General features: G+C 41.1%; 2 protein-coding genes across 3 annotated transcripts in view; one reads left to right on the plus strand and one right to left on the minus strand.

Annotated features, from left to right (window-relative positions):
* Nucleotides 1–5767, plus strand: part of Tnfrsf19 (TNF receptor superfamily member 19) — an 85831-nt gene extending 80064 nt beyond the window's left edge. The window contains exon 10 of one of the 2 annotated variants that reach the window (XM_034498893.2): nt 3185–5767. In XM_034498893.2, coding sequence (XP_034354784.1) covers nt 3185–3193 — 9 coding nt within the window. In that variant the 3' untranslated portion in view covers nt 3194–5767. The remainder of the gene's footprint in view (nt 1–3184) is intronic. The other variant, XM_034498894.2, reaches the window with a different exon arrangement.
* A 46634-nt stretch (nt 5768–52401) lies between these two features.
* LOC117706313 (U1 small nuclear ribonucleoprotein C-like) lies at nt 52402–53179 on the minus strand. Its single transcript, XM_034499218.2, has 2 exons — nt 52784–53179; nt 52402–52662 (listed from the first exon to the last, which is right to left on the minus strand). Exons 1-2 carry the CDS (start codon nt 53106–53108, stop codon nt 52508–52510), a joined length of 480 nt encoding a protein of 159 aa, XP_034355109.1. The 5' UTR covers nt 53109–53179; the 3' UTR covers nt 52402–52507.
* Between the last annotated feature and the right edge of the window lie 7769 nt (nt 53180–60948).

Here is a 60948-nt window from a genome sequence, read left to right on the forward strand (position 1 = left end):
TGACTTAACAGCTCTCAGGTGACACTCCATTGCTGAAGGAAGTCAGGACAGGTACTCAAAGGGGGCAGAAACCTGGAGACAGAGGCTGATGCAGGAGCTATGGAGGGGTGCTGCTTACTGGCTTGTTCCCCATGGCTTGTTCAGCCTGCTTTCTTATAGAACCCAGATCGATCATCCAAGGGGAGTCACAGCCCACAGTTATGTGGGCCTCCCCACATCATTAAGAAAATGTCCTACAGGCTTGCCCACAGGCCGATGAGGGTGGGCCATTTTCACAGTTGAGGCTCCATCTTCCCAAATGGCTCTGTAAAGTTAACATCAAACTAGCTATCACAAATGGCAGTAAGGAAAGACAGCTCAGATAATTATCACCATCTACTAAAGACAATTTTCTACCCAAATAATTGTAAGAAGGATATAATTATTTATGAAATGAGTCCAGAAAGAAAATGTGACTTTCTGTTTGCACAGCAAAATTTAATAGTGAAAAAGTTACTTTCTGAGATGTGCTATCTTGCAGTCCACAGGTAATTTAGGAACATCTAACTAGAACATTCTAAATTCAGAAAAAGAATTTCTATAATGTAAACTATTTCTGTATCCCCCCTACAATAGAAACAAAACCAACATTTTTAACCTATTTTAAAAGACTCCCTTCTGAGTTCTGAGAAGTTTTTCCTCTTCAGGTGTACTTACTGAATCTGTGAGACTGAAGCCTCAGCACACGCCAGCCCCCTCATGGGCTTGTGTCAGCCAAGTGTTTAACTTAACCAATTTTGCTGTTTTCTGACTAGTGCATTCAAAGAAGCAGCTCACATTTCCTTCTAACAGGCTCATTTTTTTTTCCAGGTATACAATGCATTTGCTTCTCATAAGTAATCTGATGCTACCAAATGAGGTGGCACATACTTAGGATCACCATGAGTTCAAGGCCACCCTAGGGTAGCTAGTGAGTTGGACAGTATCATGAGCTGTGGGCCTGTGTACTGGAGGCTTTCCACAGAGATCTCTGGCCCTACCAGGTGCGAGGGTTCAGGCAAAGGGGTGAGAGTGCGAGCAGGGAGGGGGACTCTCCGCTGCTGCAGGTGCCGCCACCTCCACCTCAGTTGCTCCAAGACCCTGCACTCATCTGCTCTACACTAGTTGGGCCAGGCTGAGTAGTCAAGAGGCTGACTAGCCAGTGAAGATTGCAGGGGAGCTTCTGGTGGCGTTTCGGGAGAGCAGATTTCTTCCGAAGCAGCAGTGTTGCAGCTCTTAGGACAGAAGCCCTCAGATGATGGAGTAATTCGCACACACCTTTATTCCTTCTGGATAGGATTCTTATATAGTTTTGGGGTGGGTCAGGGTCTGGCAGCAGGTACCTCCTATTGGCTTGGTCTGAAAGTTTGGGGATACCTTATCTACCTGTGGGAGGTCTTGGGTCACTGCTCCTATGTGACTGATGGCCCCAGACCTCTCTGTTGGGGACTTTGGGGGTCTGTAGCTATGTGACAGGAGCCAGAGGCCCAGGAGCATGGCCAAATGCCTTCTGCCCCTCAGGGTCATCAGGGTTTCAAGCTTGTGCTCGAATGACCCCCCCCCCCAACCCGGCTGCCTCTCACAGCCCGCCACCCCACAATGGGCTGCGATAGCAAGACTCTGTTTTTTAAAAAATGCCAACAAAATCAAACAAAAAAAGATTTTTTCTTCAGCAGCTTCCTATTAGGAAACAAAGCCTGGAGCATCTAGATCACTGTGTCCATTTTTTAGCTTGATTCTTAGTTGACTTGGTTCCATAGCATGGACTCACTTGGGATTCAGAAAGGATCTTATTATTCCCGCTGCAAGCAGCTCCAGCTCTGGTGTGAGGCTATGATTTCCAAAGCATGATGAGTTGTTTCCCAAACCAGTATTTTTTACACACTAGTGTTCTTGTGGGTGCTTTAAGACCACCCAGGATTTGATGGCGATGCTCCCGATTCAGAATAAGTACATGGGTGTGAGAGCTGCCTTAATATCCATGATAGTATCCATTTCATTTTCCTGTGCCCATCCAGGCAGAAGGGAGATGTGTGGTGTCTGTTGTTGAAATCTTTGAGAGAAGAAGGCTAGCTTGTTTCCTTGCAGAAAAAGCTTGCTTGGTGGTTTTACAACTTTATTTTCCTTCTGTTGTTATCAGAGCTGAGAAACACATGTGGATGTCAGAGGACAATTTGCAAGAGTTGATTCTCTCCTTTCTACCATGGGTTCTAGGGATCAAACGCCATGCACAGCAAGTGCTTTACCCATGAGCTATGGTGCAGGCCCTCTTGGTGTTACTTTTTAAACATCATTTAATGTCAACAGTGATGTTGATGTCAGTGATATCACTCAGCTGGTAAAGGTGCTTGCTGCCAAGCCTGATGACCTGAGTTTAGTTCCTGCAATAGAGCCAATACGTTTGTTACTGTTGCATCAGTTGGTCAGTGTATCTGGTAAAGACAGTCTCCCGGTGTTCAGACAGACTTCAGAACCTCAAGTTTCTAGATAACCTCTTTACCTAGAAATGTTTTCCCCAGGTTTACCTGTGTTACCAATGCTGATCGGTGGTGAACACATTGCTGAGGGGCAGCGTGTGAAAGCAAGGCTATAATCCCTTCCAGCAGCATTTGGGTCGGCTGGTGCCTGCTCCCTTTTGGAAGGGAGGCCATACTTTCTGTAATACAGCACTTTGTTGAGGGTAACTGTCTCAAGAAGACTCTGTCTATTCCAGGGAGACCATAAAGAGCAGTCCTATTCCCTCACTCTTTGTAGACATCTGCCAGGAGTGGAAGACTGAGGTTGTATGACTGAGGTGACAGAGTGGCGATGTTCACTGGCCACCTTCATTTCTCAAGGCCATGAATGACTTAGCTACAAATGCTTTAGGAAGCCTCACACTGAAGCAGTGTCTTCAGATGTTCCTATGAGGTCGATAAACAAAAGAATTATTTTTTAAAGTCACTGTGACTATTATGGGTTACATTGTCATCTCTCAAGTACTCAGCACATACTGGTACTTGTTAAAAAAATTTTTTATTATTTTCCCAGAGGACACAGTATGGGATGCTCGGGTACATGATGTGACTCTCAGTAGCTGTGCACAATCAGTTTTAGAATGACCGAGTTGCAGGTTTAATGTAGATGATACAATTCTTCAAGCTTTTCCTCTATTGTTCCTTCTTAGGATGCCTAAAGGCCATCTTTCTGACGTGGAGGTGTGGGTCTGGACACGCCTGTGGTGAGGCTTACAGACTTAGCAGTCTTGACCTTCTATGGTGTCTGGAAGCAAAAGTAAATCTCAACCAAACTGGCAGCATTTCCATCCTTCCAGCCACTTGCTTCTGAGCCAGACCAGCTGTAAGCTGAAACCCCAGCAAGAAGCAAAGAGAGACCGTAGGCGTCCTTGGGACCTGCACTTCTTCCCTAACCAAGAACCTTAGCTGGGGCCAATTTGAAGGACCCATGGGTGGAATGTGCTGCCTGTGAGATTGTGGGCACAGTAGGACCCAGCCTGGCTCCTTCTTACATTCATGGTGAATGTGGTTTCACAAGACCCAGAGTATAAACTTTCACAGACATTCTCTTTTAGAAATAATCCTTTACCCTGTGAAAAAGCCTTAACAGATGACTTTCTTAGGTTTTAGGCAGAGCTCTGAGGTTTCTGTTGAAGAAAGGCACTTTCTAATCAGCAGAATGGTATACTTCAGTGGTTTGAAGGGGCTTCATAGCCCTGCCTGAATTGTAATTTGGTGAAGTCGACTGGCCTGTTTGTTGCGAGCAGTTCCTTTGGCCTCTTCCCCATGAACGTACAACAGTATTGACGGGAGAGGAGGCCTGGGTTATTGAAAGTGGCTGTGAATGGGGTTAAGAATGTAGCAGGTTAGGGGGAGGGGATATAGAAGGGAGAAGGCATCACTTTAAAGTTAAAACCACCTACTATGCATATCCTGGCTGTGAACCTTAGGACTGTGGAAGCATGTGTTAGTGCTGCCCTGTGCTGAACTTCCAAGGCCCAGATTTCTTATATAGAAAGAAGATATTTATGAGTATACTAACTCGTGATCTACACCTGAACTTATATAAATGGCCTCAGCACACCAAGCACACTTCTGAAAAGTCCTTCAGTGAGAACACACTGCACATGAGAACCAGACGTGGAAGAGCATGGTTGGCCCACAGTTTGGAAGAATAAGATCCCTGGTGTAATATGGCATTCTGATGTAGGCATGCTGTGTAAGGTATTCCCTCTTCTTCCGTGGTGGCATTTACCTTCCAGAACAATCCGTAAGACTAAGGAAGAACTGGGGCTCATTTTCTCTTCATCCTTTGCCCTACGGCTTCATTGAGCAAGATAGCCTTGGTTTCCAGTTTGAACTTACATGAGCAGATCTGACCTCAGCCTTTCAATCCTCTGCTGTTGCTCTGTTCCATTGACACTTTCAAAAGAGCCCGATCTGTGAGCATCGGTGTGAGAGCATTCACTAGCATGTTTGTTCTGCAGCTGCCCTGCTTAAATCAAGCTCTTTTACCGAACACTGAAACCAAACATTGAGATGTTATCTTCCTAAACTGTATTTTTTTTCTTAATCTTCTGTTTACCCCCAAGGTTTCCTCTCATTGTAAGACATGAATAGATTTAATGACCCTTCTTCCTGTAGCCTCTCTCTATTCCTAATAGCCTTTTGATGTGTGTCTTCTGGCTTGTCTGTATCTATTGCTTCTCATGCTGTCTGTTCTTTTACCAGATGTAGGAAGAACACTGCCATAGAGCATCTCGTGGTAGCCCATATCTGCTTTTATGTCCTCATGGTGCCCGGTCACAACCTATTGGCATTTTTGTTTGTGTGTCCCCAACCGTTATTATGAGAACTGACTTTAGGGAAGTCATAAAGTATGTAGGATTTAAGCAGCAGACGTCCATGAGGATGCAAGCTGAGCCCCCCTGAGTGGCCTCCTCCCCATGCACATGTGTGTGTCATTGTTTGCAACCCAATCATCTCTGTTATGACAGGGATGATCAAAGCCAGCAGGGTTGTGTTCCTTTATGTAACCTGAAGATATTTTCCACATGCTGAGCCCTGATGGACTTCAAAGACAGACACAGCTGGGGAAAGCCAGTCTGATGGAGGGGAGACTCTGGCCCCAAATTCTGAAACATCACTTTTAATCAGAAGAGAAATACCGAGGGTTAAAAATTGATTTCATTTGATACTGCATTTGGAAGATCCTGGATTATCATCAAAAAGGAGACATCCTTCCACCAGCCACTCTAGAAACATGCAATGATGTTTTACATTTCACATTCTTTGTAAACAAGAGAGAAAAACTACGACCTGCACTTCACATTATTGGAGCATCTTACAAGGCTGTTTACATAGGAGCTAATGTCAGACACTGGGGCACCAGTGCCACCTTTCCTGTGGCAGAAGACAGGATAAAATGGAGACAAGAATTTTTGAATCAGTCAGGTCAGGTCATATGTTTTCTATTTTGAATATATGGAATATATTTTGAATCAAGGTTTTCTACTTTAAAGAGTTACTGCTGCTGTTACTTAGTATAAATACTGCTGCCTGTGTTCGAAGAAAAAGAGCAGAAAAGAAAAGAGAAACAATCATGGCTTTTATGATAGTTTGTTTCTGCCCAGATTTCATCACAACTGTTTTACATACTGGAATTTATCAACTGTAAGTTACCGCTTTCCAATACAAACCTTTTTTTAGTGCTTTTTAAAAATTGTGAATAAAATTGATACTTGTTATTCTTAGTTACGTGTCAAGTCAAAATGATTTTGTAGTTGTGCTTATATTTTACTTGCTTCAAAAATTCATGTGTGTGTCATGAAATTGGAGGGTGGCACACAAGTCACAGTGACAGGCACACAGAGTCATTGTGAGGGTCAGAAAGAGTCATTGTAAAGATCACACAGTTATCATGAGGGCACATAAATCACTGCCAAGGTCACAAAAGTCATGGTGAAGGTCAAGCTGAGCCATTGTTAAGGTCACACAGTCATTGTGAAGGCAAATGGTCTTCCTGGAGTTCACACAGAATAATTGCAAGGGCACAGAAGTCTCTGTAAGGATACACAAAGAAAGTCATTGTGAAGGTCACACAGAGTCATTGTCAGAGAACACAGAGTCAATGTGAAGGTCACAGAAAGTCATTGTGAGCATGACAGTCATCATAAAGGGTATTCAGGGTCATTTGTGAGGGTACACAAAGTCATTGTGAAGGTCACAAAAGTTACTGTGGCAGTTAAGCAGAGATCTGTTGGAAGAGTTACACAGTCATTGTGATGGCATATAAAGTCATTTTGAAAGTCACAGTAACTATGTGAGCACACAGTCATCTGAAGAGAGAACACAAATGTTCGTGAGGATACACAAAGTCATTGAGAGGCCACAAAACATTCTGAAAGTCATACAAAGTCATTACTAGGGTACACAAAATCATTGTGAAGGACACACAGTCATTATGAGGGCACAAAAAATTATTGTGAAGGTGACATAGAGAACTGTGAGGGGACAGATAGTCATACATAATCATAAGAAAACCAAATAGTAATTTTGAGTGTACACCAAGTTATTGTGACATTACATATAGTCATTGTGAGGGCTCATAAGTCATTGAGAGGATATACAATGTAATTGTGAAGGTCACACATCATTGAAAATGAAGAAAAAATAATTTTGAAGGTTACATGGAGTCATTGTGATGGCATGCAAGCGAATGTGAGTTCTCAAAGCCATTGTTTGAGTCATACAGAGTCATTGTGAGGGAACACAAAGTCATTGAGAAGGTTACACAGTCACTGTAAAGATTATACAACGTTATTGTGAGGGCACACAAGTCACTGTGAAAGTCACAAAGAGTCTTGTGAAGATTATACAGCCTCATTGTGAGGGAACACACAGAGTCACCAATTAGATCATAGTTATTGTGAAATTCACGAAGAGTCATTGTAGAGATCATGCAATCATTGTGAACTCACACAGTCTGTGTGAGAACACAAGAGGTCATTGTGAGGAAACACCAAGTCATTGTAAAGGTGTACAAAGTCATGGGGAGAATTGCACAGAGCCTTTGTCAAGGTCATACAGAGATATGGTAATAGCTATAGTCATTGTGAAAGGCAGACATAATTATTGTGTGGGCACACAAGATCATTGTGAAGTCACACAGAGTCACTGTGAAGCCAGAGTCATTGTCAGAGTCACACAGTCAAACCATGAAGGTCACAGAGAGTCATTGTGAGGGTACACATTCATTAGAAGGACACATAACCTCATAAGTCATTTTTTGAGGACACATAAGTCACTATGAAGTCACAAAAATTCATTGTGAAGGCATACAGTCATTGTAAGTGTCACACTGTCATGGTGATGGTGAACAAAGTCACTGTAAAGATAACAGTCTTTGTGAACAAACACAATGTTATTTTGTGGATCATACAGAGTCATGGTATGGATGCACATACTTATTGTGAAGTCACACGTAGTCATTGTGAGAGGACATAAAATCTTTTTGAGCATCACAGTGAGTCATTATGCACATCACACAAAGTGATTGTTAGGTTACATGGTACAATGAGTTATGATAACACAGTTCATTGTGAGGGAATAACAGTGTCATTAAGGTCACCCAGGTTACTATGAGACCACACAGGGTGCTTGTGTGGACCCAGAAAGTCATTATGAGAGCCCACAAGTCATTGTGAGGGTACATGATGCACCCTCATTGTAAAGGTCACACAGTGTCATTGTGAATAGCACACATGGTCACTCTGAAGGGCATACTAGTCATTGTGAAGGTCACAGAATATTGTAAGTGTCCCAAAGAGCCACTGTTAATAGCACAGAGTCCTTGTGTGGGCACACAGAAGCATTCTGAGAGCATATAAGTCACTGTGAGGGTGCATGCTGTCACTATGAAGGTCACACAAGCTTTGTGATGGCACAAAGAGTCATTAGGAGGGCACACAAATTATGCTGAAGACACACTTATCATGAAGCTAATACAGAGTCACAGTGAGGGCATTCTGAGTTGTTGTGCTGGATTTAGCAGCAGAAGTACCTTGTCAGTTTGGGGCCCAGGTGTACCACAAAGAGATCATACCACACCACAGATCTCACATAAGAGATTTATTGGGGGCGGGGGGAGTAGAGGAGAATGGGGATATGAGAGAGGGATAGAGACAAAGACACAGAGCAAAAGAAAGACAGATGACAGACACTGAAAGACAGACCAAACAAGACAGAATGAGTCTTAATGTAAGGAGGGACCTTTTAAAAGGGTCCACATGGCATATAAGAAAATACACAACTAGTGGTGACAGTGGAAATGTGCTGCACATGGTAGTGGTGGGTGATGATGTAGCTGGTGTCTGCCACCTCTGAGTCCATGAAGGGCAGGCTGAGGGGGCACCTGACAGCAAGAACATACAAGATAGTGATGGCTCACAAGTGATTGTAAAAGTCACACAAAGTAAGTATGAGAGTACACAATCATTGTGAAGACACACAGTCATTATCAGGACACACAAGGTATAGTGATAGCACAAAAAGTCATTATTAAAGTCCCACAACATCATTATGAGGCTCACAAAGAGTCATAGTGAGGAGACCATAAAGTCACTATGAGGGCACATATGTCATTGTTAAGGTCACAAGGTGTCACTGAATATCACCGAGTTATTATGATGACACACATAATCACTGTGAAGGCACACAAGTAATTGTGAAGGTCACACAGAATCATCATGTGTGCACACAAGTTATTCTAATTAAAAACAAAACTATTCAGAGTAAAACACTATCGAGAAAGCACACTAGGTCTTTATGAAAGTCATATAAGCGTCATTGTAAGGGCACAGAGAGTCATTGTGAGGGCACTTGAAGTCATAGCAAAGGTACACAAGGAAGCAATTATTAAAGTCACAGAGAGTCATTGGAAATGTACAGAGACATTTTGAGGCCTAACAAAGTCACTTTTAGGGTCACGTAGAGTTGTTGTGAAGGTCACACAGACTCATTGTGGAGATAAGATAATCATTGTGAGAGCACACACTCATTGTAAAGGCACAGAGAGTCATTGTGATGTCTCACAGTGTCACTGTGAAGGCAAAGTCACCATCAGAATCAATATAAGGGTACAGTGTTATTGTGAGGCTATACAAACTTATTGTGAGGCTCACACAGAGTCATGGTGAGGGCACATAGAGTCACTGTGAGAGTATACAAAGTCATGACTCAGAGAGTCATTGTAGAGCACAGAGATTCAATGTGAGGCCACACAGACTCATTATAAGGGCATATAAGTCATTGTGAATGTCACAAAGAATCATTGTGAACATAAGTCATTGTTAATATCACCGTGTCATCGTGAGTGTCACACAGAGTCATTCAGAGAGCACTGAAGTCACTGTGAAGGTATACAGAGTCACAGTGAAGGTCACATACTTAATTTGAAGGTACACAGAGTCATTGGTTAGTCACACAGAGTCATGGGGGCACAGAAGTGATTATGATATTGCAAGACATCATTGTAAAGATCACACAAGGACATTGTGTCACAGAGAGTCATTGTGAAGGTCATTCAGACTCATTTTGAGGGTAAAAAGAAGTCATCATAAAGGTCACAGTCACTGTGAGCATACAAGGACTTATGAAGGGCACACAGAATCATTGTGAGGGCACACATAGTCATTTGACGACATTAATGTAAAGGCATTAAAAGTCATTGTGAATGGTAAACAAAGGTATTGCTAGGTTCACAGAGTCATAGAAGTGGACTCACAATGTCGTTTTGAGTGGACACAAGGCCTTTTGAAGGTCACAGAGAATTTGTAATCATCACAGTGTCACTTTGAGGGCAGCAAGTATTTGTGAGGCTATACAAAGCAAGTCATTGTAAAGATCAGACAGTGTCAATGTGAAGGTCAAAGAGATTCATTTTGAAGGTTATTAGTCACTGTGTGTATTACACAGAGTCATTGTGAAGGTTTTAAACCATCACTGTGGAGGTCTCAGAGTCATGATGAGAGGACACAGAAACACTGTGAGGGTTATACACAGTCATTGTTTAGATCACATAAAGTCATTGTGAGCATCTAAGAGACATTGTGAAGGCACACCACACCAATGCAGTTGTTCAAAAAAGTCATTGTGAGGGTCATAAATAATTGATGTTAATGTCACACATAATCATTTTAAAGGTCACACACAGTCATTGTGAAAGCATAGAAAGTAATTGTTAGGACACACGAAGTCATTATGGCGGTTATTCATAGTCACTGTAAAGATCCAAGAATCATTATGAGAGTTCACAGCACCATTGCGAGGGTACAGAAATCATTGTGAGTACACACTGCTGTGAAGTGTGGGGCAGTGGACAGTGCCAGGAAACCTGGTAAGGTTGAGTGGGTTCAGAAACCCGGCACCTCATACATGAGGACAGTCGGGAGGCATTTCATCTACTCCTGACCAGATTCCTGGCCTGGAACACATGACCACAGTTCCTCACATAAAGAATGTCCTCCATGCTAATTAGGTATCTAGATGGGCTCTGAGGATTTAATAAGCTACTCTTTCTGGACATTCCCTCCTGAGAAAGGTAATTAATCTCTGGTCCATCCTGAGGAAGGAATATGTACCCATTTCCACAGTGAACAGTAATAAACAGTATGGTGAAGCAAGGACTGTCTTTCTCTCTCTCTCTCTCTCTCTTTTTTTTTTTTTTTTGCTATCATATTTTTATTTTCAAATTCATTCTTTGACAATTTTACATATAAATACAATTAAATATTACAAATTTATAACTCAAATTTTAAATACAATGAAATATTATCCTATCCATACCTCAAATTTGCCCCTCAAGTCTCTGATAATCAGCTCAGTGATTTGCAATCCTGCCTTCACATCCCCTTCTTGTTGTTTTCATTAGTAACCCAGTAAATCTAACAGTGCTACTCATAAGTTTCTTTTTTTTCCTTTTTTTCCATTTTTTAATTGGACATTTTATTTACATTTCAGATGCCATCCCCTTTCCCCATTCCCCCCTCCCTTAGAAAACCCCTATCCCATAGTCCCTTTTCCTTTTTGCACTTATACATTTTTTTAAAAATGTTAATCAAAGGCTTTATAAGTTTGGTAATGCTCAATCAGAGGTGTAACCTACTACCCAACCTAGATATATCAACTATCTTTGACTGGTGAAGATATATGAACATCTGCCTCCATGTTCCCTCCTCTTTCTCTCTCTCATCACCTAGCTTCTCCTCTCTTTCTTCTCCTCCTCTCCTTACTCCTTCTCTTCCTCTCAGTACTCCTCCCACCTTAGTTCCTCCTACATATCACCCTTCCTGTTAAAATGAAACTTTTCTCTCAAAATACAATTAGAGCATAATTTTGTCAATTTGTACCAGTGAGGTACAAGATAGAAGGACAGTCTTTCTCATCAAGAACCTCCGTAGGGGGAAGAATCCCAGAAGTCATTATGAGGATATATGAAGTCATTCTAAAGATCATACTTCATTGTAAAGGTACTCAAAGTCATTGTGAGGGCACAGAAGTCAATGTGGTGGCCCATATTGTCACTGCGGTATTCACCCAAGTCATTGTTAAGACCACAGAGAATCATGATGGCATACTGGTCATTTTGAAGGTATACAAGTTTATTGTAAAGGTTACACAGAGCCATTGTGAGGGCATATGCAGTCATTGTGGGGACACACACATGAGAGTACACAGATCATTTTAATGGTCCACAATCATTGTGAAAGACACTCAAAGTCATTGTGAAGACAAGTAATTATGAAGTCACAGCAAGTCATTGGTAAGTTCACACAGAGACATTTTGAGGGTTCACAGAGTTATTTTAAGAGTCACAAAGAGTCTTTGTTAGGGTCACAGAAAGTCATGTAATGGTTACACAGGGTCATTGTGAAAGTCAGACGAAATCATTATGAGGGGACCCAAACTCATTGTGACAGCACACAAAGTCATTGTGAGAGTCATACATAGTCATTACAAGGGCTTATATTTCATTGTGAGGGCATAGAGAGTCCTTGTAAGACTACAGAGAATCATTGTAAGGGCATACAAACTCATTGTGAGTTCATACAGATGCACAATGAGTGCACAAAAAACCTACTGTGGAGGTCACACATAATCACTGTGAATGTCATACAAAGTTATTGTGAAGTTCACAGTGATTTATTGTGAGTTAACACAATGTCATTTGAAGAGTTATATGGAGTCACCATGAAGGCCCTAATACTTTTTGTGAAGGTCACACATTGTTATTGTGAGACCACACATACTCATTGTGAGGTCACATAAAGTCATTGTAAAAATATAGGAAATCATTCTGAGCATCACAATATATCACTGTGAGTGTTACAGAGCCATTGTTACTGTCACACAGAATCAGTGTAATTGACACAAAGGATCAGGAGGGTACACTAGTCATTGTGAGAGTTACAAGAAGTCATTCAGAAAATCATATAATCTTTCTGAAGGAACTCAAAAGTCATTGTGGAGACAGATACACAAAGTCATTATGAGTATCAGAAAGAGTCATTGTGAAGATCACAAAGAACTCAAAACCATCGTGTGGACACACAGTGTCATTATGATGGCACAAGGTGTCATTGTGAAGACCATACTAAATCACTGTGACAATCACAAAGAGTCATTGTAAAGGTCACACAGAATCACTGTGAAGAAACACTAAATTATTATGAAAGAGGCACAATGTCATTGTTGAGATCACACTAAGTCTTTGTGGAGGCACATAGCGTCATTGTGGGGACACGGTAGCTATGGTGAGGGCACAAATTCATTACGAGGTTCCGAAAAGCAATCACACTGAGAGCACACTGAGTCACACTGATTCATACAGTAACCAGGAGGACACACAATTGATTGTGAAAGACAGTAATTGTGAAGGTCAAGTAGAGTTCTGGTGAAAGGGCATAGTCATCGTGAAGGCTCAGAGAATAATTATAGGGGTACAGAAGTCATTCTGAGTGCATACGTAGTCATTATGAGAACACAGAGTCATTGCAGTACTACAAAGCTATTGTGACAGGCACAATGAGGGGTGTAAGAGCACAAAGAGTAAACGAGAAGCCACACAAGAAATTAGAAAGGTGACAAATTTATTGTGAGGATATATAATAATCACCATGAAGGTTACATACACTCACTGTTATGGTGCACAAGTCATTGTGCAGATTACAAAGAATCCTTGTAAAAGTCACCACACAGTCATTTTAAAGGAACACAGAGTCATTTGTGAGGTCACACATTATTGTAATGGCATTCAAGTAACTATGAAGGTCACGGTCATTCACTGTTAAGGTCATTTGGGGACTCACAAATTAGTTGTGATGGACACACAAAGTCATTGTGAGACAATACAGACATTGGAATGGTTGCAAAGAGTCATTGTGAAAGTTAGACAAAGACATTGTGAGGGCACATAAAGTCATTGTGAGAGTCAGTTATTTTGAAGGTCACACAGTCATTCTAAGGCCAGCAAGTCAAATTGAGGACACTCAAAGTCATGGTGAAGGTAAACGAGTAATTATGGTCATAGCCAGTTATTTTTAAAGGTCACAAAAGACATGTTGGAGGCTCCCTAATTGCAATAGTCACACAGTATCATTATGACGGTAAGACAGAGTCATTAAAATGGTTATAAAGAGTCATAGGGAAGGTCAAACAAATTGTGAAGGCTTATCAAGTCACAGTAAGCAACAAATTGAGTCTTTGTGAAAGTCACACAGAGTCACCATAAGGGCAACTGACTAACTATACGGAGGACACTCAAAGTCACGGTGAAAGAAGACAAAGTTATCATGAGTGCATACATTCGTTATGAAGGACACACAGAGTCATTCTGAAGACTATACATAGTATGAGAATTCACAGAGTCTCTGTGAGTTGTCTATATAGTCTCACTGATGCTTCATGAGGGCACAGAGAGTCATAATAAGGATATAAAAAAGCATTGTTAGGGTCACACAGAGTCATTGTGAGGGTTGTGCGAAGTCATTGTAAGAGCACACAACTCATTTTAAGTGTATATGAGTCATTGGAAAAGGCACAAAGAGTTACTGTAAATGCTACACAATCATTTTGATGGCATACAATCACTATCAACATAAGTTATTGTGAAGGCACACAGAGTCATTATGGGTATACAAAGTAATTGTAAGAGCACACAAATGCATTGTGACTCTCACACTGTGTGTTGTGAGTACACATAGTAGTCATTTTGAGGGCATGCAAAATCATTGTAAAGTCATACAAAGTTGTGGTGAAGGCAGACAAAAAATATTGTGAAGGCCACACACAGTCTTTGTGACAACATACAGGTCATTGTGAGGGTCACAAAGAATCATTGTGATGGACAAACAGTCATTTTGAGGAAATACAATGTCATTGTAAGGACACACAAAGTCATTGTGAGGACCACATAGCATGATTTTAAAGGTCACACATTCATAATGAAGTCACACAGAATCATTATGAGGGCATACAAGTCATTATGAGAATTATATTTCATTGTAAGATTAAAGTCAGTATGAAGGTTGCACAGAGTCAGTTTGAGGGCAAACATAATCATTACCAGGACACAAGAGTCACTGTGAAGGGCACAAAGAATAATCGTGAAAGTCAGACAAAATAATTTTATGGGTACACACACAGATTATGAGGGCACAACAAAACCTTGGTAAGAGTCGCACAGAGTTACTGTGAGGACAAGCAGAGTCATTGTGAGGGTAAAGAGAAACCACAAAAAGTCATGATGGCCACACAGTCATTGTGAAGGAACACAAAACATTGTGAGGGCACACCAAGTCACTGTGACTGTCACAGAGAGTCATTGTGAAGGTCGCACTGAGTCATTTTGAAGGGTACACAAGTCTCTGTGGGGTGACAAAGAGTCATTGTGAAAGTCATGCTATGTCACTATGAAGACAGATAAGTCATTGTGAGGGTACATAAAGTCATTGTGAAGGTCACATAAGCCATTTGAGGGCATAAAATTTCATGGTAAAGGTTACTCAGGCTCAGTGTGAAGGTCACACAGAGTCATTGTGAAGTTCACCAGTCATTGTGAAAGTCACTCAGTCATTTTAAAGATATTTATCATCATTGTGAAGTTTACATTAAGTCATTGTGAGGACACACACAGTCATAGTGAGCATTAAATGAGTCATTGTGAAGGTCACAAAGTCACCTCGAGGCCATATATACTCATTGTCAGGCCACAAAATGTTGGGAGTACATCAGGAAGGTCCTTGCATCTACAGATCTCTAGAAAAGCCAGATGTTAAGCATGTGTGATTGGCTTTCTCAGGGGGAAGATGTAAAATCTCTTTATGTATCCAGAGAGCTGGAAACTAAATGTGATTAATAGCCTGGTGATCTGCATTATCTGTTGGGCCAGGCCACATCAAGCTCCTATAAGCAGGACCAGAGGTGGCTAGTAATCTAAATGAGCCTGACAGCCAGCCTCCATCCCCTACCAAGCTTCCAGGACTGGAATATTTAACAGCTTAAATTACCTTTACATTATCTGTATAGCCAGGAGCTTCCCCAAACTCCCACAATCAGGAATAGAAGTGACTAAAGCCTAAATGAAGTTTATACTCTCTATATGATGGAGATTGTGCCCAACACTTCTACAGGCCTTTAAGCTAGTACAGGTAGTCTAACTCTAGAACCCATCTTCTTGGAAGAAATAACATGAATCCTGAGTGAAGTTTTGATGTAGTTATGCTTTCTTGTGCACCAGGGATTATATTAGACCAGGAAACTTTTTCCTCCAAATTACATTGTGTTTATATTTGTTGGGAATAAACTACCTGGCATCAAACTCTCTAGAAGGTTTGATCCAGGTTGACAAAGTCAATATAAACTGAGTTTTCATTCTCATCTCTTTATGGTTCACTTTTCTGCTGGCAATGACCACCTGCAGGGTCCCTCTCAACAGTCATTATGAGGACACATAACATCCAGAGCATCACAATAAGTCATTCTGAACATCACACAAAACCATTGTAAACATCATACAGAGTCATTACCATAGGACATGAAACACTGTGAAGTTTACACAAAGTTATTGTGATAATTTATTTGTGATTTTGTGGGGAGCCGACAGAAGGTGGCTATCATCTTTGCAGCCATCTTGAGCCATATACTCTGATAAGAGACTTGATTACATTAGCCTGCAACAGCTGAGCACACTCTGATAACATCTTGCTTTATATACCCAGGATTTTCCCTTGGGTGTGTGAGACTTAAAGGTGTGTGACTTAAGGGTGTGACTTAGAGATCAGATTTACAGACAAGACCTAAGGGCATGATTAAAGGCGTGACTTAGAGGTGTGGCTTAGAAGTGAGACATATAAAAGGCAAGAGGCAGACCGGAGAGTTGAGAACAATTTGGAGTATCAGAGAATCAGACACTTCAGAGAGACACTAGGAACAGAGAATGAGACACTTCAGAGAGTATCACTTGGAGTTAGTGAGTAGGAATTAGATATTAGGCACTTAGCACTTGGAAGAAGGAACTTGGAACTTGGAGGCACTAGGGACTAGGAACTAGGGACTAGGAACTCAAGACTTGGGACTAGGAGAGAAGAAGAGGGACTGAAGAATAAACGGGATTGAATCACATTCTGCCTGGTCTCCATTCCTCGTGTCTGTCCTCACTCTCTCTCTTGCTGAACCCCGAACCGTGGACCGGAGCTGCTTGGGACAGTGCAGGACAATTGAGCCTCCAAGGCTTTTGGTAGTGTGAGTTCAAACATTGACAGAGAGGTCTGAGACATTTTGGCCCCCAAACGTGGAGTAGCTCGGGCCTCAACATGATTTATTTTAAAGGCCACAGAATCATTCTGATGGCTTAAAAAATCATTTGAAGGTGATACAAAGTCATTATGAATTCATACAACAACATTGTGAAGACCCAGAGTCATCATGAGGGTACACCAGTCATTCTGATTCTCACAATATCATTGTGAGAACAAATGTAGTAATTTTGAGAGTCACACAGAGTTTTTGTGATGACACACAAAATCATTGTGCCACACAAAATCATTGTGAAGGATAGATACTAATTTTGGGAATTCACAGAGAGTGTGCAAGTTATTGAGAACGTTATTGTTCTGAAGGGACAATAAATCATTGTGAGTATCATACAAAGTTATTGTGAGGGTTCACAACACATTGTGAAAGACAAACAAAGTGATAATGAGTGCAATATGTCTTTGAGAAAGGCACAGATAGTTATTATGATGGCACACATTGTGAAGGCACACAGAGTCATTATGAGAGTACACAAAAGTATCCATAATCATTATTAGGACACACAGAGTCATTATTGGGGCATGCAGACTCATGTGAAGTTCACACAAAGGATTTGAGGGCACAGAGTCATTGATAGGGCATAAAAAATGACTGTAAAGGTCACATAGAGTCCTTGTGAAGGCATACAGTCATATTTGTAAAGGGATACATATTCATTATGAGAAAATAGCCATTGTGAAGGCACAAAAATCATTATGAAGGTCACACATAGTCATTGTAAAGAAACAAAAATCATTTTAAGGGTCACAAAAAGACCTTGTGAAGATTCCACAGAGTCATTCCTATGGACCACAAAGTTATGGTGAAGACACACAAAGTCATTATGAAGATGGCATAGACTTATTGAGAAGGTCTCAAAAATTTCATTTGGAGATTACAGAGTCATAGTGAAGGTCACATAGAGTCATTGCAATAACAAACTACTCATCGTGAAGGTCATGCAAGGTCATTGTGAAGGTTACACTAAGTCACGGTGAAGGTCACACAGAGTCATTAAGAGGGCATACATACTCATGTGGGATCAGACACAGTCATTGCTAGGACACATACAAACATTTGAACATCTTAAAATTTTGAGCTTACATATAGGCGTGAGCACGGAACAGTTATTGTGAGAGTACATGAAGTTACAGTGAAGCTCATACAGAGTCATTGTGAAGTTACGCAGTTATTATGTAGGCACAAGAGTCATTATAAAGGCATAGGAGTCATTGTGAACATCACAAATAGTCATTGTAAGGACATAAATAATTATTGTGAGAGCACACAAGTCAATGTTAGGGGCCCACAAAGTCATTACGAGAGCACATTCAATTCTTATGAGGGCACACAAGTCATTAGAAGAGTCACTATGGTCCCTGTGAAGTTCATTTAGAGCCATTTTGAGGGCACATGACTCATTGTGAAGGTCACATAGAGTCAGTGTGACCATCAAACAGTCATTGTGGAGGTCACAGGTTATTAAGAAATTTACACAGACTCATTGTGATCACACCTATACTCCTTGTCAAAGGTCACACTCATTGTTAGGGCTCATAAGTCATTGTGAGTGTCAAACTCAGCCATAGTGAAGGTCACACAGTGTCAAAGTGAGGTCTCATATATAGTCATTATGAGAGATCTTAGACTTATTATAAAGATCACAATAAGTCATTGTGAAGGTCACACAGTGTCATTGTGATGGGACATACTCATTATGAGGGCATATACCATCATTGTGAGGTCACAATTCATTGTTAGACTATAAAAAGTCATTGTGAGGGTCACATAGTCATTATGAGGGTACAAGAGACACTGTGAGGGCACATAGAGTCACTATGAAGGTCTACAAGTCATTGAAGGAGAACAAATAGGTCATTGCGAGGTCACCAAAGTCAGCATGTACGTCATACAGAGTCATTATGAGACCCCTACATCTATTGTGAAGTTTGCACTGAGTCAATGTGAGTGTCAAATTGAGTCATTATGAAGGTCACACAGAGTCATTGGGAGGGTATTTGTCTTAGTTACTATTCTTTTGCTGTGAAGAGATACTATAAAGAAATACTATGACTACAAGGCAGCTTATAGAAGAAGGCATTTAATTGGGAACTTGCTTACAGTTTCAGAGGTTTATCCATGATCAACATGGCAGGGAGTGTGACAGCAAGCAGGTATGCATAAAGCTGGATCAGTAGCTGAGAGCTCACATCAGATCCACAAGTGCCAGATAAAGAAAGCAAGACTGGGCCTGGTGTAAAAGTCCACCTCCAGTGACACACCTCCTCCAACAAGGCCATGACTCCTAATCCTTTTCATCTAGTTTCACCAGTTGTGGAACAAACATCTGAATATTTGAGCCTAAGGGGATCAATAGTATTTAAACAACCACAGTATACAAAGTTATTGTGAAGGTTACAAACAGAGAGTATTATGGAAAATAATGTCATTGTAAGGACACAAGATGTCATTGTGAAGTCACACAGAGTCATTATGTGCACCATAAAGTCATTTTCAAGGACACACAAAGTCATTGTGAGAACATGCATAGCCATTGTGAGGCCCAGAAAGAATAATTGTGAAGGCCACAGGGTCATTGGGAAGACACACAAGTGTAGGCATAGTTTTTTTCTCAACCTACTTTAATGAGAGTTCAACCTCTCCTTTAGTTTACCACACACCAGAGGGAGTGGAAAAGAAAAGCTATTAGGAGAGGTGGGAAATAGATCTGTTTAGAAATAGTTCTTTGGGGGTGATTGCAATCTTTTTTGTCAGAATATCAGCAGTTCAGTTCAGCCTAATAGCAAACCACCAAACACAAATCACCAGCCACAGACCAGTTCACTCAGCAATACCACACACAAATCATCAACTGAGACTGCAAGGCTCACCAACCAGCCTGAGTCCGTGGAAGTGGTAAAAAGTCACAAGAACCTCACAAGGAGTTCTTTGGTAAGTTTCTGTCTATGAAGTCACCACGAGCAAAGCTCAGCAATGCAATGTAAGGCAAACCAATAAATGCATGTCATCAATGAAGAATAGTGAGGCAGAGCAAGGCAAACCAGTGCTCAAGCTTTCACTATTTGTGGGGTCATATTATTCTTCCTTCTGAACATCATGCATCCTTTCACCTGCTTGCTATAGCAAAACATCCTTTCACCAGCGTCTGCTTCAGCAAGACATCCTTTCACCTGTGTACCCCAGCAAAACATCATTTGACATAACTGTCTTTCCAAAGAAACCAGAAGCTTCCACTTCACACAAGGTCATTGTAAACGAATCTTTGTGAGAATCACAAAGATTGTGAAGAGCACACAAAGCTGCAGTGAAGGCACATGTGATAGCAATGCTTGGTATCACTTGCCGGTATGATTGTGTCTGGAATTGACTAAAACCCAAACTACTGACCACAACTGTGAGGAATTTTTTTTTTTTAATTGGGTCATTTGAGGTGGAAAGAACCTCCTTCTATCTGAATTATTTGAGGTTGAAAGACTCACCTTAAATCTGGGCCACACCTTCTGGTGTGGTGGTCATGGAAGAAGAAACCCTTTGCTTTTGTTTGCTTGCCCTCACTCTCACTGGCACGTTCACCTATCCTGCTGATGAGGCATTCCTTCACTAGTATTAGAGCATACTTCTTCAGGATCCCAAAATATACTAAAGAGTAGCTGAGACATCAAGCTTTGGAGAGTCTTAGTTAGGGTTTCTGTTGCTATGAAGAGACACCATGGCCACAGAACTTCTTACAAAGGAGCACATTTAATTGGGGCTGGATCACAGGTGCAGGCTCAGGAGTTCATCAGTCCATGATTGTCATGCCAGCATGTAGGCATGACATGGTACTGGAGAAGGAGTTGAGCATTCTATATATGGATCAGCATTCACCAGAAAGAGAGTGTGACAGCACAGACAGAGAGAGTGACACGGTACCTGGTTTAAACATTTGAAACCTCAAAGCCCACCCCTACTGATATGATTCCTTCAACAAGGTCATACTTACTCCAACAAAGCCACACCTTCTAATAGTGTCTCTTCCCATGAGTTGTTGAGAGCCAATTTTATGCAATCCCCACTTTTCACTCTCTAGCCCCCATAGGCTTGTAGTCATATCATAATGCAAAACTGCATTCAGTCCAACTTCAAAAGTCCCCATAGTTTAAAAAAAAAAATCTCAACAATGTTTAAAAGTCCAAACTCTCTTAAGATACTCATGGAAATCCCTTAAGTGTAATCCCCTGTAAAATCAAAAGTATAAAGCATATCATATACTTCCAACATACAATGGCACAAGATATACAATACTATTCTAAAAGTGTGGAAAGGGTGTACTGTACGGAAATACTGGACTGAAACAAGACCAAAGAGCAGCAGGGCAAACTCCAAACTCTGCATCTCCTTGTCTGATGTCAAAGTACTCTAGATCTGCAACTCCTTTCAGCTTTGTTGACTGCAACATATTTCTCTCTCTGGGGCTGGTTCTCATTCCTGTTAACAGCTTTCCTTGGCAGGTATCCCATAACTCTGGCATCTCCAACATCTTTGGAGTTGGGAGTCTCCAAAGGAAATCTAAGCTTCATAGCCTTACATATAGCCTTTCCAGGTCTCCATGCAGGAACACCCCTGATACATGCCTGGTCTCAGCGGCTTTCCTTAGTCACAGAGGGAGATTCCAAAAACCCTTTCTTGTATTCTATCCTTGACTAAAGCCAGAACCATATGGCCGAAGCTACCAAGTTCTGCTGCTTACTGGGACTGGAACATACCCCCTCATTCAAATACATTCTCACCAGCTTTCTGTTCTCAATGGTTTCCTTATCTCCTTAAGGTTGCCTGTCCTGGAACTTGCTCTATAGATCCAGCTGGCCTTGAACTCATAGATTCACCTGCTTCTGACTTCTGAGTCCAGGGATTACAGGCGTGTGCCATCATGCCTGGCCCTAAGCTTTTCTTTAATTACTTTTCACTTTACTTTCTTTTCACAAGTTAGAAGCTTAATGGCAGGCTCTTGCTCTGAGGTCACCCCCCTTCCCCTTTATTACATTTAGCATCAGGCTTTTCTTTAATTTGTTTCCACTTCCTGGTGTCCCTTTTCTCCTCAAATTGTACATGTTGTAATTTTTTCTTGCTCAACTTGCTCCTTTTCATTATAGATTTGCATAAGGCTGGCCACTAATAATCACATGACTCAGCCATAGAGAGAATATCTTGTGTATTGTATGGATGCATTGCCTGTCAATTAAAAAGCCTATGGCTTAGGTATGAAAAAGAAGGCAGGACATCCCAGAGGAGAAAGAATTTGGAGATAGAGCCAGGCTCAGGAAGATCTGCCTGGAAAGATATGGGGATATGGACATGTGGCAGAATGCAGGCTAAAATAATTCAATTATCTAAGTTATGATCTAGTCAGAGAAGAGCTTAGCTATATAGCCAAGGTATTTGTAAATGTTTTAGGTCTGAGTCTTACTTCTGAGAGCATGGGGCTGGGAGGAAGAATTCATTGTAAGGACACACAAAGTTATTATAAATACCAGAAACAGTCACTGTGAAGGGTACAGAAATCCAAAATCAAGATAAACATCTGTGAAAGCACACAACCTCATTGCAAGGACACACAAATCATCATGAGTGTATACAAAGTCACTGTGAAAGCCGTCATTGTGAGGGTCACACAATGCCATTATAAGAGTGCACAATTCATTGTGAGGGTTATCTAAATCATGTGCTCTAATGCGCACCCCCGAGCCTTGCATCCGTGGAAGATAAAGCACGAGACGCTGAGATCTGGTAGTTACTGCAAAACGAGGACTTTTACTCTTTTGTATCACACACGTGGAAAACGCGGAAGCGCTGAGCTGTGGAAGGGGCCTGGCTTAAATACAGTCTAGAGTGATGTATTCACTTCTGATTGGCTGTTCGCTCACCACCCAATATTCAGTGACTTTGGCAGGCTCTCTGCCTTGCATCTGCGCAGATAATTGTTTCTAGCGCCAACTTGGGGTGGCAGATTATATTGCGGCTTCCTACATCTCCCCCTGTTTAAATTATTAATATGAAAGAGCCTTTTGCCTATTAAATGTAGTACCAATTAAGATTCGAACTCAAACCCGATCAAGCAAACTCCATCTTGGGGGAATAAGCGATCAAGAGCTTATAGCCCGAAGATTTTTCCCTTACCCTTCCAGGTGCAATGGAAACCAGTCCTCTGGGTGCAAGGGCTAAGGGGATTGTAAAGAGGAAATGACACCCATCCCTGTGCAATGGAGTATAGCTCCCAGGAGTGCAAGGGCTGTCAACCTACTATTCAGGTACCACAATTATTTAGGCAAGAGCTGGCTGGACTAGACCTCTCATCTACCCAGTGCAATGGGCTGAGCCCCCGGGGTGCATAGACTGAGGGCCTCTGTCATAGGCTACTTTCTTAGCCTAGATAGTCAAATTTCAGGGAGAGACACTTGTTCTGAGGCTGCGAGTGCTTGGGCTTTAAGCTACCTTGTCACGTTTTTGTTGGGCTTTGAGCTTACAAACCAACCATCTATGAATACTAATTCACATCATAGGGCTGTACCAAGCAGGCCTATTCCCGCTCTTTAGAAAGAAAGAAAGAAAAGGCAGAAGAAATTTAAGAAGTAAAATCTCCACAGGAAACAGGTTCCATCCGCACTCCATCAAGGCTCGAAATCTGGATTTGCAATTGCTGCTGTACCTGGTCCAACTTCCCATTCCACTTTCCTTTTAAATAAGCAGAAAGATTATGGCTTTAAGTAAATGCATCATTCACAAATCTCAGAGGTGTAATACCTGGATGTGAGGTTGCTGACACACAGCTTATTTGAACCACATCCGTGAGCTGCTTCACATGGGCTTGGAGCCAATCAACTCTCTGATTGACCAAAGTCTCTTTTAAGTCTCCATAATGATGTACTGGGATGGGCACAAAGGTAGGCACATGCACAACCAAGGCTAGGTCTAGTGATCCATTCCAGCATTGTGCTAAAGGCATGTAACATTCTTACAATCCAAGATATCAGAATTATTTTGAAGGTTGGATAACATCAAGAAAAATGAAGGGTCTACACACACCAACACTGGTTGTGCAGATGCATTCCCAAACACCTTATTAATTTTTAATGTTATTTAAATGGCTAGAGATATTAGATCATGTAGCCAAAACATTTTGCACTTCATGAAACATATTTAACAAGACAAAGGTAGATATACCCCTTTTTAACATTTTAAACAGTGGCTACAACACATAATTTAATTGTGTTGAATCAGGATAAACTCAAGAAAATACACATATGATTTAATTTAGGACTTTCATCCCTTTGAAAACATCAAACAGAGGTTTTAAATCCTCCTATGTTAAGCTTAAGATGAGGTTTTAGCCAAATAATATCTCTTAACAACTTTTAAAAATCACTAAGAGCAAATCAAGATTAAAAGTAAACTATTTTCCTTTGCATGTACACTCACAAGCCAGAAGATGGCGTTAGATCCCCACCACAAATGGTTGTGAGTCACCACGTGGCCGCTGGGAGTTTAGCCTTTATATTTTAAATTAAGTCCAGCCTTTAATGGCTGAGCTATTTCTAATGCCAACTTGACTCAAATATTGAAAGACACTGTCTTTGAATCTTTTTTTGGAGTAACAAGTATTTTAAAAAATTTTAAAGCTCGTTATGTTGAAGCAATAGCTTGCAGAAAAAAATTTCTTTAGAGAAATCCACTAATAATACACACCAAAAGATTTAACCTCTTACCTTTTTGTATTAAAGCAACAACAAAATTTGTATATATATACATATATATATAATGTAAAACATTAACCATTTTCTGAAGCAATTATTTTTAACAAATATCGCTCCATGGGCTCTTAAACATTATGAATAAATTTATTACCTGTAAACCTTAAACCTCTCTTTTACCAGAAATGTAAAGGAATGGTATAAAAATATCTTTTATGTAAGCATTTATTGAAATGGTAGCTGGAGAAGACAGGTTAGGCTGTATAAATCTTAAATTTGAACTTTATTTTGGATTAATTTAATAACCAATCTTTTTTGTCCCATGAGAATATCGGATAAAAGCCGATCTTATTTTCTAACAACTGTTACACATATTAGAGGAATCTAAAGCATCTCATTTTTAGCAACTTTGAATATAAAGGAATTAAAATAATTTGAACCATATTTTATAAGCACATTTCTAGGATCTGGTCTGTGAAGACTCAGAACAAAACTTAGCAGTTGGGCTTCTCTGGCCGCGGCCTGCATGTCTTAATTCAAATGTACTTAAAGCCTTAAATTTAAACTGTAAACCTTAAATGACACGTGTTGTATCTTTTCTCTATAAACATAGGCAAATCAAAAATTTTTAAACTCTTGGCTGAGCTACCAACTGTAGCCAATGGAATATTGGCCGTTTAACTATGTATCTGACCATGGCCCACGGCGGTATACCCATCACCAAATGGAACTTCCGTGTCCGGAGACTGTAATCTTGCAACCCAGCTTCCTCAGACAGCTCCAGCTCCTGCAGCTGCGCCTGCACCTCGGGGGGCGGCGACTCCAGGCCTCGCTCCGCCATCGTGGCTGCACCAGCCGAGTGGGGACCCAAATTAAATTGTTTTCACCTGTGAAATAAGCACAAATAGCCTCTCCTCCTGGCCCACACGCCCCTAGGCAATCTCGCAGGCTCCCATTCCCACAAGAGGTGGCTGCACGTTCCGCCGCAGCATCCTCTGCCTGCCTGTGCCTCCCAAGTGCTGGGATTAAAGGCGTGTGCCACCACCGCCTGGCTTGCTCTGCCTGCCGCATGTAGCAGAACCCAGATGCTTCCCCAAGGATTTTTTTATAAACGAGGATTCTTTTTTCCTCCAAACTCTCCCCACCTGCCGGTGGTTCCATGGATTCTGCAGCAGTCCGTGTTCCCTTTGAACACCCCATTTTATGACCAGGCCTTCTCTGTAGCCTGCTAACACACTTTAGTTCTGATATGCCCGAGTAGCCATAAAACAATTGCAATATAAGCAGGAGGCTAGTTAATGGAATGGCCGCAGTGAATTTAAATCCGCTTGCAAAGACCCCTACTTTAGACATATCTCCTAAAGGTGTACCTCGCACACCCGCAGTCTTTCAACCTTCCTCGAGTCTCGGGGTCCCTCCGCTGCGCCTAGAAATTCTGCCACACCTAGAAAATCCCACGTGCCTGGAAATTTCGCGTGCCTGGAAATTTCCGGGTTCTCGGCACCAGATCTAACGCGCACCCCTGAGCCTTGCATCCGTGGAAGATAAAGCACGAGACGCAGAGATCGGGTAGTTACTGCAAAACGAGGACTTTTACTCTTTTGTATCTCACACACACACACACACACACACACACACACACACACGTGGAAAACTCGGAAGCGCTGAGCTGTGGAAGGGGCCTGGCTTATATACAGTCTAGAGTGATGTATTCACTTCTGATTGGCTGTTCGCTCACCACCCAATATTCAGTGACTTTGGCAGGCTCTCTGCCTTGCATCTGCGCAGATAATTGTTTCTAGCGCCAACTTGGGGTGGCAGATTATATTGCGGCTTCCTACAATGTGCAGATCATAAAGAGCAATTATAATGACACACAGGGTCATTATCAGGGCAAATTGTGATGAAAGCAAAAGTCAGTGTGATGTCATAAAGTCATGGTGAAGGTCGCATAAAGTCATACTGAGGACCAGATACTCATCATGAAGTTCACACTGAGTCATTGTGAGGGCAAAAACAGGCACAATAAATGTCAAATTCACTATCATTGTGGATGTTGTAAAGTTGTTGTGAAGAATACACAGAGTCATAATGAGTCCACACTGAATCATTATGAGGACACACAATTTATTGTGATGTCACAGAAAATCTTTCTGAAAGCGCACAAATCATTGTGTCAAAAAAGCCATTGTGATGATCAAATATGGTAATTGACAAATAATACAAAATAGCTCCATTCTTTGAGGACTTTGCCAACCCTTGGTGTGGACCCAGCCTTGACTCTTCCTGCATTCTTTCTCTAACCCATCCCCAGGCATTTTTTGTCAGCCACAAATATCTAGAAATACTTCCTACCTGGAACTCCAGGTGGCTACACACAAGGCTAGGATTCAGGCAGTCCATTCTTGCTATCATACTGTCCTCCATTAGGACCTTTCCATTCTCACCCTCAACCCTGTAGCAGCTCCTACCTCAATTCCATTCATTAGACACTTCAACTCTTGGTACAACCCAGAATTTCCCTATCTCTTTCACCTCTGCCTAATCTTTGTTCTACTACAACCTACTTTCAGGAGCTTCTTCTACTATCACAACTCCAATTCCCTCAGAACTCCACCTCTTGGTGTGGAAGAATTCTCTTAGCTCTTTCCTTAAGCCTTCCTCAGCCTTTTCTCTTAGCCCAGCTCTAGCCTTCTCTGTCACCCATAGACCTACAGGAACACTCTCTACCAGGCAACCCACAGCTATCACCTTTCTTCAGATGTAGAAAGGGCAACAGAAATAAAGGAATGGAACACTATCCAACAAAGAAAAGACCAGGTATCAACACCTAGAATCACCTCAATCATCATAACCCCAGATGCCTGGACACCAGCCCAAAACCACAAACACGAACAGACAAAACAATGTTTCCACCAGAACACAGTAACCCTACTACAGTAAGTTTGAGAAACACAATACAGCTGAAGCACAAGACAAGGACTTCAAAATACCCTTTATGATCATTCTCAAAGACCTTAAAGAAGATATGAATAATCCCTTAATAAAGTCTATGAAAACAAATAGTGGTATGGAATAATAAAACAGTTAAGACATGAAAATAGAAATAGAATTATCAAGGAAAACCTAAAATGACATAAAACTGGAAATGAAAAATTCAGGAAGCTAAACAAAAACCTCAAGGTAAGCCTCACTAGCATATTAAAAGAAGAGAATTTCAGGTCTTGAAGACAAGACAGAAGAAACAGTTACCTCAGTCCAAAAAAATATGCCAGGCCCAAACCACCCAGAAAATCTGAGACACTATGAAATAGCTAAATCTACAAATAACAGAAATTGAAAAAAGGAGAAGAAATGAGGTCAAAGGCACAGGAAATAATTTCAACAAAATCATAGAAATATTTCCCCCGAAAGAAGGAGGTGCTTATTGAGGTACAAGAGACATACAGAACACCAAACCAATAGAACCAGAAAAAGAAAAAAGACTCTCATGACACATAATAACCAAAACACTAAACATACAGAACAACAACAAAGAATAACAAAAGCTGCAGGGGAAAAGGACCAACTAGGATAATAAAAGCAGACTCATTACAATAGCACCTGACTTTTCAATGGAGACTCTGAAAGCAAGAGGGACCCAGACAGATGTCCTAAAATCTCTAAAAGACCACAGCTGTCAGCCCAGACTACTATATCTAGCAAAACAATCAATCATAATAACCAGAGAAAGAAGAACATTCAACAATAAGACCAAATTTAAATAGTATATACCTACCATTCCAGCTATCTAGAAGGTACTAGAAGGAAAATTTCACTCTAAAGTGGTTAACCCTCCTAAGACAGCACAAAGAGTAATAATCCCAGACCAGCAAATCAAGCAGGGAGTGGGGAGGTACACCATTAACAACAAAATAACAGGAATCAATGACTACTGCTCATTGATAACTCTCAATATTAATAGTCTCAATTCCCCAATAAAATGATCCATCTATCTGTTGCATCTAAGACACATACTTGTCAACTGATACTTCTTGACATCACCTCAATGTTAAAGGAGAGAAAATATTTCACCAAACACAAAATCATTGTGAGGGGCAAACTTAGGCATCATGAGTACAACATAGCCATTACAAGGGCACATAGCTCACTGAGAACACATACAAAGCCATGTTTAAGGTTAGAGTCATTGTCAGGTAACACAAAGTCATTGTGAGGGAAAGTTGGGAAAAACAGAAGGTTACAGAGAGTATTTGGGAACAAAGATAGTCATTGTGAGGATCATAGTCATCATGAAATTCACATAGATTCATTCTGAGGACACATTGTCAACATCACTCATCCATTTGAAGGTCACACAGGGTCATTCAGAATGTCATAAGAGTCATGAAAAATATACAAAGGCATTGCGAGGGCACATAAACTCATTGAAAGGTCATGGTGAGGGAAACAGAGGGTCATTAGGAAAACACATAGTCATTTGGAAGAAAAAAATCTCACTGTGAGAGTTACATAGAGTCATTGTGAGGGTACACAATGTCATGGTGTAATGGTCATACAATGTCAGAGTGAATGTCACACATAGTTGTTGTGACAACACATAAAATTATTATGAACAATACAATAAAACCATTATGAACATCATTCTGAATCATTGTGAAGATCATGCAGTCAGTGTAAGATATACAAAGACATTGTAGAGGTCACACTGAGTCTTTTTGAGAGCTCACAGAATTACTTAATGGTGCATAATCATGGTGAATATCACAATGTTATTACAAAGGCCAGATGGAATTATTGTGACAGCATACAGAGTATGAGCATACATTGTTATTGTGTCATTGTGAGGGCACAAAAAGCTATTGTGAAACTCAACACTATGAGGGACAGAAAGAGTCATTATGAAGGGCCCACAAAGTCTTTGTGAAGGAACACAAAATATTGTGAGGATTAAACAGAGTCATTGTGATGCTAACACAAAGTCATTGTGGAGATCAGGCAAAGTCATTGTGGGTACAAAAAGCCATTGTGAGGAAAAACATATTCATTGTGAATGTCACACTGAGTCAATGTTAGGGCATATAAGCCACTGTGAATATAAAAATGAGTCATTGTGAAAACCACACAGTCATTAGGAGGACATACAGATTCATATGAGTGGGCACATAGTCATTCTGTGGGCAAATAGAAAATATTTGAGCATCACAAAACGTCATTGTGAACATCACACAGTATCACACAGTGTAGGTCACACAGAATCATCCTAAGTGTCACAGAGCTATAATGAGGGCATACAAGTTACTATGAGGGTATACAAATTGTAGAGGCCACACAGTCTTTTGGAGGGCTCACAGAGACATCATAATGGGGCAAAAGTCATGTGACTCTTAGAAAGTCATCGTAAATGTTGCAGAGAATTATTGTAAATAAATGTCAAACAGGTCATTATGAAGGCATACAATATCATTTGATTGTATCAGCATAAGGGTAAAGATCGCACAGAGTCATTGTGGAGGTCACAAACAGCCATAATAAAGGCAGGTGCATCATTTTGAGGGCATACAAAATCATTGTGAAAAATCCCAAAGAGTCACAGTAAGGTCACACAGAGTCACTGAGTGGGCACACAGGAACATTATGAGAGGACAAGTATTATTATGAGTACATGTAGTGTCATGCTTAAGTCATAGAAAGTCATTGTCTGCATCATAAAAATTCACTGGGAATAAATAACATAAAGCCATTTTGACAGCACACAATCTCCCTGTGAGAGTCCCTAAGATTCATTTGAAGGACATACAAAGTCCGTGGGAAAGAGAGTAAAGTCATCTTGAGAGCACATAGTTCCTTAGGAAAGTCACTGAGAGTCATTGTGAAGTTCATTTTGAGGGCACACAACTTTTTAGTGAGTGTCACACAGAGTAATTGTGAGGGCACACAATGTCATAGAGACAGTCATTATGAATCAGACTAAAGGACCCAAGAGTATGTGAGGGTCACCAGTCCATGCGAAACTCACACAGATTCATTGTATATACAACCATACTTATTGTCAAAGTCACATAAAAGTCATTTTGATTAAACAAAAACTCACAGAAATTCACTGTGTGTCATGGAAATTCATTGTGAGGGACCATCAAATCATTCTGGAAGTCAGGATAAATCACTGTCAGAATCACACAGCCATTTGAAGGTCATATAAATTCATTGTAAATGCCACAGAGGTCACTGTGGAGAATACACAAAGTCATTGTGAGGTCACACAGTGTCATTGTAAGGTTATGCAATGAGGATTACAAAGAGTCATTGGGAAAGCTACATAGAGTCTGAGTGCATAAAATCACATTCTGAGGGTCAGTCAGAGTCACTGTTATGGTCACACAAAGTCACTAAGAGTGCACAAAGAATCACTGTGTGCCTAACAATAAATCATTCTGAAATCAAGCATAATCACTGTGAAGGTCACAGTGGATCATTGTGAGTATAACACAGAGTCATTATGGGGGCAAACAAGTCACTGTGAGGCAATTAAAAAGTGACTGAGAAGGCCAGCCAGAGTCTCTGTGAAGTCTTGCAGAGCTGTGTGGGCACAGAGTCCTTATGAGGGCCCAGATGTCATTGTGAGTGCATAAGTTGTATAGGTCACAAAGAGTTACTGTGAGTGACAAATACATCATTATGGGGGGCAGAGAAGTCATTGTGAGTGCACAACTTGTGATCATGAAGGTCACACAGAGTCTATGTGAAGTCACACAAACAGAGTCATTGTGTGAACACAGACATTATGAGGGCACCAGAAGACATTGTGAGTGCCCCAACATGTCATTGTGAAGGCACAAATAGTCATATTGGGTCACTAAGAATCATAACAATCATTTTGTAGGGCATACAGGACATTGTGAAAGAACAAAATAAATCATTGTGAAGACACACCAATCAATGTTACAAGCCTACAGACTCATTGTGAGTGTGACAAAGAACCATTGTGAAGGACGTATAAAGTCATGCAGAGGGAACACAAAGACATGGCAAAGGCACATAGTCTATGTTAGGGGCCTACAAAGTTGTGGTGAGTTCATACAGTGTCATTGTGAGGGCACTCAAGTCATTATTAGAATCACAGAAAGTCATGGTGAAGTCCATACAAAGTCAACTTGAGGGTGTACAATCTCACTGTGAGGGTCAGAGTCACTGTAAATGTCACACAGTTATTGTGAGTACACACGTACTTAGAAGAGACCAGACATAGTCATTATGAGTCACTGAGAATCACTGTGACATTTGTCAAGAGTCATTTATTTTTGTGCTTATAAATTATTTGTGCTTACAATGTACGTGCTTATAATGTATGTTTGACAATAAGTCATTATAAAGAGCACACAAGAATCACTGTGAAGGTCACACAGTGTCATGGTGAGGGTCATGCTGAGTCAACTTGAGTTCACACGTAATTATTGTGAAGATCATGAGTTATTGTGAGATTCACACAGATTCATTATGAGGGCGCGCCCATCTTTATTGTGAAGGTCAATAATCATTGTGACACTGGAAATACTCAGTGGAATGTCACACAGAGTTACTGTGAGGGTACATAAAATCACTCTGGGGCTCAGAATAAATCACTATCAATGTCACAAAACCATTTGAAGGGCACAGATAGTCATTGTGTCACAAGAGTAATTGTGAAGAATACATGAAATCATTGTGAGAACACAAACTCATTGACAGGTCATCCCGCATCATTGTGAGGGCACACGAGTCATATATGAGGTCCCAGAGAGTCATTGTGAAGGTCACACAAAGTCATTTTGATGTCACGCAATATCGATGTTAGGGTTACACGAAGTCATTGTGAAGGTCACACAGACACAGCAAGGACATAAATACTTATACGAGGTAACACAGTCATTCTGAAGGCACATAGCACCATTGTATGCATTACAATAAGTCATTTCAAACAATACACAGACTCATTTTGAAGGTTACACGGAGCCATTTTGAATGTCACACACACTCATTATGAGAACAAATAATTGGAAGGGACCTCAAATCATGATAAAGGTCATAGGGAGCCTTTATGAGGTCAGACAGATTTCATTCTATGGGAACACAGAGTCATTATGAGGACACAGAAGACATTATAAGTGCACAAGATGACATTCTGATAACATACAAAGTCATTGTGTGAGTCTCAAAGAATCATAGCCAAGGGTATACAAATCAGTAGTGAACTAAAAAGATGTCAATGTGATCACACAAAATTAATGTTACAGACTGAGAAACTCATCCTGAGAACACACACCAAGTCATTGTTACAAGTCACTATGAGAGTCACAGACAATTATTGAGAAGGCCATATAGAATCACTCTGAGCACACACCGAATAGTGAGGGTCATACAGAGATATTGAGAAGATCACACGGAGTAATTTTCAGGATTCACAATGTCATGGTGAGGGTCAAAAAAAATCACACAAAGTCATTGTGAGGACACATGCAAGTTTTGTATCACAACAAATCATTATAAAAAAAATCACACCAAATCATTATGAAAGCTACACAGAGTCAACATGAGGACATCCAAAGTCATTGTAAAGGTTATAGTGAGTCCTTTTGAAGGATCACAAAATCATTTTAATAGCACACAGGAACAGCAAGTGTATACAAGGTCTTTATACAGGTCACATGGAGCCATTGAGACAGCACACAAAGTCATTACATAAACACACATTGCTATTGTGAGGGCACACAGCATCATGCTGGGGACAAACTAGTCACTGTGAGGGTATGACAGCAAACTGCAAAGCACATACTACATCATGGGGAGGGTCAAAAGAGTCATTGTGAGGGAACACAATGTCATTTTGAGGGTCAAGCAACGTCAATGTGAGGGCACACAGAACCATCGTGAGGGAAAACTTATTCATGGTGAATGTCACACTGAGTCAATGTTATAACATACAAATGACTGTGAATATCAAAATGAGTCTTTGTGAAGGTCATGCAGAGTCACTATGAGGGCATCTATACTAGTATGAGGTCACTCATTAGTCTTTCTGAGGACAAATGGAAATGTTCTGAGCATCACAGATTGTTTTGGGAACATCAGACAGAATCACTGAGAAGGTCACACAGAATCATCATGAGTGTCACAAAGCCATTATGAGGGCAGACAAATTATTGTGAGGGTATACAAGGTCATTGTGAGTGTCACACAGTCATCGATAGGGCATAAAGAGTCACTGCGATGGCACAAAATCATTGTACAGGTCATTGTGCAGATAATACAGGGTCACTGTGAGACACACAATGTCATGTGAGGATCATATAGAGGAAGAGTAAAAGTCCCACAAAATCATTGTAAAGGTCACATAGAATTATTGTGAGTATCATAATAAGTTGCTGTGAACATTACTCCAAGTTATTGCAAAGGCCACTCAGAGTCATAGTGAGGACACCCCCAAGTCATTGTGAAGGTCACATTATAGTTTTTCAGGGTTCAAAGAGTCATCATCATCGCATACAATCATGGTGAGAATATACAAAGTCAATATTGAGGTCACATGAAGTCACTGTGACTACACACAATATCATTCTATGAGCACACATTGTTATTGTGAGATCATACAACATTATTCAGAGGGCACATTAGTCATTATAGGGGCATAAAAAGACACTATGAAGAATATACAACATTATTTTGGGGGTCAGAAAGAGTCCTTGTGACAGGAACACAAAGTCATAGTGTGGGGCACAAAGAATCTTTGTAAAGGGTGTACAAAGTCATTGTGAAAGAACAAAAAGTCATTGTGATGGCACAGAAGTCACTGTTGTGGAGCTGCAGATTTATTAGGAAGGTAACAAAGAATCATTGTGAATAACCATCAACATAATGGGGATGGTGTCCAAGGTCATGGGAAAAGCACAAATGTCAATGTTAGGGTCCCACGGCATCATTGTGTAGTCGGTCATATAATGTCATTGTTAGGTCTCGCAAGTCATTATAAGAGTAATAGAGAGTGTAAAGACCATGTACACTCATATGAGATCACACACGGTATTTGTGAGAGCAAAGAGACCTATGGAATGTGTAACACTAAATCATTGTAAATACCGCAGAGAGTCACTATGGAAGTCACACAGAGCTACTGTAAGAGTAACACATAGTTAATGAAGGGTAGAGAAGTAACTGTGACAGTATAAAAAGTCATTGTAAAGGTCACCAGAGTCTCTATGAGGTCACACACAGTCATTACATAGAAACAGAAATCATGTGGGTGTCTAAGTTGTGATTGTGAAGCTCATACAAAGTCATTGTATCACAAAGAGTCATTGGGAAGAGCATATAAAGTTACTGGGAGAGCACACAGATTGTCAAAAAGGATCATTGTGAAGGGTGTATGAAGTCACTGTGAGGGTCCACAATTTGCTATGAGGTCACTGGGAATCATTGTGAGGGTCATCTGGAGTCATCTTGGAGGCAGAAAACCTTATGGTGAGTTACATATACAATCCTTGTAAATGTAATGCAGAGTCATTGTGAAGGTAACAAGTCATTTTGAAATTCACACAGATTTATTGTGAGTACACTCATACTTATTGTTAAGGTCACGCAAAGTAATTGTAAGGGTAGACATACTCATTGTAATGTCACAAAAATCACTATGAGACACTTAAAATCATTCTTATGGTCATAATAAGTCATTATAAATGTGACACTGCCATTTAAAGGTCTCAAAAAGTTATTGTGTCACAATAACACTGTGTAGAAAACACAAATTGTGTTGATGATGACATAAAAAATTATTGAGAGATCATACAGTACCATTGTGAAGACACAAGTCACTATGAGAGTGTCACTGTAGAAGTCACAGAGTCACTTTGAGTGGTCTCAATCTGATTTTGAGTATCACTTAGAGCCACTGTGAAGGCAACACAGGCATGGTAAGGACACACATATACATGGTCATTCAGGTCACAGAATTATTTTGTGGGTCACAGTAAGTCATTGTGAACATCACACAGAATCATTGTGAAGTTCACGCAGAGTTATCATGAGTGTCACACACAGTCATTATGATGGTCATAGTGATAATGATATACACAGGCATTGTGAGGAAAAACAGTCATTGTGATAGAATACAAAGTCATTGTTGAGGCCACAGAGTCTCTGGGAGGTTACATAGAGTTATTATGTAGACACAGACAGTTATTACGAGTAGAGAAAGGGCAAGCAAGTCATTGTAAGGGCACACAATAGCATTGTAAATGTATAAGATGTCATTGTGAGTTCACAGAAAGTCATAGAGAGGGTCTCAAGAGCCATTGTGAAGGACAAACCAAGTCATTGTAAGAAAAGGGTCTTTGGTATTGCACACAAGTTAATGTTAAGGACCCCCAAATTCATTATTATAACACACCAATTCATCCTGAGGGCAAACATGTCAGTATAAGGCTCACAGAGATTCCTTGTGTTGGTCACTCAGAGTCATTTTAAAAGCACACAATAAAATGGTGAGGGTCACCCAGAATCATTGTGAATATTGCAAATAATTATTTTGAGGGCATATAATGTCACTGTGGGGGTCATATAGAATCAGAGTGAAGGACACATGCATTAATTGTGAGGACACAGAATTAGTATGAGCATCATGATAAGTCATGGAAACACTCAGAAACGTTTGAGGTAACAAGGAAACATTGTGAGGACACAAAGTCATTGTAAATGTCAAATTGAAGCTGTTTGAGGGCTCACAGGGACAATATAAGGGCATAAAATTATGGTGTGTACAGCGTATGAAGGTCCTGTGATAGCACACAGAGTAATTCTATGAGCACACAGAATTATTGTTAGGGCACACAGCATCATGCTGAGGCCACATTTGTCTTTGTGAGGCCACAAAAAGTCATTGTAAATCACATAAAACACCATTGTGAGGGTCACAAAGAGTCTCTGTGATTGTTACACAAATGTCTGGGCACATAACTGTGGTCCCACAACATCATTGGAGGACACACAAATCATTGTGAGGGTTCTCAGAGTCATTTGAAGGCAAACATATTCACGGCAAATGTTATATGAAGTAACTATTAGGGCACAAAAGTCACTGTGAGAGCAATTGTACTTACATGGGGTCATACACAGTCATTCTGAGAGAAAGAGAAACATTTTGTTCTTCACTGAAGTCACTGTGAATGTTCCACAAATACCTGTGAAAGTCACACAAGGTTATGGTATGTGTCACAATGCCATTATGAGGTTGTACACATTATTGTGAGAATATACGAAGTCATTGTGTAGGTCACACAGAATCTTTGAGAGGACACTCAAAGTCATTGTAATGGTACAATTTTTTGTCATGAGGGAAACAAAAGCCATTGTGATGGGTACACAGTCATTGTGAAGGTCACACAGGGAAATGGTGAATGTCAAGCAAATCATTGTGAGGGCACACAATAGCATTGTGAAGGTCAGGAAGAGTCATTGTGAATGTCACGATTGTCATTATACAGACTGACATGTCATTGTGAAGTCAGTGTGAAAAATCAGTCACTGTGAAGTCATGCAGAGTCATTGTGTGGGCAATAGAGTCATTATGAGGGCCCAGAAATCATTTTGAGTGCTCACAATGTCATTACAAATGTCACAGAAAGTCACTGTGAGGCCATACAAACTCCCTGGGAGGGTTACAAAGACTCATTGAGAATGGCATACAGAGCCATTATGAAGGAAGACAGAGCCATTGTGAGGCCACAGACTGTTATGTTAGGTGCTCATAAAGTCATTGTGAAGTCACACTGATTCACTGTGAGTGCACACAAGTCTTTAAGAGGAACACAAGCAGTCAATATGAAAGGCAAACAAAACTATTTTGAGGGCACACAAATTCTTTTTGAGGGTCAAACTGAGTTACTGCAAGAATGCACATTCAATGTGTGGAAAAATTTCATTTTGAGGACACATAAATTGTGAGTACATAGGATGTCATTGAGAAAGTCACATAAAATCATTATGAATGTCACAGTGCCATGGTTAAATTCCAAGTTATTGTGAAGGCACACAAACTCAATGTGAAGGTCACAACATGTCATTGTGAACGGTTTATGAAGTCATGGTAAAGGAAAACAAAGTCATGGTAAAAGCACATGTCAGTGGTAGGGGCCCAAAGAGCCATTGTGTGGACATACAATGTCATCAGGTATGTGCAAGTCATACTGAGAGTCACTTAAGTTCATTGTGAAGGTCACAGAGAGGGAACATAACAGAAGTCTTTGTGAGAGCAAGCAGAATCATAGTGTATATGACAAGGTATTGAAAGCATCACAGAGAATCATTGTGAAGGTGAAACAAAGTCATTGTTATCACACACAGTCACTGTGAGGGCAGACAAGTCATTGTGACTGTACACAAAGGCATTGTGAAGGTCCCACAGAGTCTCTGTGAGGTAGTACTGACTTACAGTATGGGCACATAGAATATGAGGGCATATAAAACATTGTGAGAACTCAAGGTGCCATTTTGAGGTCATACAAAGTCATAGCGTGGGTCTCTAAGAATCATTGAGAGGAGTGTCATTATGAATGACATTCATAGCATCATTGTGAAAGAAAAGGAAAGAAATTATAATGACACACAAGTCAATGTTAAGGGCCCACAAACTCACTCAGAAACTACAAGTCATTGTGACTTCACACAAGATGCTACATTATTATAGCACACAATGTCATGGTGAGGGTCATTCAGTGTCATAGTGAAGGACAAACATAGTCTATCTGAATACTCATAAATTTACTGTCAGCATCAAAATAAATAATTGTGAACACCACACTGAAACATTGTGAAATCCCACAGCCATTGTGATAATACAAAATCTTGTTAAGGTCACACTGGGGATTTCTAAGGGCTCAGAGAGTAAAAACAGAGTCACACAATCATGATGAGGATATCCCAAGTCATAATAATGAATACATGGAGGCATTGTGAAGGCACATAGAGTTATTGTGTGGGCATATTTTGTCATTGTTTGGGCACAATGTGTCATTCTGAGGATTCACTAGTCATTGTGAGGACACAAAAATATATTGTGAATCAAATCACATATGACATTTTTGTGGGGATAATAAAAAGTCATTGTGAGAAGCACACAAAGTCATGGTGATACACCTCAGATCCATTATGAGTGTCACACACAGTCATTTGTAGGTAAAAAATGGCTGGGGATCCACAGGGTTCCTCAATTCACACTGTGTGTAGGTGGCTGGGAACGCCCTGGGTTCCTCCAGCTGGAAGTTACGCCCGGCTGCTCACTGACTAAAGGCCTCTCCACGGCTCCTCACAGCATGGCCCCAACACATGAGGAAGTCCTTGGGTTTCCAAAACCAGTTTATTGGCATGGTGGATGGTGGATGGATCTGGATGTGCGTCCCCGAAAACCCAGGGTGAACCTGAGTTAAATAGGGAGGGGAAGAGAGGGAAGGGGCTGGGGAAGAATGCTTAATTGGCTCCACCCTCTGGCCTTCAAGTACCTATTAGTATGTAAATCTCTCTAGGGCCTGAGGCCTGTTTATCATGCCCTTCACCTGTGTATGTGACTGAAGGGTGAAGGTGGAATGGAGATTAGACCTCAAGTCAGGCCCGACAGTCATTGTGATGGTAACACAAAGTAACTGTGAAAGGCACACAATGTGAATGTGAGAGCACACAACCTCACTAAGAGGAAAAAACAAAAAACAAACAAACAAACAAACAAACAAAAAACCCATCCCAAACCAGCCAAACAAAAGCATTGTGAGAGCACATAGAGTCATTGTGAGGGCAAATATATTTATTATGAATGTCACACTGAGCCATTACTATGGAATATAAGTCATTGTGGACATCAAAGTGGGTTGTCATGAGGGTCACAATGAGACATTGTAAGGGCATACATTCTCATATGAGGTCACACATAGTCATTCTGAGAACAAACAAAAGTATCCTGAGTGTCACAATATGTCATTGAGACCATAACACAGAATCTCTGTGAAGATCCTACAGAGTCATCATGAATGTCATATAACAGTTATGAGAGCAGATGAGCCATTGTGAGGGTCCACAAATTCAGTGTGTAGGTCAAACTAAATTTCTGTGAGGTCACACAGAGTCCTTGTAAAGGCATAGAGAGTAATTATGAGGGTACAGAAGACACTGTGAGTGAGGAAGACACCATTTTAAGGACACAAAAGGTAATATTGTGAGTCACAAGAATCCTGGTGAAGGGCTTATAAAGCCATTGGGCAAGGACAGAAACTTTTGTGATGGTACATAAGTCAATGATGCTCGAAGTCATTGTAAGGGTAACAAAGAATCATTGTTGAGGCCATAAAAAGTCAAGGTTATGGAACACAAGATCCTTGTGATAGTACAAAAGTAAATGTTAGGAGCTTGGAGTCATTTTGAAGTCACAGATATCTTTGGAGGATATAGAAGTCTTTATAAAGGTGACAGAGTCATAATGAAGGTCACAAACAGTCATTGGAAAGGCACAAATGCTCATATGAGATCACACATGGTCTGGGAGAGCAAATAGAATCATAGTGTGTGTGACAATAAGTCATTATGAATTTCACTCAGAATCATTGTGACAGTCACATAGAATCATTGTGAGTGTCACACAGAGTCATGAGGGCAGCAAACAAGTCATTGTGACAGTATTCATAGTCAGTTTGAAGGTAACATGGAGTCCCTGTAAAAATCACACAGAATTATTATGTGGGTAGAGAAAGTCATTAAGTGGCAACATAAGACATTCTGAGCCCACAAGGGGTCATTTTGAGGTCACACAAAGTCATAGTGTATATCCCAAAGAATTATTGTGGATCCATTTGAAGTCACCATGAAAGAACCAAAAGTTACTGTGATGAAACACATGTCACTGTTAAGGGCATACAACCCTTAACATTGTAGGCCACACCAAGTCATTGTGAGAGCATACAAGTAAACCCAAGGTTCATAGAGTATCATTGTGAACATCACTTAGTCATTTGAAGGGCAAATTATCAACTACTGAGGATCACATAGAATCACTGTGAAGATGGCACAGGAATATGATAAGGGCACACAGTGTAGTGGTAATGGCCATACAGAGTCAGAATGAAGGTCACAATCATTATGAGAACACATATATTTATTGTCAGAATCAAGACAAGTCATATTAAACAGCACATAGAATCATTGTCAGGTCACAGAGAGTTACTGTGAGGATACACAAAGCCATAGCAAAAGTCACCTTGGGGCTTTTTGAGGGTTCGGTGTCAATAAGGCTGTACAATCACAGTGAAGGTATATCAAACCATTGCGGATGTCACATGGAGTAATTGAGATGGCACACAGAGTCATTGTGTGGGTATCATAAGGGCACACAGTGTCATTCTAAGGACATACTATTCAATGTTAAGACAAAAAAAGTCATCATGAAGCACACACACACACACAAACCCAATTATTTTGATGGTTACAAAGAGTCATTATGAGGAGCCACAAAACCATTTAGATGTAATACAAGGTTAATATGAGGATTACCTAGAGTCATTTTTATGATTAGACAAAGTCATGGTGAAGGTCACACAAAGTCAATGTGAAGGCACACAAAGTCATTGTTAGGACATATATACTCAGGTTGTCATGCATACTCATTCTGAGGGCAAATAGAAATGTTCTGAGTATCACAATATATCATCACAAACATCACATAGAGTTACTGTGACAGTCACATGGAGTCATCATGAATGTCACATAGTCATTATGAGGGCATACAAGTTATAGTGAGGGTATTCAAAGTCATTGTAAAAGTTACACTGAGTGTTTGGAATGGCATACAGAAACATTGAGTTGGCCAAGAAGACAATGTGAAGTCACTAAAAACTATTGTGGTGGTTGCTTACCGATTATGAGGGTCACACAGAATTCTTGTGAATGCTCAAGAATTGAGTCATTGAGAGAGCATATAACATCATTACAAAGTCAGTGTAATTATCACACAGAGCCATTGTCGTATAAACATAGTCATTATGAAAGCAGACAAAGTATTGTGAGGGTATTCAAAGCCAGCATAAAACAAATCACTGTGAAGTAACACAAAGTCATCATGAGGGAACATTATGAGGATACAGAAGTTACTCTGAGTACATCCAATGTCATCATGAAATTCACAAGAGTATGACAAGCATCATGAAGAGTCATTGAAAAGAACACAAAAATTCATTGGAAGGAACACAAACTCATTATGAGAGTCACAAAGATTTATTACAAAGGAAAATAAAACCATTGTAAGGACATACAGATCAATGTTAGATGACAACAAATTTATTTTAAAGACACACAAACTCTTTGTGACTGCATCCAAGTCATTCTTAGGAGCACAGGCAATCAATGTGAAAGTCAAATGAAATCATTCTGAGGGAACACAAAGTTATTTTGAGCATCATACTGTGTTACTGCGAGGTTATGCATTGAATTCGTTGAAAAGTCATTTTCATTCACAGAAGTCACTGTAAATCATAAGATGTCATTTTGAAAGTCATAAAAAGTTATTGAGAGTATCACAATGTCAGGGTAAAGAAAACACGGTAAACATGGTAAAGTCATCACGAGAGCACAAACATTAATGTTAAAACCCACAAAGTCATTGTGAGGTCATACAATGTCATTGTGAGGGCATGTCATTATGAGAACCACAGAGAGTCACGGTGAAAACCAGAGTCAATTTTAAGGCAACCTGAGGCTCACTCAGAGTCATTATGATGGTCACACAGAGTCATTGAGTGAACATATACCCACATGAGGCGACTTAAGTCATTGTGAAAGCACATAGCATCATTGACTGCCTCACAATAAGTCATTGTGAACATCACACTGAGTCGTTCTGAAGGTCACAAAGAGTCATGTGATTGTCATACACAGTCATTATGAGGGGAGATAGGTCATTGTGAAGTTCATTTACAGTCTCTGTGAGGGCACAGAGTCATCATCACAAGGGCACAGAAGACATTATGAGTGCATAAGATGGCATTATGATGGCACAAAATTTCATAGTATTGGTTATAAAGAATCATTGGGAAGGACACATCATGGTGAGGGAACGCAAAGTCATTGTTGGGGCACAAAAGTCAATGGTATTGAGTCAAAACTCACTATGAGTCATACAGCTTCATTCTGTGGGCATGCATTTATTATGAGGGTCACTGGCAGGCATTATGAAGAGCATACAGTCATTTTGAATGATTCAGTGGCATGATCAGAGTCACTAAGAATCTTTGTGAGGTCATACAGACCTACTTATGTGTGCACACATGTCATGGTGAGGATTATATACTCTCGGAGAGAAAGTCACACACACTCATTGTGAGGACACACAGAATTGTGTTAGCATCACAATGAAACATTGTAAACATCACAACAAATCGTTGTGATGGTAACACAGTCATTGTGCGGATTCACCAAGTCACTGTGAAGGTCACATTGAGGCATTTTGAATACTTGCAGAGTCGTTTTAAAGTTACACAATTATGCTAAGGGTATGCAGACTCATTCTAAAGGTCTTATGCAGTCATTATGATGGGACACAGAGTCTCTCTGTGGCACACATTGCTATTGTGAAAACAAATTCATCATTATCAGTACATACTAATCTTCATGCAGGCACCAAGTTTTTGTGAGTCACATGAAATATTACTGTGAGGGTCAGAAAGAGTCACTGTGAGGGAGCACAAAGTCATGTGATGATTACACAGAATCACTGTGCACATCAGGCAAGGTCAATGTAAGGACACATATAGCCTCATTGCGAGGATCCAAGGAGTCATTGTAAGAGCATACATTTTCACTATGAATGTCACACTGAACCATTTCTAGGGCATATAATTGTGAACATCAAAATGAGTCATCGTGAAGGTCACGCACAGTTGAGTTGTGAGGAATACACACTCATTTGAGGACACACAAAGGCATTCGGGGGCAAATACAAGTATATTCTAAGAGTCATAATATGTCATTGTGAACATCACACAGAATCACTGTTAAGGTTACACAGAGTCATCATGAGTGCCACAGAAGCATTAAGAGGGCACAAAAGTCATTGTGAGGCACAAAAAAATCATTCTGATGATACACAGTCATTGTGAAGGTCACACAAAGTCATTGTGACCTTCACAGAGAGTCACTGGAAAGAACACATAAAGTCAATGTATGGGCATATAAAATAGTGATGAAGGTACAAAGATTTTTTGTGAAGAGCCTACAAAGTGATGACTAAGGGATACAGTCATTATGAGGGCACAAAAGTTAATGTTAGGTGCCCACAAAGTCATTGTGATGTCTTATAATGTCATTATCATTGTGAGGGCACACAAGTCCTTCTGAGAGTCACAGAGAGTCGTTGTGAAAGTCACAGGGTCATTTTTGAGGGCACAGCATGCTTTGTGAGTATATACAAAGTCATAATGAAGGTAACAGAGAGTCACTGTGAGGGTAGACAGAGTCAGGGTAGGAGCATTCAACATCATTTTCTGGGCATATTAGTCATTACGAGGGCACAAGATTTTACTGCGATGGTCACACAAAGTCATTGTAAGGTCACACCGAGTCATTGAGACAGTCACCCGATTATCATGATGGCTATACAGAGTCACTGAGGAACACACAGAGTCATTGTGAAGGTTTTACAAAGTCACTAAGGGTGTCACACAGAATCACGGTAAAGACCACACAAAGTTATTGTGAGAGTATAAAAGTCATTGTGAGGTTATACATTTTGAGAGCAAAAAACAACAATGTAAGGACAAAAAGTCATTCTAGAACACACAGGACCATTGTGAAGGCAAAAAGTCACTGGTAGGTCAGACAAAGTCATTATAAGTTACATAAGTCATTTCAAGGGCATATAGTTAGTTGTGAGAGCACATAGGATCATTATGAGGGTTCATAAGTCATAGTGAGGGAATTTGGTATTATAGTGAAGATACACGTCATTGTGACAATATATAAAGACATTGTGAATGTCATACAAGTCATTGTGAGGGCACACTATGATTACAAGCATCATACAGAATCATTGTGAAAATCACACAGAATCATAGTGAAGGCGCCCAGGCTCTTTCTGAAAATCATTGTCAGGGCACATAAGTCATTATGAATACCAAAATGTGTCATTATAAAGGTTACAAAGAGTCACTGTGAGGTTACGCAGAGTCATTTTAGGGTGCAGAAGTTATTGTGAGTATAAAGGATATCGTTGTGAAGGTCACACAAAGTTACTGAGTATTACATAGATTTGTGAATTACAAAGTCATTGTGAAGGCTTACAAGTTGTTATGGTCACAACGAGTCATTAGACATGGCATACAGAATCAATCAGTTTGAGGACACAGTAAGTTGTTGCAACAGTCTCTCAGAGTAAGTGTTAAATTCATATCATTAAGGTCTCAAAGAGTCATCATGAAGGCATACAAGAAACAGTGAAGGTCTCAAAATGTCATTGCACAGGTCATATGTGTTTGTAAAGGCACATAAATTCACCATTTTGGCACAAAAATTCAGTGTGAGGCTCACACAAAGTCACTGTGAAGGCACAGGGTCATTATAAGGGTTATATATAATCATTATAAGAGCACAAAATTCATTGTGAGATTGTACATTCATTTTGAAGGTCACAAAGAGTCACTGTGACAGTATAGAGACTCATTGTGAGGACACACATCTTTATTGTGAGGGAACACAAGTCTTTGTGCAGTCACAAATAGTCATTGCAAAGGCTACGCAGAATAATTGTGAAGGTACAAAGTCATTGTGAAGTCACACAAAATCACTATGAGGGCATAGAAGATATTGTAACTGTATAAAAATTTCATTGTGATGGTCACATATCATTGTGAGGGCACACAGAGTTATTTCAAGGTTACACAAACTATTATGAGGCCACAAAAAGAAATTGTGAGTGGCATACAGTATCCCTGGGATCATTGTGAGGGGCCTACAAAGAGACTGTGAAGGCACACAAGATTGTGAACACATACACATCCTTATGGCAGTCAGAAAGAGTCATTTTGAGGGCACATGAAGTCATTTGTGCAGGTTACACAGAATTGTTATGAAGGCACACAAATTAGTCTGAGGATACAACAAGTCACTGTCAAGGTTACATTTAATTTTGAATATTCAACGTCATTATGAAGTTCATACAGAGTCACTGTGAGGACACTCAGAGACATTTTTGGGACACGCCAGTCATTGTGAAGGGCACATAGACATTGGGAAGGTCATAAACATTATTGTGAATATTAAACACAGTAATATAAAGTTCAGAAAACTTGTGTATAGGAACACAGACTCATTGTGAGGGCACATAGTGTCATTATGTGGGTCATACAGAGTCATTGTGAGGGGTCATAAAGTCATTGTGAATGTCACACAGAGTCACTGTAAACCTAGAGTCATTTTGAAGGTCATACAACATTCTATCGGGGTACACAATTTATTGTGAGATATATAAAATTATTGTGAAGGTTACACAAGCTCATTATGGGGGCACACATAGTCATTATAAGGGTATTCATTGAGTGTCATAAAAACACATGGTGAAAGTTACACAGTGTCATTATGAAAGTCACACTGTCATTGAGTTGTCACTGAAATCACACCACACAGAGTCATTCATTGTTAAGGCGCACAGTCACATAGTCATTTGAGGGCACACAAACCATTATGAAGATCACAAAGTGACACTATAAAAGTCATATAAAGTCATTTTATGACACAAAGTCGTTGTGAGAGTATACAAAGTAATTGAGATGGTCACATAGAGTCATTGTATAGGCACAGAGAGTAATTATGAGAGAATGGATGACACTGTGAGTGTACAAGTTGTCATCGTGAAAGCTCATTGTAAAGTGTTTACAAAGTCCTGTGAAAGGTTTTGTAATTGTGATGGCACACAAGTCAATGTTATGGCCACATTGTGAGGGTAAAAAGGAATTACTGTGAGATGCATTCAAGGCCCAAGAGCCAATGTTAGGGGCCCCAAAAGTAATTTAATGTCATAAACATCATTTTGAGGGCATGCAAGTCATTATGATAAAGACAAAAGAGTCATTATGAAAGTCACATAGTGTAGGAAGCTTACAGAAGGCAGATATCATCCTTGCAGCCATCTTGAGCCATATACCCTGACAAGAGACTTGTTTACAATAGCCTACAACAGCTGAGCACACTCTGATAACATCTTGTTTTAGATACCCATGATTTTCCCTTGGGCGTGTGAGACCTAAAGGTGTGATTTAAAGGTGTAATTTAGAGATAAGACTTAAAGGCGTGACTTAAAGGCATGGCTTAGAAGTGAGACATATAAAAGGCGAGAAGCAGACAGAAAAAATTATTAGACACTTGTACTTGGAAAAGTACTTGAGACTTGAGACTTAGACACTTGCACTCAAGACTTAGAACTTGGAACTGGGAAAGAGACTAGCAACTTAGAACTAGGATTAGGACTTGAGACTTATTACAGCTGGAACTAGGAATTAGGACCTGAGACTTGAACTGGAACTAGGTAACTTGGAGAGAAGAAGAGAGACTGAAGAATAAATGGGATTAAATCACACTCTGTCTGGTCTCCATTTTTCACATCTGTCCTCACTCTCTCTCTTGCTGAACCCTGACCCATGGATGGGCCGGAGCAGCTTGGGACAGTGCGGGCTCTAACAATTTGGCCCCCAAGGCTTTTGGCAGTGTGGGTTCCAACACTGATAGAGCGGTCTGTGACATTTTGACCCCCAAACGTGGGGTAGAGCGGTTCTCAACAACATAGAGTCACTTTGTGGGCATATAATCACATTATGAGAGTCACTCAAAGTCACTGCAAAGTTCACACAGAGTCACTGTGAGGGTATACAATGTCATGGTGTGGGTCATACAGTGTTAGAGCGAAGGTCACACATAGTTATTGTGTCAGCACTTAAAATTAGGTGAGCCTCACAGTTAGTCCTTGTGAATGTCACACTGAATCATTGTGAAGGTCACACAGAATAAATGCGGAGGAAGATAAAGTCATTGTGAGGGCATGTAAGTCAATGTTAGGTGCCCACAAAGTTCTTGTGAAGAAACACAAATTCACTGTGAGTGCACATAAGTTAATGTGAAAGTCAAACAAATAGATTATAAAGGCACACAAAGTCATTGTGAGGATCACACTGCACTACTGTGATGTCATGAATTGATCTTGTTGATAAAAAGAGTCATGAAGTCACAGAGGTCATTGTAAGTGCACAAAATGTCATCATGAAGGTCATACAAAGTTACTGTGAGCATCACAGAGTCATTGTGAAGAACACACACATTCTTTCTGAGAGTGACAAAAAAATCATTCTAAAGGGTATACAAAGTGATGGTAAGGGAATACAAAGTTATTGTGAAGGCACAAAAGTCCTTGTAAGGGACCCACTGAGTCATTGTGAGGTCATGCAATATCATTTTGAAGATGCACAAGTGATTATGAGGATCACAGAGTCATGGTGAAAGTCATACAATTCCAGAACATACAATCTCATTGTGAGGGTCACTCAGAAACATGTGAAGATCACACAGAATCAGTGTGAGTATACACATACTCATATGAGTATGAGGTCACACACTGTTATTGCAAGAGTACAAAGAATCCTTGTGTGCATGGCAATGAGTCTGTGTGAACATAATACAGAATGACTTTAAAAATCACACAGACTTTCAGAAGGCACACACAGAGTCATTGTGATGGCCCAGAAACCATTGTGAGGGCACCAAAAATCATTGTGATGGTAATTAACAAAGACATTGCTAAAGACACACAAACCATTGTGAGGATACACAATAAGTCATTGAGAATGTCATACAAATCTCTGTGAAGCCATGCAGAGTCATTTCATGGCCACACAACATCATAATAAGAGCACAGAAGTCATTTTGAATGTATAATGTGATTATGAAGGACACACAAAAGTCATTGCAAGTGTCACAAAGAGTCATCGGAAAGAATACATAAACTTATTGTGAGATCAGATAAAGCCTTTGTGGGTCACAAAGAATCACTGTGAAGGGTATCTAGTCATTGTGAAGGCACACAAACTCATTGAGAGGTCATACAATACTATTGTGAAATAACACTATTCTTTATTAGGGTCACAGAAAGTCAAACAGTGTCATTGTGAGGGCACCCACATCATAGTAAGTCCACAGAGTCATTGTGAGGGTCACTCAGCCATCATTATGGCATACAGGTCATCATGAAGGGTTGCCACAGAGTCAGTAAAGACCACACAAAGTCATGTGAAGTTCACACAGTCATTATGATGGCACATAAGTCATTGTAAAGGGCACACACAGATTCATTGTAAAGGTCATGTAGAGGCACTGTTTGAGGCCATGTGGTCATTGTGAAAGCACACAAGTCATTTTGGGGGCTTGCATTCATTGTACAGGGTCACAAATTATTGTGAAGGCACACACAGTGACTGTTAAAGCATATCGAATAATTGTGATGGCATCTGGGAGGGCACACAGATTCACTGTGAAGGTTATACAGTGTCATTATGAGGGCACACAGGTCACTGTGAGGGTGTACAAAGTCACTGTAAAGGTTATACAGAGCCATTTTGATGGTACATAAAGTCATTGTGAGGGTCACATGGAATTACTATGGTAGCACATGGAACTGTGAAGGATACACAGTGTCATTGTAAAGATCACACAAAATCATTGTGAACACCACAGTGTCATATCAGGGCACATAGTCATTTGTGAAGGCACACAGGGCCTTTGTGAAAACACTCAGTCATTGTAAAAACACACAATCATTGTGAAGGTCACACATAGCCATTGTAAAGACACACTTAGTCATTGTGGTGGGACACATAGCCAGTGTTAGGCCACACAGAGTCATTAGGAGGGCACATAATTCATTACAAGAGTAAATTAAGTCATTTCAAGGGCACACATGACATTTTGAAGGTCACAGCGTTATTGTGAAGGCATTCAGGATCATTATGAGGGCATACAAGTTATTGGGAGGATATACCATCATTGCAAAAGGCACACAGGATCATTTGAATATCACACAAGTCATTGTGAGGGCACACTGAGTCGTTGTGAGGGCCAACAAGTCATTGTGAGGGTGTACAACCATGATGGTGGCCACAAAGTCATTTTGAAGGTCACAGAATCATGGCGAGTTTCATAGGCAGCCATTTGAGGATACACAAATTATAAATGCACATAAAGTCATTTTGAGGACTCACAGCCATTACCTCAAACAAAATCATTGTAAGAATACAAAACATGTATCTTGAGGGCACACACACACACAGAGTCATTGTGACACAGAATGTGACTGTGAGGTACGAAGTTATTGTGAGGGGGACACATAATCACTGTGAGTGTCACACAAGGTTACTGTGAATGTCATACAAAGTCATAGAGGGTGTCGCCAAATTCTGACTTCTTCAGTTAGAACCCTGTCTTCCCTCACCATTATGACAACATGAAATCCTGACTGCTGGTCTGGTTGTTTCTCAGGGCATCAAGCTTCTGGGGAGTGCTCAAATTACCTTGCAACACTTGACTATCAAGACTTTAGTGTGTGCAGGTGTGAGCGCACACATACATTTTATGATACATGAATAAAATTACTTCAAAAAATTCTGTTGTCCGTTTTTCTTTTTTCCTGGAGATGAGTGGGTTTCATCTGCTGGAGACTGCATGAGCAGAGTGTACACACAGCAGCACTGACCCCTTGCTGCCTTTGCCCTCCCTAGACCCACTTTTTTTCTTTCTTTGCTTCCTTCCTTCCTTCCTTTCTTTCTTCCTTTCTTTTTCTTCATTCCTTCTTTCCTTCCTTCCTTTCTTCTCCCCCTCCCTCCTCCTCTTTTTCTTCTCCTTCTCCTCCACTTCTTTTTGTTGTTGTGTCTTTATTTGTTCTTGAGACAAGTTTTCTCTGTGTAGCCCTGGTTGTCCTGGAACTCACTTCATAGACCAGGCTGACTTTGAACTCACAGATATCCACCTACCTCTGCCTCCACAGTTCTGGAATTAAACAGAACTGTGTGGGCCACCATTGCCTGGCTTTTCTTTCTTTCTTTCTTTCTTTCTTTCTTTCTTTCTTTCTTTTTTTTTTTTTGGTTTTTTGAGACAGGGTTTCTCTGTATAGCCTTGGCTGCCCTGGAACTCACTCAGTAGACCAGGCTGGCCTCGAACTCAGAAATCCGCCTGCCTCTGCCTCCCAAGTGCTGGGATTAAAGGCGTGCGCCACCACTGCCCAGCCTGGCTTTTCTTTCTAAATCTCTTCTTTCCATTCATTCAAGTTCTTAGGTCATCACTAGATTTTGTAATAGGCTTTTACATTTCCTGAATTTATTTTTAGTGCCAGCAAGCGTTGTTAGGTGTCTCTAGTGAGACGTGGCACTGAATTCTAGAAGAGGAGAATGGGGCTCCTCCCTAGCACTCAGGTTCACCTAGGGTTCTTACCAAGGCTTTCTCAGAATGGTAGACACTGGCTTGGCTTCTGGGAAAATGAAAAACCCATCAGCTTTCTGAGAAAAAGAACTCAAAGATGGAGTTCTCACAGGAGGGCTGGCATGCTGTAAGAGAATAACAACTACCTACCTTCGCTGCCACTACCGTAAAAGGGTTCAGCAGTTCAGTTTGCCTGTCCCATTTTTACTTGAGTAGGTACTATCTGATTTTTTTTTTAAAAGATTAATTTATAACCAGTGAGGCTTGTGAGTCAAGTTCAAATTGATCACATCCATCATCTTGAAACTCAACTCTGTTCTAGGAATTTCCAGAATCTTCTGCTATACCTGCCAGGTTTCTGTATGTTCTGGCATGTGGCCTTATAAATATAGTTTGCTTCATTAGATCACATCTTAGCCACAGAGGGTTCCAGGGCTTCTTCCAAGGATTGAGCAGCCTGGGTATTATAACCCCATGTTGGCATCGCCTTCCTTGTGATTGATGGCTGCTTTCAAACTAGCCTTGCTAAAATACTTGAATTTTTTAAAAGTTTCTGACAGCAACTCTTCCTCTGTACCTTGGGAGGTCTCCTGAAGCCAGTTTCAATGACTAGTCCATGAAGACATGAAGACAGGGCTCTACACTGCCCTTCTCATCACCAGGGCTCATGGCTTTGTTTTTCTGTTTGGTTGGTTTTCAAATTGGTTATTGTTGTTTTGAGATGTGGTTGGGGCATGGCCTTCCTCGGGTGGCAGTCTTCCTACTCTGTCTCTCAAGTATCATACAGATGTGTGCTACACACCCAGCTTGCTTTGTTTAGGAATGGTTTAGTTAGCACAGACTTACCAGAACTTTCTTTACCTGGAAGATTATTGAAGTCAACAGAAGATCTATAGAACACCCAATGGCATTTAATTTTTTTATCCTTAATATTTATTATCATATGCATGCGCGTTCCTGATGTATGTGTGTTGTGAGTGCCTGTATATGTGTAAACGTTTATGTGTGAGGTCAAAGAACATTTTTGTAGACTTGGTTTTCTTCTTCAACCTCCATGTGGATTCTGAGGATTAGATTCAGGTTCTCAGGCTTGCACAGCCAGCCCCATTACCCATTGAATCATCTAGCAGGGTTTCTGTCTGTCTTAGTTACTTTTTCTTTTCTTTTCTTTTTTTTTTTTTTTAACTAAAACAGCTGACCATTTTATTTTCACGGTTCACAATGTAAGTGAAAACGGCCCCTTTTGTCTCACTTCTCCCTCCAAAAGCATTCTCTCTGTTAGGAAGTTCCTTGCCATGCATCTGGTAAACACTCGGGCTCAGCACCAAGATCTCCCGGTGGAACAGAACAAGAAATACAAAACGATAAAGAGCGCTTCTGCTCTTATCTGTCTGGCCGGGTCATGCCAGGCCGCGTGGGCACCATCATAGGGCGAGCGGGAGGTCTCATCATTGGAGGCCCCGGCATCCTGGGTATGTGGCCTCCCATGGGTGGTCTCATCCCAGGAGCTGGTCCCACAGGCATCATCCCAGGAGGAGAGGGGGGCCAATCATTGGCATCATGGGAGGGCCTCCCATGTGGGGTGCAGGCATCATGTGGCCTCCCATGGGTGGTCTCATCCCAGGAGCTGGTCCCACAGGCATCATCCCAGGAGGAGAGGGGGGCCAATCATTGGCATCATGGGAGGGCCTCCCATGTGGGGTGCAGGCATCATGCCAGGCCGAGGAGGACCCAGGAGACTGAGGGGAGGTGGGATCATGGCCCCTGCAGGCGGAGGAGCAGAGAACGGAGACGGAGGAATCTTTCCTTGTTGAAATGCAGCCGTTGTTTTGTCAATCAGGCTCTGGGCCTGCTCTTCCATACATTTCTGGTAATAGTCTTTCACATTCTCTTTGTGTTTCCGACCACTGCAATGTGTCTTCCTTACAGACGGAGAATCGTGGGTAAGATATGTATCACAATAGTCACAGTAAAACTTAGGCATGATGCTCACAGGCTGTTGGCTACCTGGGTCCCCACCGCCAGGAACTGACACTCAGTCTGCGCCGACGCGGGCGTAGGATGCCTTAGTTACTTTTTCTTAGTTGTGATAAAACACCATAACCACAGCAACTTATATTTAGCTTATGATTTCAAAGGGTTAAAATCTGTGGTGGTGGGGCAAAAGAAGAGCTGAGAGTTCATATCTTGATCAAAACTGAGAGACAGACAGACAGACACAGGAGAGAGAGAGAGAGAGAGAGAGAGAGAGAGAGAGAGAGAGAGAGAGAGAGAGAGTCAGACTGGGAAATGGCATGAGTCTTTTGAAATCTCAAAAACCCACTTTGCTAACACACCTCCTAATTCTTCCCAAGCAGTTTTATCAACTGAGGACTAAGCATTCAAATATATAAGCCTACAAGGTTATTCTCATTCAAACCACCACCGATAGAGTCAAGCAGCCCTCAGAGCTCCCAGCACTACTGTCTTCCAAGCTCCCGCTAGAATGGCTCATGAAGCTCTGCTTACGGTGCTCAACCACTTTCCTAGTCCAACATCTGAGGTCTCCACATTTCTCTAAAACAAATCACAAGGTCAGCTCAGTTATAGCAATAGTCTACTCCCTCATTCCAATTTCTGTCAATCATTTTTCTATTGCTGTGAAGAGATGACATAATCAAGGTAACTTATATAAGAAATTGTTTAACTTGGCTGTAACCATTTTTTTCCATGGTTTATTTTAAAGTTTTGGTTAACTATGGTTTCAGAGGGTTAGAGTCCATGATAGAAAAGCAGAGGAACAGCTGAGAACTTACATCTTGATCCAGAACCACAAGGCAGAGGGAGCACTGGGCATGGCATGAGTCTTATGAACCTATAGATCCCACCCACAGTAATGCACCTCCTCCAACAAGGCCACACCTCCTAACCCTGTTGAGCCTCTGAGGGCCATTCTCATTCAAATCAGCACAGCCTTGCTAGTGAGCTTTTAATAGTGGTTTGGGGAGGCAGGCTATCCATGGCCAGGCCATGTCAACACATCCCTATACCAAAACTATGGCCATTTCCATTGGAGCCCTGAAGGAATGCAAGTCTAATTTCCCCCAGAACACTCATTCTGGTAAAAGGGAACTGTGACTTTTTTTTTTTTTAACAGTTTTTCCAATGTGGATTTTTGCCGTGATCCCTGATCTTCTCTCTCTTTCTCTTTCTCTATCTGTCTCTGTCTCTCTCTCTTTCTCTCTCTCTCTTTATGTCTCTCTCTCTCTGTGCTTCAGAAATATTCTCTCCCCACTGATCACACTCTCCTTTCTGTGTATGGGGAAGATTCCACAGCCTTTAAAGGAAGGATGTTCTGACGTGAGCTATAACAGCATTGGCGCATGAAGACACTATGCTAAATAAACTGGATTCAAAAAAGACAGACACTAAGCTATTCTACCTGCACTGGCCACCTGTGTAGTCAAATTCATATACACAGAAAGGAAAGTGGTTGTTCCCAGGGGCTGGGAGAAGAAATTGCTTGAGTGTTTGTGTTGGGGGTGATAAAAACAACAAAAGAAATGTGTACTATTTAGTTTAATTTCTGTTGCTGTGATAAAATAGCCTGACAAAGGGTTTATTTGGCTCACAATCTTAAGCTCCAGCCCATTATTGTGAGAAAGCCTAGGGAGGAACTCAGAGCTTCAAGACCACAGTCAAGAACAGAGGGGAAATAAATGTTTGCCTTTGCTTGCTTGCTTGTATGTTTTCTCTCAACTAACCTTCTCTTCTCTTATACTGTTCAGGGTTTCTTGCCTAGGGAATGTTGCTGCCCACAACAGGCTTTGTCCTGCTACTTCTATTAACAATCAACATAATTCCCCACAAATATGCCCATAGGAACACTGATCAAGTCTTGCTACTGATTCTAGGTACCCAAAGTTGACAGTTCAAACTAACCAGCACTGATGCATCTGGTGATGATGTAACCTTTTGTATGCGTGGGGGGGGGCACCAAGTGGAGATAGCAACTTATGTTAGGTCAATTTTTTCATGGTTTATTTTAAGTTTTAATTAACATAAATCACACTTATGGATTATAACTTGTATGAATGTTTGATGTGCACACAGTGGACTAAATGCAGCCAATCACCGTGTATATCCTTTTCACCCTTTGCATCGAATCGTAGCAGTCTTTGAAAATATTCTACATGAATGACTGTAGCCATCATGACATACAATAGATTTCTTATTCTTCTATCCTTGAAACTTCGTGTCCTCTGACCGACATCTCCCCAAGCTCCCCATCACAAGTAAAATCACATGTCTCTCCATGTCCAGCTTATGTCACTTACTACAATATCCTCCTGGATCATGTGTATTTCATGGTGATATACTGTCTTCTATTTTGTTCATTGATGGACATGCAGGTTATTTCTACATCTTGTGCATTATGGATTATGCTGCAATGACCAGGGCTGTGCTGATATCTCCATAACATTCCAGTTTTATTCCCTTGACAAAGGACAGTGCTGTCCAAATGCTGAGAAACTGTCAGGATACAGAATTCTGTATCCAGCTAGTGCTCCATTCAAACACAAAGGCAGAGGAGTAAATGTGCAGCACACACCATTCACAGCTACTGTGAGGAGCTTCTGTTTATTCAAGAAAAAAAGAGAACACCTTGGACAAAAGAGTAAGGTGGAAAACAAAGGTACGCAAATAAATGGAGCCCAGGGCCCACTCACGTGAGTGGCACTCACCTCAGTGGCTTCTGTAACTGTGATTCTTCTGGCTGCCAGGGCTTTAGAAGCAAAGTCACTCCTGTTCATGATCTCGACTGTGGTGTTATGTGAGCACGTGTGCAAATTTACCATTGTCACCCTTTAGATAGGTCAATATCCTTCCAAATTATACATCATCAGAGCTGTATCACAAAGGAAGCTGCTGGAAGCTAAGTTTCTCCGGAGTACCGCCATGAATGATGGGAATTAGACCAGAGTTGACATCTCCAGTCCTTTCTGTCATCCAGAAGAAGGTTAAAGAAGCCACCAGACACTATGAAGTTGGGTATACCATCTAAAATCTTAAGTGTAAGCTAGCAACACAGAAACAACAGATCATGCATCTTTCAGACCACTAGGGAAAGACAGTTGGATTAAAGAAAATCTAAAAACCCCAAAATAGGAAAGAAGAAGTGTGGTGAATCAGAAGCGTAAAATCACGTTAGTCATCACAGTTACAGATCAGTGTTGAATGAAATACTGTCAGATTCACTTCAGAACAATACTAAGCTTGTCTGGAACAGAACAAAGAAGTTTCAAAGTAAATCCATACAAAAAAATTAAAGTAAGAACTGATGTAAAAGAAGCTGAGATTGTTGAATTAACATTAGACCAAGTCAATTTTAAGACAAAAAACCCCTAACATTCATGGGTGCTGTTAAAAGTGAGTCATTAAAAAAAAAAAAGTGAGTCATTGTGTAAACATGTGTGCACACGCTTGCACGCGCACACACACATGCCTAAACACACACATGCATAAACACACACACATACACAAACACACACACAGATATGCACAAACACACACACACATACACACACACAAACACACACACAGATATGCACAAACACACACACACATAACACACACACACACACACACACGTGTGCCAGAAAAACAATGGTCTACAAACCTAATAGCAAATGCACTAATGTTTAAATGGACAAATAAAGTACACTGTGGACAGAAAGCCTGTCGAAGCTGGGTAATTCATTGTCGCTATGAGTGGCTTAGCATAGTTTGCAGATAAGTTTTTAAAAGCTGCAATCTAAAACCCCTGCTAGTTTGTAACTGAACTTGCGCTGGTTTTAAAGGGGGTTTTATTTGTTTGGTTGTTTGTCTTGTTTTTCTTTGCTCAGTGAACTAGAAATCGCGATGTTCCTGGAGGATAGAACTCCTCTGCTGTGCAGGTGTGAGGAGAAGTCACCCTGGCTTTGCAGCATTACGTCATAAATGAGCAGAGCCTCAGAGCTCAGCCAGCAGCCAACAGCTAAGTGAGAACAAAGCCTGTAGCTGGGGGACGCAGGCATCAGTGCCAGGGCACTGATCAGTGTGAACACTGTAAACCAGGTCTCCTTTACCATGCCCGGTGCAAGCTCTGTGTGAATGAAAACTCTAAATATTCAAAGCAAAACTTGAAACTTTTAGAATAAAATAAAGGGAAGGGCTGGGGTTATTGATCAGAGGTAAACCTCTACTTAGCTTGCATGAGGCTCTGGGTTCCACTCCAAGTGCTAAAAAAAAATTTTGAATAACAAAATAAACTATTCTTTTTGGTCTTCGATAGAGAAATAGTTCTTCAGAAGGATATTTAAAAACAAATTGTAACCAGGCATGGTGGCACAAGCCTTTAATCCCAGTACTCAGGAGGCAAAGGCAGGCACATTTCTGCATTTGAAACCAGTCTAGTCTACAGGGCAAGCTCCAGGATTGTCATGGCTACATAAAGAAATTCTGTTTCAAAAAACCCACCCAAACAAAAAAAAACCTGTAAAATAGATGGACTATAATCGACTATAATCAAATTTAAACTATGTTTGTCATAAAAGTCAATCATAAATAATAAACTAATAAACTACAGACCAGGGAAAGATATTTGGAAAGGATATGATCAATACAAGATGGGTTTCTTTTTGTGTCTCAGGTAGCCCAGGCTAGCCTCAAACTGACTATGTAGTCAACTGTGATGGTTATTTTCATTTTCTGCCTGACTGGGTGTAGAATTGACACCAGACACCTCTCTGCACAGGTCTGGGAGGGTTCCGGCAAGCTTTCACAGGGAAGGGAAGACAACTTTGAATGTGAGCAGCACCCTTCCACAGAAAAGGGTCCTAGACTGAAGAGAAGAAGAGATGGGCTGGGTGTGGTAGTACATGCCTTTCATTCCAGCACTCGGGAGGTGGAGGTAGAATGGATCTCTGAGTTCAAGGTCAGCCTGGTCTACAGATCAAATTCCAGGACAGCCAGGGTTACAGAGAAATCCTGTCTTGAAAAAGCAAATAAACAGCAAACCAAACCAAACAAAAACAAAGCAAAGGGCAGTGACCTGAACACCAGCACTCATGTCTCGTGTTTCTTGACTGTGAACGCAAGGAGACTAGCTCCTTCACATGCCTGATGCCTGCTTCCACGCCATGAAGGGCTGTACCTCCAGCCTGTGAGCTAAAAGAAACCTTTCCTTAGGTTACTCTCCTCAGGTGTTTTGTTACAGAAATAAGAAAAGTAACTATCATACAAAGATGATCTTGAACTGGTCTCTGTGTGTGTGTGAGTGTGTGTGTGTATGCATTTACATATGTGTGTACGTGTGTGCATATGTGTATGCATGTGTGTATATTATTATGCATGTATGTACATATGTGTATGCATGGGTGTATATTATTATGCATGTGTGTATATTATTATGCATGTGTGTGCATATGTGTATGCATGGGTGTATATTATTATGCATGTGTGTGCATATGTGAATCAGATGTCTCAGATGCCTTCCTCTTTCTTTCTTTCTTTCTTTCTTTCTTTCTTTCTTTCTTTCTTTCTTTCTTTCTTTCTTTCTTTCTTTCTTTCCAAGACAGTGTCTTTTACTGAACCTGGGGCTTGCCATTTGGGCTAGACTGACTGGTCAAATCCACCTGTCTTCCTCTCTAGGGTCATAGGCACGTGTTGACATGCTCAAATTTTTACATAGGTGCTGGGGATCTGAATTCCAGTCCTCACATGCATACACTTTACCCACCAAGCTGTCTCTTCACCCAGACTTTGAGTCCCTTGCCTTTGCTCCTGAGTGCCAGGCAACATTCACTTATGGAGTCCTGGCTAGCCTCACACTAGAGATGAAGCCTAGGCTAGCCTCACACTGGAGATAGAGCCCAGGCTAGCATCACACTGGAGGTGGAGCCCAAGCTAGCCCCACAGTGGAGATGGAGCCCAGGCTTGCCTCACACTGAATATTCTCCTACCTTTTCCTCCTAAAGATTGATGAGAAAAAAAATAAATGTTCAACAATGTAGATGCCGTTATGTCTGAAGAAAAAGACTGGGGCTGGTGAAATGGCTCTTCTGGAACAGGCAGAAGGCTGCCGAGGCTGGCCTGAGTTTGATTGCTGTGACTCACGAGATAGAGGAAAGCTGACTCCCACCCAAGTTTTTTCAAATGTTGGTATAAAGGTGGGGGGCAGAACTTGTTGAAGGCCCCTGGAGTTACTGTGGAGTTTAAGCCCCTGCTCCGTATGCTCGTTAAATGTTTCCACTATACGTTAAACACAACAAGTACTTAGTAAGAAAAATAGCCAGGGAATGGGAACCAGGTACTGTGCAATGTGACACCCTACTGCAGAGCTGAAGAAACGGAGTCTGAAGACCTTAGCCCACCGCTATGGGCATGGGAGGAGTTGGGGGCGTGGCCTCTGCTGCCAGGCTGCTGGCCTGGCTCTTGGACTGATTGTAATGCACAGAGCTGGAGAGGTGGTGCCTGCCTGGCCAGGGTTTGCACTTTCCAGTAGCAGTGCATCTTGGGGACAGAGAGCAGCCAGGGCCAGTTGATCTTCACTCCTCCTCACCGTTAGCAGCGCTGGCTGGGTAGGAATATCTCATCGGAATCACTGGCTGTCAGCCGTCTGGAACCCAGGCCCTCCTGGTGCAAGAACACTCCTAGCCAAGCAGGGACCAAAGTAGCAACAACCTTTACCTTGGGAAGGGCAGAGACTGCGGCAGGTCCCTTTCTCAGGACGTTTCCCAGCAGACAGACAGCCCCTGAGGAGTGGATTCAGGGAAATCCAGGTGCCTTCAGGCCCTGTGCAGGCTGCTAAATGTAGCATTGTTCTTTCTTTCCAGCTGGTCAGCTGTGGAGGAGGGCAGTTAATCTGATGCAGAAGAGGAGGGAGGAGGCAGGAGGGTTTGAGGTGTCTCTGCACTCCTTCCAGTGAAAGAACTTCAAGCAGCAGGCTCCCCGCTCCCAGCACATCCTCATCCTCCCATCCCCCACCCCAGCACTGAAATCTAGATTTTACCTGCAGCACATTCCATCCCAGACACAGAGCATGCACACAATCATCCCAACAAAGGGCCCTTACAGCAGGCCAGAGCTGGCTGCTGCCCTGCCCCAGAGAAGAAAGCTTCACAAAGGTGTCTGTGCAGGCTGGAGGTGGGGGGGGGGGCAACCTCGCCACCAAGGAACACATGAACAAAGACTGAGTGTTGGTAAAAACTGCTGTTAAACTTGCTTCTGCCTTTTTAGGACTGTAATGTGGTGCTTGGGCCAGAACTGGCCTTGGCATTCTGTGTCTATGTAGGTGCATATGGACCGGGCTCAAAATGCCCAGAGGGAAAGGGAGAAGAGGAGTCATGGGGGGGCTAGGTGGGAAGGAGAGGGGAGGGGAGGGCAGAGGGAGAGATGAGGGAAGGGATTACTAACACTATGGATGCTTGAACAGAAAGACCTACTATCTCAAAAAGTTCCTAAACTCTCTCTCTCTCTCTCTCTCTCTCTCTCTCTCTCTCTCTCTCTCACACACACACACACACACACACACACACACACACACACATTCTCTCTCACATGTCTCTTAGACACACACATACACACACACTCTCTCACACACACTCTCCTTTCTCTCTCTCTCTCTCTCTCTCTCTCTCTCTCTCTCTCACACACACACACACACACACACACACACACACACTCAGACAGTATAATGTTACTTGTATATTTTCAGGGCTGACCACTTGGTATTGCATAACCAGTTTGCATGCTCTTTCTGGGAAAGTTATGTCTCTTGCTCCTGTCACTCCTTAGTTGCCTGT

Source organism: Arvicanthis niloticus, chromosome 3, assembly GCF_011762505.2.
Source record: "Arvicanthis niloticus isolate mArvNil1 chromosome 3, mArvNil1.pat.X, whole genome shotgun sequence".
In the NCBI taxonomy this organism is placed as follows: Eukaryota; Metazoa; Chordata; class Mammalia; order Rodentia; family Muridae; genus Arvicanthis; species Arvicanthis niloticus.

What these genes read in the sequence shown, in the direction of transcription:
- LOC117706313 (XM_034499218.2), bottom strand. Translation starts at nt 53,108, where the DNA reads ATGCCTAAGTTTTACTGTGACTATTGTGATACATATCTTACCCACGAT. An exon ending in GATGCCAATGATTGGCCCCC is followed by an intron (nt 52,663 to 52,783) that starts CTCTCCTCCTGG and finishes ATTGGCCCCCCT; the next exon opens with CTCCTCCTGGGATGATGCCT.